We start from the raw sequence: 61,694 nt of genomic DNA, 5'->3' as shown, positions 1-61,694 counted from the left end.
AAAATTCTGGCAGCTAAGGATGGAAAAAAAAAATCAGTTTCATTAGTGGTCAAAATATTTTCCAGAGAATGCCCATTTATTATTGAATGTAATTCTTTTTTACCAGTTTACAAATATTTTCCAGAGAATGCCCATCTATGATTGAAGGTAATTTGTCTTGCAAGTTTACAAAGATCTCCATATAAACCATGGATGATTCTCGATAAGTCACTTTGAAGTTGAAACCATATCGCTTTCTGAATCTCTCTAGCCAACTATTTGAGGCTCTGAAAGCTCTGATACTTAATTTGGCCACGAATTCTAGTGCTTTTTTGCTTGTATTATTAGCTCTAACACAGGGACATTCTGACTTCTTATTTTACCACACTACCCTACTGTTGCCTTGAAAATAAAAGCTCTGCTGCTGCTCCTCTTTCATCCACTGTTTGCAGCCACTTAAATGCCATTCTTTCATATCTTAAACACTTCAGACAATCTAAGCAAACATATCCTCAGATCCATGATGAAACACACCAACAGAAAAACCAATGTAAGCTGAACTACGGTTAATCAAAAGCCAAATAGATAATTTGAAAGTAACCTTGTAGGGAAAATATGTATTCCAGCAATGCCTAGCATTTCAGATAACAGAACTCCCGGTGATGAGAGTATAGCTTAGTGTTGCCTTCCAAGAACATGCACAACCTGAGCTGCAAGTTATGGTAATTGCAATTCTTGGTGAAGTACCACCTGTATAAAAAGTAACTGAATACTATCCTAGTTCAGTATTATCATACAAAACTAGTGCACCTCTGACTTTATTTTGAAAGCCATGGTCTGGGAGAGGTTTAGTTAAGAGTTTCTAGTCGTTATGCTGCATACCTGTATGTATAAGAGGGTTAAATTAGCCATACCCAACACAGGATTTTATCATAGACCTAGAATAACATCCATTACAAAGTGAGAGGTGTCCATTAAGACAGGCTTTACTGTGAATAAATCACTTCTTGCATAATAACTTGCTTATTATTCTTAGGCTTTTGAAGACAAAGGATTACACTGCACAGGGCGATAGTTGCATTTCTTTTATCAATCACACCAGTGGTACAGAAATGCAGCCACTGACAGATTCAGTTGAAGAGTGCTGACTTAGCAAGACTATGGTACATCAACAAGCGCAAATTTCCGACGGTTAAGACTTTTCTCCACTGTGTGATAGCACCCTGTGAATCTTCATACCTCGTTCCACGAATTTCTTGCCACACACTGGGCATGGTTTTTTTTCATCTTCAGCATGAATGCTCATATGCCTGTACATGGAACTCCTGCATGCGAATCGACTTCCACAAACTGTGCACGAAAATAATTTAATGAGAGAGTGACTTGCCATGTGTTCTTTCAATCCTATTTTCCGACTGAATGATTTATTGCACACTTTACACGAGAAGCGAATTGTGATTCTGTGCTCTTTTAAATGTCTAATTAGGTGATCCCATAGGAAGAATGTCTGGTTACAATGCAAGCAAGAATATGGCTTCACCTGAGAGTGAATTAATTTGTGTTTCTCCATAGTCTCACACTGTTTGAATGTTATTTTGCATTCTGCACAAGAGTAAGGTTCGCTTCTGAAGTTTTCCTTGCAATCTACAGGTAAGTTGGCACTGGCATTTAATGGAGGGAGACTCATCCTGAAACAATGACACACCTTATATATATTATACATTATATACATATATTATACATTATATACACCATACTTGTACAGACACAAGTTAATTTGAACCTAAAGGGATCAGACATTAAAAAATGAACCAACCACAAATTAGTATTAAACAATATCACACACCAAACTATCTCAAATTCAAACCGATCCCTTTCTTATCAGTTATTCTTCGAATTGTAATGACAGTACAATATTCTGAAAATATAACACATTTTCTTTCAGCCCGTTTTAAGCCGGTAGGTATATATGACCCATAGTACTTGATTATAATTCTCTCCTATAATGCCATTTTTCCACATGAATGATCCTTCAGTAATACAAAAGACACATTCTGGAATGGATGTAATTATTTACAAGAAATGCTGTATAAAACCTGTCTTGAGGGTACTGGAAGATAGAGTTTTGAAATTTAGTTAGAAAAAATTCTAGCATATCACTTTTATTATGCTTTTGAATAGTGACAAATAATTGAAAAAGGTATGTCTCAGTGCTATGGATGTGATATTTAACATGTAGTTATGTCTGTAAATGTCAAATTGAATGCTGGGATCGAAAATGACCAATGCTGTAACTACCACATTTCTCAAGTATTTGCAATAAATTACCCTTAAGTATATGGATAGTAATAAAAAAACAATGTAATTTGTAAATATTTCTAACCTTGGCATAAAGGGGATAAGCAAAGATATATGGAAGAATTTATAAAGAGTTCTGAACGTATGCTGCTGTAATCATGAAATGATCAGCTGTCATCAACTCTACCTGAAGTTCTTTGTTTACATATAACGAGATGATATTCTCGGAATCTGGACCTCAGCAAGTTAAATAAATATTCAAGGCAGCCAAGAGTGTGAACCTTCCCTTTGTTACACAATGGCTGCAATTCTGTTTTCAGCACCAGTATGATTCTACACTATATTTCTCTTCCAGTTAGACAGCACTTCATTATCATTTAACCCCTTCAGTGTTGGGTTCTGACAGACCTCCTGTGCCAGAAAGATGAGGTTTTTTGGAGGAAATTATTTATTTTTAGAAAGCAAGGAATGAGTAACAATTAAGGGAACAGATTCATATATTATTCAAGGTTAATAAAAAATAACTTTACATTCTATTTACACTTAATTTAGTAGACCTGTGACATGGTTTCATAAAATATTGGTGTTTTGAGAATACTGTCCTGTGACCAATACATTTTTATTTCAGGCTTGTCTATTATTCCTACCAACAACACTAACACAATAAACTGCTGAATTTCATAAGAGTTTGTTTCTTTCCAAAACTGTGCCCTTGTATGTGGAGATTTATTTACAAGTTTTTCAATGCACTTTAAACATACGAATTCGTTTCGGTCACTATCAAATTTACAACTTCATCCATTAGAAACAGTTTGAAACAGTTGATCGCACTCACCTTTGGTAACAATCCAACAATAACACCAGCATTTCCCGTAAATGGAATTATATCAGGTTTCATACTATCCCCAGGCTTACACTTTTTCCACATGTTCAACACCTCTTACCATTACCTTAGCTTCTGATGTAATATCTTCTTCACTTTCACTAGAAATACTAAGAAGGTCATCATTCGAAGAATCATTAACACTATTATCAGAAATACTAATTTCACTTAGAGATTAATCTCCGATATAGTTTCGTTATTTCATCTTCAAACATCTCTTCCGTTTCGCGCTCATCACTTCTGTTTACCTCATCAGCTGGCCAGACATTGTATATGTAAAGTAGAGAAGATAAGGCATAGTCCAGACCAGAGATTCCATGAATACAGCTGGAAACCCTCTTCCATCAGTTGAGAATGATGGAAAACATTTTCCAAAGAGATTACAGTACCCAAAAAATAACTGGGCGATAGTGAAATGAACACTGCAGCTAAACAAGAATTTCTCGGGCAGTGACGTTATGGGAAAGCGGTAACTACCCGCAAGTTTCTCGGGTGTGCCACTGAAGAGGGTAACACTTTTCTTTAATATGAGAATTCTAATATAGTATTTTTGCTCTGAACTGAACAATATAATATTCAAATTAAACAGGAGTTACGTATCTTAGAAGTGAAGCTTCCACGGTGTGAAGAATTATTTAATTTATTTTCCGGGTTGAACCGTGTTGTACTTGTACGCATATCACGTACAGTTTGCCGACGTTTCGAATACATTGCTGTATTCTTTGTCAAGGTGACTGAAATACCCCTACTCGATCCGAGGTAATCAGTCTCCCAGGCAGAAATTACACTACTAGAGTGGCCTTGATCTTGGCCTTTTATATCCTAGCCTATCTGGCTGACGTAAAGCCCTGGCTGTCTCGCGAGGCTTCTGGAAAGTTTATGTCACAGCCAGCAGGGCTTTACGTCAGCCAGATAGGCTAGGATATAAAAGGCCAAGATCAAGGCCACTCTAGTAGTGTAATTTCTGCCTGGGAGACTGATTACCTTGGATCGAGTAGGGGTATTTCAGTCGCCTTGACAAAGAATACTGCAATGTATTCGAAACGTCGGCAAACTGTACGTGATATGCGTACAAGTACAACACGGTTCAACCCGGAAAATAAATTAAATAAACAGGAGTTTTTAACATTGTGTTGTAAGGGAATGTAAAAAAAATTGCAAGATAAATATGAATTATTAACAAATTCTAATTAAAAGCTTTCAAATTATGCAAGCTCTGCTGTATTATAAATAAAAGAAACGTAGGTGGAAGACAATTAACCACTGTCTTTTTCTAACGAGGAAGATGGATGCTTCTATAGAATTAGCCCAATGATATCTAAAATGAGCTTAAGTTACATACACAGACCTGTAATAAACATCTATCAAGATGTAGAGTGTTATAGACATTGCAGGAATATATTCAGTACTGTAACATATTAATCATTGCAAATTGGGACAATTAGAAAAGATAATAAAATAAACTTTCACAAAATTATGTACTCTAATATGGACCATTATGTCAGCAAGCAAATAAATAAATAAATAAATAAGGACAAGTTATTGGGATATGGGAATGCATGAGAAAAAGGAATGTGCCAGAAAGACTGGTGGGGAAAATTCAGATGCTGTATGAGAATTGTACCAGCTATGCGCAATTGGGTGATGGACATTCATCCTGGTTCCATACCAAAAGTGGAGTCCAGCAAGGCAGTGCATTATCCCCATTATTGTTTATCACCATCATGGATGACATAATGAAGAACATCAAGAAAACCTCTGGTGAACTAAATGCAATGGCTTTTGCTGATGATGTTATGATCTGGGGAGAAACTGAGGAACAAGTACAATCGAGACTCAATGAATGGAATGTTAAGTTCCAGGAGTTCAATCTCAGGATAAGTGAACTCAAAACAGTAGTGATGGCAATAAACAGAGAGGGACGACCAGCGAACATCATGTTAGAAAACCATCCACTAGAATGTGGAAAGCTTTACATACCTCGGCAGAGTAATATCTCAAGATACATAAGCCACAAAGGAGGTGGCAAGTACAGTGTGAAAGAGCTCATACTTTTACCTCCAAGTACGAACATTCCTCTGGGATCCCAAAGTGCCAATAAAATCAAAGCTGGTGATGTTCAATCAGTACTTCATACCAATCTTAACCTATGGTATCAAAACCTGCATCCTCACTAAGAAAGACTCATCAAGGTTGCAGGCATCTCAGATGAAGTTGCCTAGGTCCACAATTCAAAAAACCAAACTGGACAAGTTAAGGAATTATGAGGATAGGAAGGAAGCTGGGATTGGTACGTCATTGTTAGATCGGGTCAACATGTCCAGACTGAGGTGGTTTGGGCATGTAATGAGGATGTAGCCAAAAAAGAGAGCACATGTTAAAATGGAGGGCCATCTGGCAGGAAAACGGATGGTGGGAAGACCAAGAACCCACTGGATGGACATCATAAAGACGGTCATTGCAGATCGGGGAAGGACACTGGTGGACGTCATCAACAAAAGAACGTATCTCAATGAAGACGTAATGGAAGAGGCTTGCCAACAGTACCCAGGAAACTGGAACTGTAAAATGATGATGATGATGATGATGATGATGATGATGATGATGATGATGATGATGTTCTTAGCAGTAGAAATACAATTGAATACAAATTACACTAGGTACATTTTCATCCAACTTCTGGGACATCTTAAGCCTTCATAAGGAAGTTACAAGTTTTGAAAACATCCTCAGGTAAAACTAAAAGAATGAGTTTTAAAAAACATATAATAAACTTATAGTGTCACACGGCCAATCCATCGGCCATGCGAGCTGCTGCTAAAAATGCCGGGGGCCGATCTGTCTGTTTGCCTGTATCTTTGATTCCTGCTAGACGATGGCAGCAGAAATAATACAGTTGGAAAGATTGTGCAGTTTTTACTCTCTGGAAATATCAATAATATGTGATATTGATGTCAGTGAGGCTTCATAAAAGCTTTCTTACGATGCAATGTTAGTTTTACGTGTGGTAGCCCTGCACTCTGCACTTCGTGTCAGATGCTTATTATCTCGTTTGTTTACTATTTTTATTTACTTCCAATAGTGTAAGGATGGGTAAGTATATGAAAGATGATTAAAATATGCCATGTTTTAACATTAAGTGATTCATTAGAGAATAATTTATCAACTGACAAGTGTTCAAAGAAAAGAAGAGGTTATTGTGTATTTAACCTGCTCAAGCATAATTTTGTAAAAATTCGTAATTCTCAAACAGTAGGCCTACTGGAAATTCTAAGTTCTCAAGGAGGGAATTGTATATTTTTCCACTAATAGAGCAGGTCAAAGAACAGATCAGATGTAAGGCTTTTCAGGCGTTTGCTCTATTAATCAGCTTTTCGTCTTAGGTCTGACACTAGACTCATCGGAGTGGGATGTGTCAGACCCTATCCACTGATGCTGGGGTGACAAAAAAGCTGGTTAATAGAGCAAACACCTGAAAAGCCTTACATCTGATCTGTTTTTTTTTTAGTAGGCCTACTGTCAAGAATTGCATAAAACATTACATTTTCATACAAAATTAGCTGAATATTCTCACAAAGGTGTCATACCCTTAATAAAAATACATTATAAATGTAAAAATGAGGTCAAATTTTGAAATTTAATTTTTCCAAAAAATAATTAAAAAATCATATACTTCTCCATTGCAATTACAGTCACACTCATTCTCTATTCACCTGTGTGTAATAGAAAAAAGAACAGTGTTTTACCTCCATAAAATGTAAGTAGGATAACATTTTCCTTAGTGTGTGCATTTTCATTAAAATAGTCTTTGCATTCTTAGCGCAACTACTACATTTCAGCCTGACATCAAAAGGGTTAAAGAATATTATTGTCTTTTTGTTCTTTCAATGTTGTTGGGGGTCTGATATATGTGTTTTTTAGGGGTCCTTGAAAATACTACCTTGATGTAAAATAACTTTGAAACATAATACCGTTGAAGGTAGCTAAAAAGTGCAGGGCACTATAAATACAGTTGTATGTCTGTTGTCCTATCATTGATGAATATGTAAAAATGAAGCATACATTTAAGTAAAGCTGTGTATGAACTTGAAGATTATAATCTCTAAAAATGGTGGTACCAGGCAAGTTAGACATGCAGTTACAAGCGTGTAACTGTGAATAGTGAGTTTGAACCCCACCTACAGCAGCCCAGAAGATGGTTTTCCATGTTTTCCCATTTTCACACCAGGCAAATGCTGGGGCTGTACCTTAAGACCATGGCCACTTTCTTCCCCACTCCTTGCCCTTTCCTATCCCACCATTGTCATAAGACCTATCTGTGTCAGTACGACATAAAACAAGTTGTAAAAAAAAATGATGGTTAACGTATTCATTGACACTAGTGATATTTCCACAAAAGTTACCCGATTATTTAAAATTGATGTCCAGATTTTAGGGATATAAACTAGTGGATTTCTGGCATAAAATAACTCAAAAAATAAGTCTTGGGGTACTTTTCAAAGATAAATTACAAAAATAGAACTCTATATCTCAGTTCCTATTTACCCTAAAGGACCTTTCTTTCTGTACACTGCTCTGCAATATATACTCAGTGTTGTGTAGCAGAATAGTTTTTGTGGTTTTGATAGGGGTAAAGTTATTAATGTTCTTCTATAAATTAAATTATTCTGCTACACAACATAGCTGCATTATTTATCTTCATTTTTAAACAGAGCTAAATACTTGTTTCTAAGTGGACATTTCATCTGTGCACGTAATGACAAAAATTGAAAAAAAGACATGTGAGGTAAAGTACTTAAATTTCAGGTATACAGTTAGAATAACATATTACTTTTCTGTCCCTAAAAACCTCCTGCTGCATCAGTGGTGCCTTATTCTTGGGATGGTAGGTCAATCTTGTGCTTACTCCTGGCCCATTAGCCTCTCAGACTTTTTGCAGCAGAGTATACTGCTTCAAAACCAGATTGAGGTGCTCCTCATGTGTAGCACCTAAGCAGAATATTGTCTACTTGACAGGAATGTTTCCAGCCTTCTTCAGAATGTTCAGTTCACTGGGATTCTGTGTTTCTCCAATGTAAACATTTAGCCAAGAGTACAACCTAGTTAATTCTGTCATCTGCTGTCCATCAGGAAGACTAACTTCGAAATACAAGAAATCTTAATCCATTCAAACACATTGCATGCTTTGAATGAAAAAGTATTGAAATACCAAACGATATATGTCAACCTCTCAAAGAGACAGTTGCAGAAAAAAGTGCATAGTGATCCATTTAAATGAATATAAATAAGCTAAACAACAACTATATATTTCTGGAAACTAGAGAAAACACACTTTAATAGGGGCCAATAATACATATGAAAATTTTCTTGAAAATAACTGTACTGGAGAGTCGATGAATACCTTAAGAAGAGACAGTCTAGAAAGAAAATTGTGTAAGAATTTCAAAAACAAAGCTAGTTGTAATGGAATAATAAGTGCTCACTTCCCTGCAAATCCCGGTGAATGGTGTGTGTTTGAACAAGGTTGCATAGAGAATGACAACAACTAAACTCCTGCAGCGAGCAGCTGCTGTTGGGAAGGTAGTGTGGAGAGGGGCTATCGACCCCTTGAATGCTGCTGCCACAATTGAGTGGAGATCAGTACTTAGTCCAAATCTTTTCAAGAACTCCACGAGCAGCCTGGGAATGGACCCTCAATCATCGATCATGAGGCCCAGTGATGCTTATGGACTCAAGCTTGTATGTCTTTGCGGCCACAAGGAGCCACACTGTTTTTGCTAAGGCGGTGTCCATGTGACTGTCCTTCTGTCTGTCCGTCCTCACTCCTGCACATCTTGTCCAAGAAGGGCCAGGAATTTTCCAACAAATATGCAAATCATTGTTACATTGAGGGGAATTGTGCCACCAAGTTTGAGGGGGATATTTTGAATATCTACTCGGAGGTACTGTACGTCTGTCCATTTTCACTGTGTGCAGCTAAAATGTAAACTAAAAGCAAATAGTGTGTTACATTTAAGCTCAAGCACCTGGGATGTTGGCAACTGTAATTATCTGATTTTTATTTATCACTCTTTCCCTTACACACTGGGGCTACTATCGCAAGTCTCCATTCATTTGGTATAGCTCCTTCATGCAAACAGTAATAAAATATGTAGCCTACTTCACATATGGTATTATATCCCAAACCATATCCACAGGAATCTTATGAATTCTAGCATGCTGTTTAGTGTTCAACTCATGTAACTTTTTGTAAATATCTTTGTTATCACATTGACGATGGACCCCGAACGGAGGCTCCTACCCGATGTAGACCGGATAGTTCAAGCCTCCATGAAAGAAATTATACTGCTGCACTCAAACTACTGTAATCTTGAAATATATTCAAGATATCAACCTCAAACTTGGAACATGTACTCACTAGGTTTCTTTGTACTCTGTACACTTTGATACTTTTCAAAGCAATACCATTTGTGGCTCCATTTATTAATCTTTCTAAGCACAGTGTAGTATGAATGCTGTGCTTGTGCCATTTGTGTACTCGCTGTTTTCAAGTATGCAAGGATTTTCCTTCGTTACTCCCCATTTAGTGTTCGCCGTTAATCATTAGAAATACCTAAGTCACTGTCACTCGGTACCTAATTAATCACAATTATAGGTAGCCGTCAGCAACTGAATATACCGCACCATGTTGACATCTGCACTGGAGCTCCAGGAAATAGTACTACATATCTGACATTTTGTTAAATACACAAAGGTTTAAAGAAAGAAAGATGCAGCGATAATTTATATTCCATGACTACTCTGTTTGGAACTTATAATCTTGCCTACAATTTCATCAATAATCTAGGAAACACAAGGTGCATAAAAGTGAGAATTCTCGTAGCCCGGCCCCTACTGTCGGCTGTCATCTACTATCAGCTTAGAAACTACAAGAATTCTCAGGGCTCATCACCCATGTGGCACATCAGATAATGAATCTGCATATAAATATAATTTGTCGTCACATAGGGCACACTGTACAATGATTCTCGGAGTGTAAGAACACCCATGTATGTATACATAGTTTCCATGGCTACAAAGACCGTACAATTAGAAAAACACATTGACACTAAAATCTACGATCCTTCTACTCCATGACATCATTGAAAGTAATTAAAATTATAGCAAACAAATAACACAACAAGCTACAAACTATGCCCGTGAATAAAAACAGAGATTTCCGGGGTCGGTTGTCAATGTATTATCATAGATAAATTTTAGTACTTACTTAGTCTCCTCTACCTTGACATTTTACCATAATGCAACAAATTATTTTTAAGATTATTACTTACTCATTTTTAGGAGATGCGGATACATCATCAAACTCATCCTTGATTCCTCTACTGGCATCCTGAGAAGAAAAACAATACCCCTCATAATGACATATCATTGTCAATTTAAGAACTTTTTTAAATTCTGGGGTGGAAATGAAAAGGAAATTTTACTACTTCCTGTCCATGTTTTCCCCTCACAAGATCTGGCTATGTATCACTTCTTTTAGGAATAGTACATTTTGTTTTACAAGTTGCTTTACGTCGCACCGACACAGATAGGTCTTATGGTGATGATGGGACAGGAAGGCCTAGGAGTGGGAAGGAAATGGCCGTGGCCTTAATTAAGGTACAGCCCCAGCATTTGCCTGGTGTGAAAATCGGAAACCACTGAAAACCAAATAGTACTTCTAGTCTGTGAGTTATACAGTCTCAATCTGGGAAGTTGAGACCGAGACTGTAATTTTAATGAGAATTAGAGTTGATAAGAGATACAGTACTTTGTCTGCAGGTGGTACAGTACTGAACCTTGACTGTGATTCTGCACTATTCCACCAGATGGCAGTGTCTGCACTGTGGTGATATTGTTGTCTGGGTAGTGACAGAGCGTGGATGTGAAAATGGGGCAGTGAGTGAGAATAAAGTTCGTCCTGAAGTTCAGGCTGGTTTACACAACCACACTAGGTTTTGTAACTAATTTCACGATACTCTCATCATGATAGTAATAAGATGGAAGCTTGGTTAGAGAGAAACACAAGTAAATGCTGTAGTTTTATGATATCTTCTGCTAATACACAGTTTTCAAACTATTTAACCCTTAACTGACTAGGTCCGATTTTCTAGACCGTCAGAGAACCGTAATATTTCAATATTCATAATATTAACTTACTTTCCATAGCTAATGTGGACTCGTTCAGCCTTGTAATCACTTAGCTCGGTAATTCAAAATAACAACCAGTCGAGAGGCAAAAATCGCCAAGTTTATTGCAAGATATAACTTATTATAGAGCTGTGTATGTCTCTTAGTACAGAGCTGGGTGTAAGTGTAATATGGAGGGCTACGGGGATGTTGGAAACTGTTATGTTTGGTGAGAGTAATTTTGATAAAATAGTATAAGAGCAGTCAGATGATGTTTCAGGAAGTGAATCTGGAGAAGGGGACATTTATTTGGCCTCAGATCATGGTAGTGCTTTGGATCAAGATGTGCAAGAGGAGAAAATTCTGAACATAACAGTGATGATGATGATAATGATGATTCATGCAATTCATCAATATACTGGTGATACCTTCCGAACTGTGTTATGGTAAAAACAAGTTCAAATGGAGTTTCTATCCCTGCATTAGCTACTCCAGAATGAGTACAGTAAACATGCGTATTGCAAGGAGGAAATCTCATAACATGCAAGCAAAGTGCTCGCTTTTCAAGAAAGCGATGTGCATTTCAAACTAGCCTTTGGGAAAGAGCAACACTGGAAACCTGGAAATTTATACAGCAGTCATTATCACAAGGGTTTCACTGGTCCAGATATTTTGTGAATGGTACAAAGTATGCTGATTAAGGTTGCAAATTTCTGCGACTGTCTTTCCTAACTTCACAAAGAACTTTATGCTCAAACACTGAATGAATATTTGTTTTTACTCTCATGTTCTATCACCTTCAGGTACATATACAGTACTTATTTATTGAGAAACTCAGCATCTTTCCTAACATTCGGGACAGTCAAAAGGACAAAGTTTAACTACATGAAAAAGTAACAAAATTATAATTTGAAAATATAATATCAAACATCTGATAAATAACAACAACAACAACAAAATCAGACTAATATTACAATATACAGAGCAGTAGAAAACAACGTAAACTGGGTGTATGTGTATTAGAGAGTTGGTGGTCATACTAATGAATAATTTGAAAACATTCATTCGATATCTTGCGCTGTTGCTATTTCATTAGCTTCTGAAGTTACCAAATCAGATCGCTTCATGGGCAAAACCAGATGAGCTTTGCAAGGCGATGATACTAAATCTGCGTGAGACTTAAGACCAGCTTGAAAGCCATGCAAAGAAATTACTATCAAACACAAACACACCGCGGGTTTCAGCCGGTATCACAGAGGCGCACTTGCTGTGGCACGATCCTGTCGGCTCAGACGTCCACGTTTCAGTCCATGTTTCCTTCGATTGGTGCTCTCAAGCCACGTGCAGATTTAGCATCATCGATTTGACTTTGCCCACAAAGCGATCTGATTGACTAAATTCAGAAACTAATAAGGTGACAACAGCACGAGATATCAAATTATCCTTTTCAAATTATGAATCGATATGATGAAGCCTCTAATGCTCATATACCTGGTGCATGTTGTTTCCAACCACTCAGTAGAATCTACAGCATTAAAACATTTGGAAACATAAAAAATTAAAGATCCCTTATGACACACATTTTTAATTAAACAATTCTCGTCTAATCCTCAGTTCCTGAGTGTAGTTGCCTCTGTGGATCAGTGGTAGAGTGTCATCCTCCGGATCCCAAGATAATGGGTTCAAACCCCACAGAGGTAGTCGTATTTCTGAAGGGCGGAAGAAAGTCCATTCGACACTCCATGTCGTACAATGTCGCCATGTAAAAGATCTCTGGGGACACAATTGGTATTCACCCGACAAAATTAATTAAATCTCAGCCATAGACGCCCAAGAGAATTTCGGTTTATTCGGTCTGCCGTCTAGTGGGCCTAGAATAAAACGGAACGTTAAAATTGACAAGCAGACAGCCAGATGGCGTCAAATCGAAATGTCTGCACACGGTAGGTGAATCCATATGATTATTATTATTATTAAGCCTGAATGTGAGCATCAATTTCATTACACCAAGGTTTAACCCTCAGCATACGACTGTAGGGCATTTCACGACATTCTAGTAATAATAAATAATGTTATTGGTTTTACGTCCCAATAACTACTTTTGATGGTTTTTAGACATGCCAACGTGCCGGAATTTTGCCCCACAGGAGTTCTTTTAAGTGCTAGTAAATCTACCAACACGAGGCTGATGTATTTGAGCACCTCCAAACACCATCAGTCAGAGCCAGGATCGAACTTGCCAGGTTGGCAAGTACTACTTCGTCAGATATAGCCAGATTTTTGGATGAAATTGACAGCAGTGTTGATGAATATCTGTTATGGACAGTAAGTTTGATATTTCTCAGAGTGATTGTGACAGCTTTAGCAAAGTGGAAAAAGACAAACAGTGTATTTTTTCAACAACTGCACCAACAAACCTGGACTTCATCCTGGAATTTGCTTCGAGAAGTACCACACAGAGAAGAAATATTGTATGAAAGGTGCAAACTGTATGTTTAATTACATGTTTATTGCTTATAGGGTGTACCTTGATTGTTAAATTAATTCATACTGTAGTAAATAAGACTCTGTATCTTCATTTTGCATTAATTGTAAATATAAGGGGCAATCAAATGAAAACCAAACACTCACTACGTGACCCTGGAGTGATATTATTCAAAAGTAATTACCAAAAGCATTAATACAAGATCAATTCCAGTTTTGTAGAAAGAGGTAAGTTGCAGATGGATCCACAATCACTCCCACTCTTGCATTTCCACGTCCGAATGATCACATGTCCACGAATGTCTTTTATCAAGCCACCAAAAATGTGAAAATCACAAAGTGAAAGATCCAGGCTGTATGGAGGATGTTGAAGTGTTTCCCAACCAAATCGCTGAAGCGCAGCCTTCACCAGATTGGAAGTATTGGGGGGGGAGGGGTTGCAAGCATTATCATGCAACAAGATGACTCTGTCCGACAGCATTTCAGGTCATTTTGACTTATGGCACATCGCAGTTTCTGTAGAATGTCTTCATAGTGCTGCACATTGATTATGGTTCCGCGCTCGAGGAAGTCAGCATGCAGAGGGCCCCTGCAGTCAAAGAAGGTCATCATGATTTTACTAGAATTTCTGTGAACAGCTTTGGATTTATTTGGCAGGGAGAATTGCGATGTTTCCATTGTTGGCTTTGCTGTTTGCTCTCAGGCACCACGTTCCGTCCCCTGTAATGATACAGGATAGAAACACATACATCCTCTTCCTTGTGGTACTGGTGCATGTGACTCAGACATGTCGCTATTCTGTCAATCTTTTGTCCCTCCCTCAGTTTATGTGGAACCCAGTGCACACAAATTTTGCAGGCATGCAAGTGATCTTTGATAATGGCATGCAAGGAGGGAGTCATGGTTAATGTCGACCTGAACACAAATTTCTTCCTCCGTGATTAGTCGTTTTTTTCGGATAAGGCCATCAATCCACCCTAGTGCTTGATAGGCTTGATGGGCCTGTTCTTGGTGTGCATAGTCTTGCAGTGATGTGCGCCCTTCTTGGAATCTCCTGTGCCACTTGGTCACATTCATCATGGACATGCAGTGTTTGATATACACAGCATCCTCGGCCACCGAACCACACTTCTCTGCTAGCCTCTATTTCTATAGCTGGGCGAACACACTAGACCAGCCCGCGCACCAGCAAAGACATAACCCAACAACTGCGTGCACCTGCGAGTTATCACTATGTAGTTCTCCTACCACAGCGATGGCAGTTTTGCCACCTTTCGTGTGGAATGTGCACTATGGCGGGTGTTGGGTTTTCAATCGACTACCCTTTATATATAGATTTCTTGAAGAAGAAAATACAACTATTGCAGGACCACACTAGAAAAAAAAATTGTCTGCAAACAGGTAAATGTAGATAGATGGATTATATAGCTGTCACATGAAAAGAAAAAAGAAAAACTTACCTTTTCAAAATTTTCATATGAACCAGAAGATGAAATTTCACTTTCAGCTTTTGGTATAAGCATAGTAGTAACATCTTTCTCTATTTTAATAGTCCCCTCATCAGCAGGATCGCTCTTTATCCAAATTTCCTGAAAGAGAAAACAAAATTAACTGGGAAGTTGATACAAGGTAAGGTTTGTTAACATGTGTTAGGCCGGGCTGATTGGCTCAAACGATTGAGTAGCTCGCCTTCTCGACCACAACTTGGCAGGTTCGATCCTCACTCAGTCCGGTGGTATTTGAAGGTACTCAAATACATCAGCCACGTGCCTGTAGATTTACTGACACGTTAAAGAACTCCTGCAGGACAAAATTCCAGCACCTCGGCATCTCCAAAAACAAAAAAGGTAGTTAGCAGGATGTAAAGCCAATTTTTATTGTTCCCAGGTCAAATTTTAACGCAGGTTGAACAAAAATGGTGCCAGAATTTTTCCATTTCCAACAGAGTGCTTACTTTGAAAATTCATAACTTTAAAAGTATTGGTCTAATCGTTACCAAACTTTAACATCTTAAAGGGACTTATTGCTGATCTGTATACCAAGTTTTTATTTCATCTGATATTTGTTAAAAAGGTTGTTGTAAATTGTTAAAAATTTCTACTCCACATAATTAAACATAGAATAAAATAACCTAAATTTTGGTGTAGCTTGTTTGTATGTGGGACAAAGGATAAAAGTTTTCATCAATGTATTAACTTTGGTGTCTATGCTTTTTACCATGACAGTACTTGACTGAGGAACAGATGGTTGGACTGCTTACAAGAAGACATATTAGTAGTCTGTATCTGTCCCGCTAATGCTGAAGATCAGACCAAGCAGACAATGAGATGCAGAAAGCCAAACTCTGCGTATTGATGGTTACAAAACAAGGAAGAAGAGGAGCTGGTAGTTATTATTGTCATTGTCTTTTTATAAGATGCACAATTTTGTGATCATCAGCTCCCATTGATCAGGAGGATAAATAAGAACGTAATTTGTAACAGCAACCACGCAAGAAATGCAGTGGGAGAAGGAACACAAAACTCCCCAAATCTTGGAAGCCTCAATATCTCCAAGCCAGAAGAACACAAAATACTCGTATGGCCTCTAAGACTGACCAACAATAATATTAATGTTTGTTTGCAGTTAACACAGGCTCAGTATCTCCTGCTACTGCTCATCTCTGATAGATGATAGTACTGCTGCAATAAAGCTGCACCTGTGGATGAGTGGTAATGTCAAACCCAGCAGAGGTAGTCGGATTTTTGAAGGGGAGAAAAAGGTCCATTCCAACACTCCATGTCATACAAAGTCTGCATGCAAAAGATCTCTTGTGATACATTTGGTGTTTACCCGACAAAATTCACTGAAGAGAGATTTGGTCTACTCTGCCCTCTAGCAGCCTTAGAGTAAAACGGAACATTGAAATCGATGAGCAAACAGCCATATGGCATCAAATGTAAATGTCTGCACATGGTAACTGAAGCCATACGATTATTATCATCATCATCATCATCATCATCATCATCATCATTATTATTATTATTATTATTGCTGCAGTTATGCATAAACCAAGTCATCAATGATTCCAGCCAGTTTACACACACAATACTCTGCTTTAATTTACCTCAGTAAGTTGTTCTTTCTTGATCTTGACAAGTCTTGAAACATCCTCCGGCTCAGAACATCTCCAAGATACACGATCTGAATCAATCCTGTTATCCGGTATATCACGTGACTGCTGGAACAGCAGACAAGAACAGATTCAGTACGACAAGATGTTACTATGATTATAAGCTTCTGAGCAAGTTGAAAACCACCTACCCCGTTATCACCCTGAATGGAAACAATGTTGAAAGAATGTTGTAGTTGAAGTACCTAGACTACTCGCAAAATGTATCCTATGTATTTCTTATGGCAGAATAGAAGCTCATTTCTTCGTCTTTTCTGCATGAGGTACAAGCTCAAAAGAGGGCTTCTACCCCAGGGGATAATGTGCAAGATGGCCACGGTATGCAACTACCTCTGATACTCTCAGGCAAAAGGATTGTCCTACATTTCGCTTGCCCTTACACAAGCTTTAACTTTTTTAATAACTGTATGAGTTTGAAGGAGTCTCCAAAGTAGCTGATAATATGTTTCATTGCTAGGGGCTTAAATGTAGCCTATGTTTTATGGTGGTGGTGGTGATTATTGTTTTAAGAGGAAGTACAACTAGGCAACCATCCTCTATGTCACACTAATCAGAGGGAAAAATGGAAGAGATCCGACACTTCGAAAAATGAAGATATCGGTCAAAGAAAGACAAGGGCCACGAAGGGCGTGAAAATGAAAGACTCCCTAGCCCTCGCAAACCTAATAGCGTCGGGGTCGGAAAAGAACAAGGGTTGACCAAGAGAGGTCGGATAGGATAGATGAAAGTGAGGAGCCTGGCACAAGTAAGTGGAAGCAATGCCAGGACTCAGCTGAGGGCCTATGTTTTATGGCAGAACTAACAATGATTTCTTCCTTTGCTGTTCATAATTTGAGTGCAGCAGTGTAATTTCTTTCTTGCAGGCTTGAACTATGGTGTAGGGCAGGGCCTCCCAGTGTGCATGTGCCAGTGCACTGCACGGCGCAAGGTGCAGGACACGACTTCGCTAGGTTGACTAGAGTGCAACCCACCCCCCACCCCGAACTCCTCTTTCCATACATCTGTCTCACCCGTTCGGCCTGTCTCTGCCTTCTTCATGTTCCCCCCTGATTCTCCCCTCACTGCGAAGACACTCTGTTGTATGGGACAATGTTACCAGTGTTAAAAAAACTCTTCTTTCAGTTTGGTTTGAGCATACACTTTATCTTCTCTAGCTCTTCTTTTCCTGTTTCTTTGCAATTACACCGGCAACGACTAGAAAAAGGGATCGGCTGGCAGCAATTCTGAGAGCGCTCTTTAAATTACAATCAGAAACTGGCACGCAATGTAGTTTTCGTATAAGTCAAACAGAAAAAAAAACCTTTAACATATGCATGTGGAATGAGACATAGAAATAATCTTAGCTGCTTCTCGTTGCAATTTAGGAAAATCTTCCTTCGAGAAATTCCTGTAGAATTCGAACAAAGCCTTTGTATTGAAAAACAGATGCTGATAATGTAATTATTGTCCCACCGATTGAGCATTTGGTTTTATCGTCACAACTGAGAAAATATACGAAAGTTCCCAGTTCGATTGTAACGGACTTTTGGAAGTGTTTGCTTTCTTCGAAACAGGTTGCTCCATTATTATGTTGTTGTCTTGCATTTATCTATTTCACTGATAAACAAGCCGTCTATCACCGAACGCTTCATCACTCTCAGCGCACTGCACCATCCGAATCTAGCCGAGTTGAGCCGAGTCGGATCGATGCACAGTGCACTGTACCTCTGCACCTCGGTTTGCACGCGTGAGATTTTGGGCGTTTGGGAGGCCCTGGTGTAGGGGGTAGGAGCCTCCGTTCAGAGACCCGCTGTCAATATGTTAAGAGTAATAAAACATAAATTAATATGAACCTGCTTACACGTAGAATCTGACTAGATGCATTTCAATATTAGTATTCAAGGCAATAAACAACATTAACAGCTCCCTGTATCGATCAGTGGTAGATCGTCGGCCTCCGGATCCCAAGACTGCGACTTCAAACCTGGCAGAGGTAGTCAGATTTTTCTGAAGGGCAGAAAAAAATACATAGTTCTAACCTTTCAGGCAAGCAACTTTATGTTGAAAACATCCTACGGATATCAGCTACGAATTTTAGATAGATAAAATATAATAAAGTATGAGAATATATTCTTTATTTATTCCTAAAAATTACAATCCTTTTCTTAATCATCATTATCCGGTCGATTAGATTAGGAGTTTGCCTTTTTTCCACCATTACGAGCACTAATGTGAGTCAGTGCATTGTTTCGCTTAAGCACCACTACAAACGTTAATTTAAGTCAATACAGAATTTCACTTAAACCCTTATAACTATATTCTGTGTGGACATTTTTCAAAAAATCGAAAAACACCCAAGGATATTGAACCAATGAACACATTACAGAAAGAATTATGTAAATAAGTTAATTTGGCTAGGATTTGAATCAAAAAGAAAATGCGTAATGAAACAAGGGGTTTTAAGCTGTTTTTCTGGAACTGCATTTATCAGGTGTATGCATAAGTTTTTGGCTTCTACACACTTCACCCATCTTTCAGGTAGAAAAAATGCCAGAAAAACTGCTTGTCTTTTGCGGCAAACCATTTGTCGAGCCATTTTCCAACCTCCTAGAAATTGCTTAAGCGCGTGCCCCATTGATGCAAAGACGTGATAGTCAGATGACACCAGGTTGGGTTTGTATGGCCGGTGTGGAAGCATGTCCCATCCAAGCGATTTCAAGGTGTCTTTCACTGGTTTTGCTGTGTGAGACGGCGCATTGTCTCGTAAGAAAATCACTTTGCCATGGCTTCTGGCCCATTCAGATTGTCTTTCGATCAATGCGTGATTTAAATTTATGATTTGTTGGCGATAGCATTGTGCACTAAATGTTTTACCGGGCTTCATAATACACAATACCACTCTGGTCCCACCAGACACAAAGCATGATCTTCTTGTCGAAGCGATTTGGCCTTGGTATTGAAAGTATCGCTCTCAAATGCGATTTCATTTGAAGTAAATAAATATCACACGAGAACACGTTCACTTTCTTGTGTAAACTACTTTACTGTCACTGTCACAACACACAATTACACAGAATAGTAAGTGACACTACAACACTTAATAACGGAGTACCCTGAAGTCGATTCTGACAAGTACAGATATCAACAACACTGCCTCGCTGACTGACAGCTCATTATATATACTGTTCTATCAACCATATAGAATTATCGATTTCTGGAAGGGTTCTTACAACACTCTAAATGGAACACACTCGAAACATCAATCGACCAGCTAGTCGAAGGGAGTACTCCAGTAATGGATCCAGCTCAAACTTTTGATTACTGTTTACCAATACACATGGAAATCCCTCTGACATTCCTAATATCTCTACATGTATCTGGATAATAAACCTTACCGTATGTTTCCAGAACCCTTCATATGTACCAAATTATAGCAGAATACACCTAATATACGAACATTATAGAGTTTTTTACAGCTTTCAACTATATAGATTTTGATGTTAAACTTATACACAATACGTATTTGAGGTTATACAAATTTATAATACACATTTACAGGGAAACCATGTTTTAGTCACATTTAATGAAAGATAATTTAGTATTTAATAAAATATGATTAAAATATTTATTAAACATAATAATTGAAGGTTTTACAACAGTTAGGACGATGTACCTATGGCAAAGGACTGGCTTTGCCAGGTGACAGTCACAATTTTCTCCGCTTCGGGTTTTCAAAATTAATCCATTTTTCGTAACCCAACACAATTCGATATAGAAATGACTTTCTTTCGTGGCATTGAAGCAGCATTTCACAAATGACTATGCGATTTTCCATTTGCCATTCATTTAAATCATGTGGGACCCATTTACCGAGTTTACTGATCTTCCCTATTGCTCGTAAACATCTGCTGATTGTTTCTTGTGACACACCTAATGCTTGAGCCAATTGCTGTTGAGTTTGAGCTGAGTCATCGTCCAGTAATCCTGCTATTGCTCGTCTTTGCACTTTTGTTGTCTACCAGAGTGTGCACTGTCTTTCACATTGAAATCACCACATTTAAATTGTCAAAACTATGTTTCACATGTTCTAATCGATGGAGCATGTTCACCATGTTTCTAGCAGCAGCATTATTCTTTTGATTAAATAAGAAAAGCAATGTGTGCCGCAAAGGTTGTTTTACAGGCACAAAACGTCGACAAGATCGCTGAACAATACAATTCAGACGCTAGTGTTTGGTAGACTCAACTTGTGTGTGTTGGTAGGTTAATGACAGACGAACAAACTGACGTATGTGTCAAATTCATATGCTGCGTACTGTTCCCTGGTGCCATCTCTTAGTGAAATGAGAAAAAACTTATGCATACACCTGGTAGGCCAGAAGTGATTCTATTTTTATAGAGCTATCCAAGATTCACAATTGAGGAAATTGCTTAGTTTTACATTCTTTGTAGTATGGGGACCCCTACTTTGTCTAAGAAATGTTTTCAACATTCAAAGTCCATTCAACAGTCCATGTCGTATGATATCAGCATATAAAAGATATCTGGTTACACATTTGGTATTCACCCAACAAAATGAATTAAAACTCAGCTATAGATGATGTCCACGAGAGATTTTCTTGACCATCTAACAGACCTAGAGTAAAACAGAACTTGGAAACTGACTAGCAAGCAGCCAGATGGTGTCAAATTAAAATGCCTGCACACAGCAACTGAGGCCATGTGATTATCAACAATTTTATTTTGTCATTTGAATGCACCCATTAAAAGTCCATTTATTTAATATTGTTATGAATTTGTGGAAAATTATGACTCTTTTCTTCACTTTAGACCTCATGTGAGGTGTGATATTAGTTACAACTATATCTATGAGATGACAGCACTTCCTTGCAGCTGCGAAGTTGTAGGCAGTTGTGGTGCTCTTGTTATTTGTGTGTTTCATATGGAGACTGAATTATTGAAATTGATACGTCCTTTACAAATATATGCAACTGATAAGTAAAAATGTTTTGTATAGCAAAAAAGCATGCTCTTTCCAATGGTATTAGTGTTTTTATGGTACATGCAATTTATTACCATTGTTTTGTGTAATAATATAGGGGCCTCATATGAGGTCTAAATGTACGAGCAGTTATGGTTCACAGTCATAACCTCAATTAGAACTACACCATATTGTAGTGTTTTGGTGGAATTTTTGATGCAAACCAAAACAGACTGCTGATGTTTCATGGCAAATTTGTCATATATTCTCATTTCTGTGCATTTAGAACGAAATGGATGAAGAACCAGGGCCGTCTGTAGAAAATGTAGTCTTCCCAACGAATGTCACAATATACTCTACTCAGCGCCCTGTCAGTAATACCTGACAATATGACATACAATCGCTTTTGCGAGATACGAAAGTATTTGCACTTCATTAACAATCAGCACATTCCAGCAGACATCAATGATTGGCTTATACATTTACGTCCTATGACTGACCATTTCAAGCACATCTTTAGATGTTCTTCCCAGCCAGAAGAATTTTCGTCAGTTGTTGAGATGGTCCCAAGGCTGATCAAAGCTGAAACAATGTATGAAGAGTAAACCCTATAAATGGGTCTTAACCAGTTCCTCAGGATACATCCATAGCTTTGAGATCTATCAAGGAAAAGTGCCAAATGGTGAAGGTCATTCTGAATTTGGAGTAGTTGGTGATGATGTTCTTAGGCTGTGTGAAGACGTGAAGTTCAAAAGCCATAAGCTTTTGATAATCTGTTTATGTTGATTAATCTTCTCTAGAAACTTCTTGAAGATGGCATTTATGCTTCCAGGATTATCAGAGCTAATAGGCTCTGTGGTGCTGATCTCAAGCTGAGGTCTGTGAAAACCATGAAGAAGGAACCGAGAGGGTTGTACTCTGTTACGCCACAGCCCAACATCACAATAATCTGCTGGCATGATAATTCATTTTTACACGTAACATCTACATTTGCTGGAGCAGAACCTTTAGGTGTTGCTAAGAGATGGTGTCAAAAACTGCATGCAATCATTGAAATTCCATGACCATATTCCATCAGCATTTACAATTTCCACATGGGTGGCGTACTTCTAATGGAATCGCTCGTAGGTCTTTATTGGCACACCATAAGGCACAAAAGGGAGTAGTTCAGAGTATTCCATTATCTACTGAATGCGACCACTGTAAACTGTTGAATCCTCTGGAGAATGAACCCAGATTGTGAGAAGCTTCACAGACGCCACCAGCAACCAAAATAAGGTTGAAAGTGAAGGCTACCGATAAGGTGAGAAAGGATAGAAGTGGCTTTTTTTATCAATAGTATCTAAGACACTTGTATGAACAGATTCTTATTTTATTACGAGAATCAACTCCCCTCACCAACTTATTCTTAAAAATCTTCAACCTCACATCAATTAGCGCTCCCACCTCCCCTACAGCTAATATACCCCCCTCCCTTCCCCCCGCCGCTAGTACCTCTAATTCAAATACAACCAATAAACCCATAGCCACACCCACCGTAACATCGCTCCCTCCAATAGCCTTACACCAATACAACACGCGCAGTAATACACTCTCTTCCTTCCCTCCCACCAATAGCAGCCCCCCTCCAATAGTTAAGTCAACGCAAACAGATCCCCCTCCAACACAAACCTTCAGCTATAACACACGTAGCAAGAAGTCTACTGTTGCAAATACTCCTAACTCATAACGTTACAAGCTATCTTTGTCACTGCCAAATGGTAAGTGCACACGATTCTACTTCAATATTTTCAAATATCTTTTCACACATACGTTTCTTGCTTCCTTTTACAGATTCCACTACTATATGCTTTTTCAACTAGAATATCTACAAACTCACAATTTGCAACATTTGAGCATTGCTTCAAAAAAATTTGAGATGGTCCATAGAGATCCTATTTTAAACTGTTCTTCAACTTCTATTCTACAACTTCATATCCTCAACGTGTTCTACAACTTCACCATATGCCTCTGACTTTCGTCTTTTATCTTCAAGATCATGATTAACTTTGAATCTCTCGACTAACTTTGACTTTTATTCTCTCTTCTTTACTTTGATTATATACGATTTTTCGCCATCGTCTAATTATAACCGCCAGACTATCAACTTTATTTTTATGCAATCTTACTACTTATTGTATAACAATCTGTTGTTTTATCCATTACACCTATTTTAGCAGCCTTCTAATGTTAATTTTGTTAATACTTCCACTATTGTATCTCATCACATTGTTTTTTAAACCATCATTGTTATTTTTAATGTCATTTTACTTCAAATCTCTTCAAGATTTTAAAATTCATTTCATTATTACATGTTATTTAGACGCTTATTTTTAATTTAAGGTTAAGACTATGGCTGATGATGCCTTCAGAGAAGGCGAAACATGTACCACTATTAGTTAATATATTTATGTAAATCATCCAAGACGATTTTGTATTGATTAGGTGGTCTAAGAAATAACTTACTGTTATCATTTCAATCAAATATCATCAATACGGACCTAAAATGATATTTATTACATGTAAAAGCATGGAATGGTGTTCTCCGGGATCCCCAAATCGGAAAAAGGTCAGAGCCAAAAAGTCATGCATCAAAACGATGCTTATCACCTTTTTCGATAGTGAAGGCATTATCCACAAGGAATTTCTACCTGAGGGAACAACGTTGAATACTGCATGGTACATTGAAATTTTGACTCATTTCATGAAACGCCTACGCAGGGTACGACCCCAGTACGCACAACAAGGTTCATGGTTTTTTGTCCATGACAACGCTAACCCACACACAGCCAATATTGTCAAACAGTTCATGGCAAAATATGGGATGGTGCAACTTGAACATCCCCCATACTCGCCAGATCTCAATCCTCCAAACTTCTTCCTATTCCCACGACTCAAACTTGCTTTGAAAGGAAAGAGATTTAACAATATTCCTGACATCCAACGAAACATGATGAGGCTTTTGAACACCATCCCAAAGGAAGCCTTCTAGCAAAGTTTTCAGGACACGTATCGCCGATCTCAGCAGTGCATAGTTACGGGAGGGGACTATTTCGAAGGACAGTAAGGTCACTGTCATGCATTGTTCATCTATGTTGAGAGTACAGGACTATTCACTGAACTTTATTGTCACAGGTTGTAATTTTATGTTTATTAGCATGACATTCAATGAAAACATCATTTTTCAAGAAAATATTCGAACTTACATTATTTGAAAGTTTAACAAACAACAAATTTGAACGCTGCTTTCTTTCAATCTGTTTAAAAGAGAGTGCATGCACGTGCGCACGTGCACGCGTACGCGCGCGCGCGCACACACACACAAAGTGGGGTTTGAACCCATTAGTCGAACCTCGATATCTCAAACCACCATTACTCAAAACCTCAGTATCTCAAAGTAACTTAAATTTTCCAGCCGTTTGTTCTATACTTCACATGTATCTATTTCTCTCTTACTCGAAATTTGGTTACACAAACTTCTCGACTTCTCAAAGCAAACATTTCCTCCCGTGAAGTAAAAAAAAATACTCTGCAACTCGAATTTTGTGCAACATTAACTGTGCAATACGGCATTTGTCATTTGTGAGGAACAGTTAACAAGTAAAGGAAGGGTTACAATGGTGCTGGAAACTAATATGACAGGAACTGATAAACTAAAACTTCTAGTGATCGGAAAATCTGCGAAGCCTCGCTGTTTCTTGGGTGTGAATTAATTACCGTTCACGTGTGGAAGCAATCCCTGAAGTTGCAGATTACAAGCTCCATTTACGAATCTCGGCTGCATGGTATTGACAAGAAGTTTTAATATGAAGGGAGAAAAGGTTAACCATAACAAACAGAAGAGACTAACGGATGTTTTCCACAGGTGTTAACAACGGTATGTTTCTGGTTTCACTGCTGTATGTACTGTATCCTGTCTTTTAAAAAGTTATTATAATAAGGGTTATAATTAAAATGATGCCATAAAATAGAGTTTCTTTGTATATTTGTAAATCCTGTTAAAAGTAATGTATTCAGTATAAGCCCGTAGGTACACATGATTCAATTATGTGCTATACATACTCAAAACCGGTATTCTCTATATATTAAAATTTGATAACTCAAAATAGCTCCCGAGGTGATTTGAGATATCGAGGTTCCACTGTATCTCCCGAAAGCATCTCACAGCTATATAATGCAAACCACGCTGCCAGCTGGCTTATAGCATTACAGAATTACCAATCATGACACATTAGATTCTGATTCACGAGAAAATACTGTTAGTGACAGGGTTAGCCTACAGTTTGATTAGAAGCAACCTATGGCTCACACAGGTCATACCACCCTTTGTTCACAGACTTGTTGGCCAGCTGGGTAGATGAGCAGAAGCAGCACGAGGCATCAGTGTTGTTATTGTAGTAATTATAACATTTTTTGTTATGTGACTAACTAACTAACAAGAAGTCAGAGAATGACAGGGAACTTACATAAGTACTCGACTCTTCAGTACCTGGCAGCCATTCTCTTTCGTAGCTGATAAACTCTGGTTTCTCCATAATGTTCAAATCTACAGCACAAGAGATATAAAGTTGTTAATTTAAAAATAACATTACTAGCTAATGCAGTACTTTCAACAATCACAATAATGTCAGAGAAACTTTGAACATTAACCTATGAATACAAATGTCCAGTTTATAAACTACATTGTAGGATCCGTACTGAACTTCAATCAACTTCAATTGAGAGAGAGTTTCCACCTCTTCAATTCTTTATTTGCTATCCATATGTTTAGGACTAACACATTATATTAGTTTAGGGCATGTTTCATCTCATATATGAGATATCTTCAGCATACAAATTATCTAAAATTGACATAGGCAGTAAAAGTAATAAATTATACTTTTAAAAGCCATTTAGAAACATTTATGCCATTTTGCTCAATTTGCTTAAATTTTTAAGTATTTCAGGTCCTTGCATTTGCACTTTCTGCACTTGGTAGTAATAGGATACGTTTTAATGGGCCTTGCCATTTTTACAGACCGCCCGGTTAACATAACCTAGAAAAGTGCTAGTTGCATTATATTAATACAATGCCACAAAAAGTATTTGTCTAACTAGGCTTGTGAGGTTTACAAGCGAAATAAAGGTTAGAACATAAAAGTATAAGCTTGACTCGAGTACAGGCTTATTTATTATGCCCTGTGAATACATAACATATTAACAAAACTTTGTTTCCTCTGTTATCAAAAATATGACAAATAAACAAAATCACACATGTCTCCAGTCACGTCAAAAATATATTCATCTCCCGCACATAAAGAATTGTTTTGTCATATGGGAATATGTTCTTAATACTTGGTAGGTTCACCTTTCCTCTTTATTATCTCATACAACCTCCTTGGCATGGATTTCACAAGATTTTCTGTAGTTTCTGTCATAATTTTCTTCCACTTCTCCATTAATTGCTCTATACAAGCATTCTCGTTTGAAATCTTGTGTTTTCGTAGATTGTCTTCAAGAATGCACCATACATGCTAGATTGGCTTCAAGAATGCAGCATACATGCCCAATCGGACTGACGTCTGGTGGTTTCTATCCATCATGGTGTGTTGTATAGCAACCAGAGCTTTGTGTTCAGGGTTGTGTGTTTGGGGTCATTGCCTTGTGTGAAGATGTAGCCAATTGTAAGACCCGTACTGTTCAAACTCTGTAGAAGATGTGACTTTAGTATGTTGATATAAAGTCTGTGGTCCATGTTGCCTTCAATAAAACACATATCGCCTAACCCATTTGCACTTATACACCCCCACACGAGCACAAATCCGTCACCATGTTTAACAATGGCTGAGAAATTTTCCATTTCCAGTTCACAATTCCCCTGCTGCCATATCCTTACTCTTGTTGGATGCAGATATATTAAACTTACTTTCATCGGTAAATATTAGCTTTTTCCAGAATTCACAATCATCATTTCTGTGATTTTTGGCATATGCCAGTCTCTTGCATCTATTCACCTTGGTTATGTATTGTTTTCTGCTTGATATTCGGTTGTTGTATTCACCCTCATGAAGAATGTTTCTCATCATCTGTGGATTGACACGTTTTCCCATTTCCTGTTTCACCTCTCCAGCAATCTTTGGTAGCATTCCATTTAGGATCTTTTTTCACTGTTCTCCCTATTTGACATTTTTCAGTCTGAGTCATGACTGAAGGCCGACCTGTTCATGGTTTTTATTATTTTTGTTTGATTATACCTGTATGTGCTACTCTTAACAGCCGTAATGGGCCTATGTATTACTTCAACTATTTCTTTGAATGTTTTGTCATTTATTTTAAGCATTGTACAGCAATCCGTCATTCTTCCTCTGTCATGTCCTTCTGTTTCCGTCCCATGCTTTCTCTTCTGATGCTCGCAATTTCACAGCACAAAGCACATGTATACAAGCTGAAGGAGGGTGAATCATCAACTGAGCTGTTTTTTTGCTACCTAGCTTGCCAGACGAATACTTATTTGACCTCCAAGTGGAGTGGGCTATAACATTATATGTCATTATTATCAATTACAGACCAGGTTCGCTATTTAACACTAAAAGGTGGCCAATAACATTGTATAAACCGGAGACATTGACAGTCAACTGGTTGTTTTCATATCAAATATGGATTAATATGGTATAGCAGAAAGGGCGAATACTTTTTTGAGGCATTGTACATATTTGAGTGACTGGGTGACCCAAATTAAAATGTAAATACTGTAAAACTGTTTATTTAAATAATAAATCTTCATTATTGTCAGTATAACTGCATCAATTATATACAAGTTCAAATGTTTAGCTTGACTAACACGTTATGTCATGTACGAACGATATCTGAATTAGTATGGAATCGCATGTGAGCATTCAATTTCGCATGACATCACAAACGCATATGGCACTCCACAACAACCGAGTTACCAAGTCCCGGTATTACATGATTATAAACGAGCAGTAGAACACTAAAAGTTCAAAATACTCTGTTATGTCTTGCTTGATAATGGCACTAAAATGGTTCAATTTTTACAATTAACCGTAGAAATTCAGCATGTCCAGCATAAGTTTTAATAGCATTATAATGGATTTGAAATTGTACAAATCTTATGTAGAATACCTCGTAAAGTGCAGATATGTTCACTGCAAGAGCCAGGGACCACCCACCATTTCCCATGATTACATGTTCTTTTATAACCTAATTTAGTTTAGAACACACCATTATTCATTGCTCAAGCATGCTGTAGCATTTCCATACGCCAAGATAAAATCGTATATGACGTCATTTCCACCAGTCAAGTGAAATGCATTCCATTACCAATCCACACACAATAAAAACACAATTAAATGCAATCTGTGACAAAACAATGTACAATACAGAACAAATTATTTGTTTGTCATTAGCTGCATATAACGTCAGCTATGTCAGTGTCAGCTTTTCACCACTGTCCAACATAGAATGCGCTGTTATTGCTGTACTGAATGCTAATAGCCTAACAAATGCTTTGCAGCCCTAACCTGGGGCCTTATGCCCCAAGACCCTCTCTGCTTGATCACAGTCCAATGGTTTTTGTCACTATCCAGATTTAACCAATCCAGACCAATGGCATTGTCACTAGCAGGCATAAAAAATTAATTCAGCTTTTAGCCACTGTCCCACATAGAATCCACTGTTATCACCGTACGAAATGTTAGAGGCCTAATAGCCACTTCGCAGCCTTAACTTAGGGGCTTACGCTGTCAAACTCTCTTTCACTGAACACAGTCCAAACCAATCCGCTAGTTCATAAGTTTAAAAGTAGCACCGCTCCACCTACCAGTGTACCACAAGTTCTTAAGGTCAAGAGTTGGTAGCTTTGTGCACTGTACAATCACAACCACCACAAAAAATCAGTGAGAAAGAAACAAATCACAGTGCAATTGCGCTCGGATATCTGCACTGAAATTCTACTGCAGTTAATGTTCATCTGTATGATATTATTACTGTTAATGCCCCAAGGGGAATGAGTTAAAATGTTATCATATTCAATTATTTCATAGAATTCCCCACCCAGCAACTCATTCCTGCTACCCGGCTGATAAAAATTTCTGGGGAGAACAAGCAATCGATCAACACTGATCTGCATTTAGGGCAGTCGCCCAAGTCGTAGATTCCCTATCTGTTGTTTTCCTAGCTTTTTCTTAAATGTTTGTAAAGAATTTAGAAATTTATCGAACATCTCACTTGGTAAGTTATTCTAATCCTTAACAACTCTTCCTGTAAATGAATACTATCTCCAATTTGTCCTCTTGAATTCTAAGTTTATCTTCATATCGTGATCTTTCCTACTTTTAAAAACACCACTTAAACTTATTCGTCTACTAATGTTATTCCACGCCATCTCTCCACTGACAGCTCAGAACAAAGTCAAAGAATAATATTAGATTATAAATTCCACCTATTCAATACATAAGAGCTTTTATTTAAATTTAAGACATAGATCTTAACATATTAGATACAGGGACAGGATCCTGATTGTTCACTTCGTAGTTTTTAAAGAAGGTCTAAAATATAAATACGAGGATACTGTTGTACGTACAAATGTCTAAAAAGACTAGCAAGTGGAACACAGTAGTTATAAGTACGCTTATGACAAAGTCTTATAATCAATCCTTATTATAGATTTTTACAAATGTGCTGTTTTTAAATGTGGTAACAAGCAGTGAGTAAAAAGTTCCAAATAAATACGTAAATTACTGCATTGAAATGAAATCTGGTAAATATGGTGCCTTATTCTGGAGATGGCGTAAGGAGCTTATAATAGCTTCATATTTAGGATAAAAGTCACTCTTAGTGGTGGTTAAATTAAAATCCAAAGTTGTTTGTCTGTTGAAGTTGTTAATCTTATGTGAGAAGATAAGATGGCAAACTTCTTAAGGCACTTAGGAGTGAGGACAAGTACTTGTCAGATATGTAGCTATATGTATATTAGCAGCTAGATGTGGTTGTAGCTTCTTATATTTAAAGTCGAAAGGAAAATGTGCGAGGTTGAGTAGAGGTTGTGGCGTTATGTCTGAAACAAGAGGAGAGTGAAATGTTAAGGAACAAACTTAAAGGAGAAGGAGGGAATGAAGAAAAAACTATGTGTGTGAAATTACTTACCCCTTCGACAGCTGTGATGTTAATTTGGTTAAAGATGAGGTGAGTTGGGGAAAATATGTTGTGTGTAATTTCATTTACCTTTCCAACTGTTGTAATGTTAATTAGTTGCCATGGTAGCATTTGAATGACTGTTAAGCTAACAAACTATAGCCTTTTCATCTTGTAAGCCTAAGCTACAGATCGCCAACCATAGTGTAGTGTCGTAATTAGTGTGAATAGGAGTCAGTGAAGTTAGCTGTACTTGTAACATCAACGTACGAACGTTTTAAGCGAAAATGAACGGGAGTCAGAGGAAAGTGATCGAGAGAAAGGCATGAACAATTAAAGACAAAGTGGAGATTATAAGGAAATTGGAATCATCTACACTTTCCAGTGTTGCTTTTTTTGGCGAAGGAGCTGGGGATGCCACCACCTACTTTGAATGGCATTATAACAAAGAAAGAAGAGATCTTGGCTTCTGCAGGGAATACTTTAGCAAATTGCAAGAAATTTAAATCTGGAAAGTACGATGAAGTAGAACAAGTTCTGCTAATATGGTTTAAACACCAGTGAAGTTTGAACATACCTTTGAGCGGGACTATTGTGAAGGAGAAAGCCAAAGAAATTGCGTGCTAATTAAAGGTACCTTTTACCGCGTTGAACGGGTGGCTGGACCGCTTTAAAAATCGAGCTGGTATCGTTTACAAAAGAATTTGTGGCGAAGCAGAGAGTGTAAATGCGGAAGAAAGGGGAGCATGGAAGAAAACAGTTCTGCGTGCTAAAATAAGCAGTTACAAACCTTACAACGTTTTTAATCTTGATGAATTTGCACTTTTTTAACAGCTTATCCTGGACAAATCTCTAGTTTTGAAGGGAGAATCTAGCCATGGGGAAAATTAAGTAAATTGCGAGTTACAGTATTGGTTTGTGCTAATACGGAAGGAATTGAAAAACTACCTCTACTGATGATATGGAAGTCTAGGAAGCCACGTTGTTTCAAAAATGTCAGGACTTTACCGTGCAAGTACACCAGCAACAAGTCAGCTTGGATGACAATTTCCCTGATTGAAGAGTATATGCAGGCATTAGATGCCAAAATAGGGAGCCAGAACAGGGAGATTGTGGTGTTTATGGACCACTGCCCTGCTCATCCCAAGGAGTGGTCGCATTTAAGGAACATCAAGGTAGAATTTTTCCACCGAATCCTACATCGGTACTACAGCCCATGGACCAAGGAATCATTAAGATATTAAAGCAGAGGTACTGAAAATCAGTTGTGTGCCTATGCTGCTACGCATGGAAGCAGGCAAACCCATCTACAAACTATCTCTTTTGGACACAACGCATTTCATTGCCTTATCATAGGATTCAGTGGAGCCTGTAATAATAGCAAATTGCTTCAAGAAAGCAGGCTTTGGTATTGGTACCAACAGCATTGTTATGGAAGTTGGGTGGTGATGAAGAGCCAGGGTGCTGGAAAACTATAGGCCTACAGGAGAAGATGGAGATTACCAGTAGTTCTGACGACTTCACTACCATTAATGATATGATAATCACTTGCGAGGAGCAAACTATTGATGAGATCTGCAAGCAAATTCAGGCAAGCGATGAGGAGATTTAAGAAGAAGAAGGAGAAGAAGAAGAGGAGGAGGTTGAGGAAGAGAATCCCCCAAGACCATCTTGCAGTGAGGCAAGCATCTGCCTTGAAAAATTGAGGCAGTTTATGGAAGGTTCAGTCAGTGTACCTCAGAACACATGGAAGGCAATGTGGGAAATGGAGAGGTTTATACTTCAAGAAAGCAGTAAAAACCTAAAACAGTCAATCCTGGACAATTTTTTTTTAAGTAAGAGCCTAGATTTTTGTGTTTGGAAATGTATTTAATGTCTAATGTAGTATGGAATTTACATACTGTACGGTTACCATCTACTGTTTTAATGTTCTTAGTATTTCTTCTTATCTCTTGTGCAGGGTTTTATATAATATGTTCCCTTCTCTTATCATGTATTTTTATAATACAGTATGTTCAATTATTTTACTTTATCTTTAAAAATACATGTCATGATAATCTAATATTTATTTAGTTGTTTTCTTTTAGCAGCTTTCATATATCAGCATATTTCGGTATTGTTCACAGACAAGGAAATCTGTTGTCTGTGTATTTCACATGTATTTTAAAGTACAAAATAAGTTTTCAGGCATTAACCCTTTTAAGAAGTTTCCCACTTAAGAAGTTTTTTTGTGATCCCTTGAAAATTTTTTAACAGTTTCACTGTATTTAGTACTCTATACAGAATAACGTCATCCGCAAAAATCCTTATCTCTGATTCCAGTTCTTTTCTCATATCATTTTTATATAAGAAAACATAAAGGTTCAATAATACTGCCCTCTTAATGATTACAGGGTCAGATAAAGCTTCACCTACTCTAATTCTCCGAGTTCTGTTTTCTAGAAATATTGCCACCCACCTAGTCACTCTTTTGTCTAGTCCAATTGCTCTCATTTATGCCAGTAGTCTCCCATGATCTACCCTATCAAATGTCTTTTGACCTTGTGAATCTGAGTTATCTGCCATATCTTGCTAGAATCCTACAAACTGTGCTTCAGTACAGTCTGTACTGTCTCCAGAGAAAAAATATGCAATTGTCCATTTCCATGTATTTAATAATCCTCCCACTAAAGCATGTGTAGTTTGCTGATTGTCTCCACGTAGGGTGAATTTCCCAGTAAATACATTTCATGAATTGTCACGTTCATTCCCTTGTATGCTGGAAATTTCATCCATTAATAACACACATTGTTTTTCTTCATTGCTAAAGAGATTGGCTTCTTCATAACACCCTCTAGAATGCCAGTCTGCAACTGCTATGAAGGGTTCTTAGGAAAGGAAGGAGATATTTTTGTTTTAAGAGTTCTTCATAGCCAACTGTATCCGCAGCCTGTTCTAAGAGGAAACTAAAAGGGTCGCAAGGGCTTGTAACTTGGGACTACAGGGAGCCGATTCCTGGCATTGGTTCCACACTTACGCCAGACTCCTCACTTTCAGCTATCCTATCTGACCTCCCTTGGTCAACTCTTGTTCTCTTCTGACCATAATGGTATTAGGTTTGCAAATCATAGGGATTATTTCATTTTTCATCCCCTTTGTGGCCCTCATCTTTCTTTGGCCAAAACCTTCATTTTCCAAAGTGTCAGACCCCTTCCATTTTTTTCCCTCTGATTAATGTTGATAGAGGAAGGTTGATCATTTGTATTTTCTCTTAAAACAATAACCACCACTGTCACCACTCTTCATAGCCTACAATTGCACAAGAAAAGTTAATTTGAGAGGGATTTTTCGTTTCACTTCAACCAACTTTTTCCCACTCAATAAACAAATATGATCATTACCGAACACTTTTCTCAAGTTTTTCTTTACAGAATCCCTACACATCATATGTTTTGTTTTCTCTGATTTTAGACTGAAATTTAGAATATGTTTCAGTCTGCAATTCTGCTTCTCAAGCTTTTTGTAATGGTTTTCATACCACTACAACGTATCATCCAATAATTTTATAGTGTCTATATTCAAATGAGGTAGGCTGCAGTTTGCTGTTGCAGGCTTGTTCGGTGAAGCAATTGTTGAGTTAAAAATTAGAAAATTATCTTCCGTACCTGTCACTGCAGTGTCTGGTAGATTAGAACTTGGTGTAGTCTCCTCTCTTCTTGCATATTTGTTCTTTCTTGAACTGCATGGTTTCCATGTGATGGGAGGCTTCCTTCTTTCCGGAGGCTCTCGGTGAGAGAAAATTGTGGGAACGGCATTACATTTTAGAACTCTTTTTCCATCCTCTCGTACTTTCTCCCACATATGCGGCTCAAAGTGTGCCTAGTGAAATAAAATAACATGCTGGTCATTCCACCAAACTAGATTACGGCCACTTAGATTCCCTTTAAAAAGCATTGAGTGCCATGGACTTACTTCACATAAACATGATGCATCAGTGGGAGACCACCCTTCTCTTTTAACCATGGCAGCCCATTGCTTCCTTCGAACTGGATCCCTGGGAAATACCTTCATAAGAAATCCTTTCTCCGGCCTGTTGGTACAGCCGAATGCACAACAGCCTGGCATTTTTACCAACTCTGCAAACTAAGACAATTAAAACAACATGTTTACAAAACAGTGCTAGGGAGGAATGTGGTAGATGGAGCGCAATTCCAGGCACGGCCAATCAGAAATTGAACCGACCTTAGCCTACAAGGGATACAAAGCCTGCCCAATAGCCACTCATAGCTGTCCGCCCTGTGGATGCTATATTTGCCACTAGAGGCGCTGCAATTCAACCTCATAAGAACACATCGGTTGGCGGTATTTCTACACGTTGTACGCTTACTGGTGACGTCTACTACGAAAGTTGAATGTTAATACTAATAGAAATAATGAAACTCAATAACGATTTTGTTTTGTCCGAATCCTTGGCTGAAAAAAAAATGGTCAGCGGGAGGCCTTCGGTTCAGAAGGTCCCGGATTCGATTGCCGGCCGAATGAGTGATTATAATCATGTCTAATTAATTCTTCTGGCTCGGGGACTGGTGTTTGTGCTTGTTCCAACACTTTTCCTTTCATATTCAGACAACACACTACACTTCCAACCACCACAGGAACTTGATATAGTGATTACTAGACCTCGGATTTTTAGGTGCTAAAATGTTATTTTAGCTGCCTAAAACAGACTGAAATAGGCTCTACAATATTCTTAGACAGCTGCAGTTTTACGTATCTTAATATGCATTATTTCAAATACCATGTTGATTTTGCTAAATTGATTATAATTCGTTATGGGGAAATATAAAACAAGTTTCACTCACTTTTTTGCTGCAAACGTCACAGAATTTAATTTGACCATCCGATGTGAAATGAGCAAACTTTTGTAAATTGAGGATGACTTGGAACCTGACAATTTCGGCTTAATTCACACACTGACCAAACGGGAAGAGGGTACGTCAATTATATTACACTGGTGTACTGCTGCGTACCGTTTTGTAAACAAGGATTTGAAATAAAATTCCTGGAACTACTGTAGTTTCCATGAATTTCCTTGCCAAGAGCCAACTAGGGAACTATGGATTACAGCAATAAGCAGACAAGGTATGGTACAGTAAATACGCAGACCATGTGACGGCAGAAATTAGGTTACTTATTATTACTGCTCCTGTTCTGATGAAAATAATTTCCTTATTCTGTTGTGTAGTTGGTACCAAGGATAAGTTATGGAACCCTAGTGAGCGCTCCGTCGAGTGCTGCAATGGCATATAATGGAGGGTATTTGGTAAGAGTTGTCGAAGACCACATGCCATGTCAAGAGTGTGTTGATGAAACTAGCAGTATACAGAATAAATCTCCACTAACGTCATTAATAAAAATCAAAGACAGAGGTGGTCTCACGTCTCAAGTATCCAAAGCCAAGTTTTGTTTCACTACTGATGAAACTGGGTCAAGTAAGGGACGAAATGTTATCTTTAACGCTGGGCATTCCAAAACTAGCACAAACATTAAACGAAATACTGTTTCCACGTGTTGCTAAAAATCCTATTCTACAGTGTGGGAAAAGTTATCATCCTGAAGAACTAAGCAGAATAATACTGCAGAAGTTTCTGCGCCCCTTTGTCACTAACTACGCTAATGGCATGCAGATAAGTATCGCCGAGAATACTTCTCAAGAAGAAAAACAATTTATGAGAAGAAAATATTAAGGAAAATGATTAAAGTCGTTCCTTTTCACTGATGATCTACGGTGCGGTAGTAGAAATATATAGTGCAGACCTTATATCCTTTTAAATGCCAAACATAAATTTTGACAGTTATGTGTGTTATCTGAAATGAAAATCCACAGCTGAATTGAACTCCTAGGGTTAAAAGGTGAGCATTTATTATTTTCTACTTTATTCTTCTCAGTAACGTATATAATAAACAGGAAGTATAGTGTAGAGGTAAATTTGTGCAGATTTTAACTCACGTTAGCAATGCTACCGAGTGCTGATGTGAAGTGGTATACTAGCGCTGCAGTGGTCAAGACTCGCACTGCCAGGCGGACACTGTTTCTGAAGGGAGCACTGCGAGTGAGCAGGCTTTGTATTCCTTGTAGGCTAAGAACCGACTTATATCTACCGACACGAGACTAGTATTTATGAGCAGCTTCAAATACCTCTGGAATTAGTCAGGATTGAACATGTTAATTTGAGTTCAGCAGGTCTCTGCTTCTACCGTCTGAGCTACTCAATCGGTCTTTATTTATTTATTTATTTATTTACTTATTTATTTATCTATCTATTTATTTATTTATTATCCTTATTACCCCCTGTGTTTAAAGTAAAATAGTTAAATTTGAAATCCTTCCCCAAAAAAAATACTAAATTGTAAAACACCCAGTTCAACAGCGAACTGTCTCTAGTACAATACTGAAAGCAAAATGTTTTACTTACCGGTACCAAGAGTGTGCTGCAGTTAACATAACTAATGTTTATGTCATGAAGAAGAATTTTAACGAGTGTTATCGATAATTTACATTATATAATTATAAATTATTACTAAACTTACTTCAGTGACAAACCCTGCACCACGTGTATTGACAGTGATCCGTTCTACTAGTTAGTGGTGTCACCAACCACAAATGGAGGTTTACTGTATGAAATTGATGCAGAAATTCAGCATCGGGTTTGGATTCAATGTTGTTGATGTTAGATATTTTATTTTCTTATCAATCGAACAAAATTATACATTGTGTGTTATCATCTTCGCCTCAGACAAGGAAAAGCTCGTGTCGTAATTGCATCCTACTTTGTTTTCCCAGTTGTAGCATTCATTTATCGAAGCTTGCATGTAAATTTTCAGCAGCTTAAATGCAAGAATCCAAATATAACTGTATTAATATGTCCACAGATTGGAATGGGGCTGATCTACCCCAGAACCAAACACTGACGTAGTAAGTAGAGAAACAAGTTTTGATCAAAACAAGATTCAGGTTACGGCTAGAGATAGCCGATAAATCACAGCCTGTTACTTTGTCACTGATATATCACAAAGAGAATGACGCTGTCACGGAAGTATCTGTGACAAAATATTGTTTATAAGTTGTGTATTGGATCACGTTCACAGGGCTATGTTATCTGCTGTTACCAGTTACCTACGGCGATATTAATGGCCAGTTTCTGGTACACCGCAGTTACCTGTGATTTACCTAAATGCGCGTGTAACTTTAACTGCGCTGTTAACTTTAATGTGTTACCGGAAACTTAAATCCAGTTTTATAAGTCCTGGCAATAAACAGTACAGGTATCGTCATGTTTAGTATCTCTCGTTCTCAAAATATTTTTAGTATTATTTTGGTAATATCTAGTTACTTTTACTAGCAGAAGTTTTCTATAATGAAAATTGGTTGGCAAACATCTACACAGTCATCTCAATCGCAAAGCAGCAATTTGGTGCAACACAATACGGAAATGTCGGATAATTCTAAACGTGCGAAAAATTTCAGTCCTTTCGAGAAGAACTTGTTAATAGACCTCGTTCTTCAAAGAAAAGAAGTGATTGAGAATAAGAAGACTGATGGGGCAACAATAGCTCAGAAAAAACGTTCTTGGGAGGACTTATGTAAAGTCTTCAATGCATCCAACCAGACAGGAAGACGGACTGCAAAACAGTTAAAAGAACTGTATTTCGTTATGAAAAGGAGAGCACGAAAGCACAATAACGAAGACAGGGTAAGTGCGGTACTGATATATCCTCTAACTGGTGACGTGAGGTCTCTGAGACTTCTGACAAATAGAGTTCAGTAAGAAACATTCGACATCTGATACAAATACTATTATTATTTTATCGGATTCAGCAGATAATAATCTCTCATAATATGAATATATGTAGGACCTAATAATGCAAAATTAAATATATCTTCCCTTCTTTCTTCCTCACAGTACGTAGACATCCTCTTAAATTTCACCTTGATTGTTGTCGTCACTAAAAATGTTCAAATTTACCAAACAGATCACTTTTCACTGATCTAGAACAAAACAAGCGTAAACAAATATAATCCTATAAATGGAAACGTGTAGCGTTTCGTCCTTGATGCAACTGGTGCAGTTTTTTTTTTTTTTTTTTTTTTTTTTTTTGGTACACTGCGAACAAACTGCTTGTATTCCGTATCTCGGTGCCGAGTCTTGTGTGCAGAATGTCGCTTATTCTTGCTCGTATCTCATTGGGAACTCGCTCATTTATAATTTTTCTTTGATGTGTAATTTTACCTGACCAGCTGCCAAACCCTTCAAGAAATCAATTTTTTCCGGTCTTTCAGGCTACAACTTGAACAACACGAAAGCGTTACAAACTGCGATCTACATACATACATACATTCATACATACATACATACATACATTATCATTATAGACTGTTATGCCTTTCAGCATTCAGTCTGCAAGCCTAAAATGTTCTGACATCGGTAAATTCATGAAGCAGGATGCTACCTTACTCGCACATAGTCCAAGTGAGGATCTCTCCTCTAACGGGTTAGGGACCACCGGTGAATTGTATAGTCCTAGCCGCCTGAGCACAAGGAGGGCCATGAGTCAGAATATGTCCGAGATGCCCACTCCCATTCCATAGCAACTGGTATCCCGACCCTCAGGACCACTTACTAGGCCACTCAGCCGTTGCCCATGGCTCACGAACTAGGACGTGACTACAGTAACCCACACCATGAACCATAATAGCCGAAATAAATTAGCCATATCACTACATTTTTGATTAGTACAGGGTCTTTTTTAATGGCTTGCTCCGTGCGTCAGGGGAACACGCACGGAAGGCGATAGCCGGGTGACTCATTTGCCGAGAGATATATTGCTCTGAGTGGTGCTACGGAGCCAGCTAAAAAAAAAAAAAAGACCCTGTAGTTCCCTAATGTATTCCTCGAACTGAGGATTTTTAGTCTTAATAACTGCAATAGACCAGCTATTTGATATGTTTTACTAATGATGGCCACGCAATATGCATTGACACAAATACTCTCTTAACTGATGATGTGAGCTCTGGCAGTCCCCTTGAGAATTTTAATCGAACGTAGTGAGCTAATCCTGACCTAGGGTATCAAGTGCATTGACACAGATAAGAAGGTAACATAAACTACAGCCCCCTGCAAGATTTATAATTAAAGAAGTGCAGTGCATTGACACAGATAAGAAGGTAACATAAACTACAGCCCCCTGCAAGATTTATAATTAAAGAAGTGCAGATGTTTTATGTTTCTTGGGAGTAAGGCCTATAAATGTAGTGCCCTGCACCGATGCGGATATCTGCGGATATATCCTCGGATATCCGCGAAGTTAGTGTCTTGGCAGATACAAACTATATGGCAGTGCGGACAATTTTGATGATAAGTTCTAAATAATTTTTATTGATTTTCGCTCAGGTATACTCTTATTTTTGCTTGTGGTTAGGCGACCCTTGACATTGGTATGGGAGAACGGTGATATATAAAGAGCCTTGAGACCATAAAGCCGTAAATCTGACCTGAGCCTACCTGCCTCCTGCCCGCAATTAATGGAAGGAAGGAACAAAGGTCAAGACGTCGGTAGTTGTCGCAAGAGAAAATCTCTCATAAACCTGTGACTGTAGGGGTTCTGGTGCCAGGTGTCAGGCCTATTGTATTATGTTAACAGATCTGTCCATTTCAGTACCTTGGGTGTATTATACTGTAGTTAAATATTTACAGTATCCGCGGATAAAAATTCGCGGATGTGGATAAACATTCGCGGATGCGGATATTATTTTGTATATCCGCGCAGGGCTCTACCTATATGAGACCTCACATCACCGTTTAAAGGATATAATAAATTTTAAAGTACATTGAAATATCAGTATTTATTATTCAGCAGGCTTATATTAAATGCATACCAGTAACTAAGATGTTTATTATTTAGTATAAATGTAAATATTAATGGTGAATGTTCCATAATTTCAGATTGGGTGTTCACTAACTGGTGGTGGGACTCGTGAAACAAAGGCTGACGGAATAGATCTTAAGATTATAGGTGGACTGAAAGATCAATTTGAGTCAGATGAAAATCCATTTGATTCCAGTTCTATTTTATTTAATGATTCACTTCCCGTATTGGAAGATACGTCTACAGTAGAAACGTCGTGTTCCGAGGAGGTTGTAAGTGAAACAGCTGGCACAGATGACGCCATCCAAGTGGAATCAGTGACTGAAGCCAATGATAGGGTGGACGTACATGTAGTGAACGAAATGTTGTCGACTCCAGCACACCCTAGGCCTAAACCAGCAACTAAAAGAAAATCAGATTATGTCCACGGCGTCAGTGAAACCATTGTGAATAGAATGAAAGCCAAAAGTGATATATATGAAGAACTTGCAATAATTAAAAAGAAGGAATTTGAAATGAAGGAAGTAGAACATAATAAAAAATGTGAAATATTAGATATTCGAAAGAAAATTGCTCTTAAGGAATTGGAAAAACAAGAATATGAATTTAAAATTAAGGAACTTGATTACAAAATAAAATTAAAACAATTTGAAATGATGTAAAAACAATCAAAAAATATTACTATTTTCCTTTTTTTCCTAGTCATGTTAATCTGAAAATTAACCTATGTTAATATAACTTGTGATAATCTATAGTCTAATACATCAATTTATATTAGAATATAAATGTTTCATATTTACATTACCCTGAAAATGCTCTCCACAATTACAGCACGAACAGCATTGCCCTCATTATCAGGTAGGTTTTCTGTCGGTACTGGGTCGTCATAATCTGCATCCATTTCCATGACTGGCATAACCTCTTTTTCTTCTACCGCTAAGTTGCGTAATATAGCAGCTGCCACTATTGCTGTTAAAGTTATTTATCGTTTAGTGCGAAATCCCAAAGCCAGGATAGCGAACCGTCTCTTAAGAACTCCAAGGCACCGTTCAGTCGAATTTCTTGTTCTTATATGTCGCCCTTGCGCATTATTTTGAGGGTTTAGAATCGGCTTAAGAATGAATTTCTTCTGCTGGTATGCACTGTCAGCAAGCAGAAAAGAGCTTGGAAATTCTCCTAGAAAAAATCTGAGATTCAGTGCAGATGCACTGAAGATTGTGCTGTCATGGGTTGAGCAACAATATCCATGATGCGCAGATTTTTATCACAGACTGCTTGAACATTATAGGAAAATTAGGATTTTCTATTTCTGTACCGTTCTACATTTTCACCACCCGGAGACTGAATCTTCACGTGTGTCCCATCAATGCATCGTATTACAGAGGGAAACCCAGAAATGGCATGGAAGCTTCTTTTCGTTTCTGCAGTTTCTTCTGAGTTTCTTGGCATGTAAATAAGTTTGCCCCGCAAAGCAGCAATATGCGACATGTCGTTGATTTATGTAGGTTAATGCCATCACCTAGTAAAATTTGGGAAGCTACTATTGCCAGAAATCTTAGAGTAATTAGGATTTGACTTAATGAACTTACAGATTGGTTCCGGTGTGTTTCACGTCTAATATTTTGACCAATTTGATGTTCTAACCTCATCACTGTCTGTTTTCTTAACCTGTACCTCATCTGAAATTCGGTTTCATTAAAGTGATCGAATTGATTTTTCGAAGCCCTGAACATTCGTGGCATTGGTAGAGCACCCAAAACAGCCAAATCTTCTTCGTCTGACTACACAGAATCTGATGATGACGAGGAAGATGAAGATAATAATTCCATGTTTCTGATATAAACTGCTGCTCACTGCCAGTTTAAATCTATATGTCTGTGGCTCATCTCTAGTTACGGCCACACGTGCATGAAAAATACGCCAAAAATATGAATCATAATCGGTGTTACCAACGTGCACTAATGAAATTGCAACAACATCAAAAATTTTACCTTAAAATTACCCTAATCATGGCCGACTTAATGTGTCGCTTTAGGAGCCGGCCCTGACAAACGGGTCCACGCACTGTACAGTAATCAGAGTAGTTTCATTGTTCGACACGTGACTCTGACCGCCTACGTCAATGTGGTAGAAATTAATACCAAATGCACTATAGGCAATACAGGACACTTCCGTATTCTCGCATACTAAACTGAGAGACATGTTGACAGTGGCGCACCTGGAGGCCCGACTTTAAAAATTAGTCGCCAAGACTGAAACCACAGATGTTGCATGTTAAAACTGATAGACATAATGAAACTCAATAATGATTTCGTTTTTTCCGAATCCTTGGCTGAATGGTCAGCGTTGAGGCCTTCGATTCAGAAGGTCCCGAGTTCGATTCCCGGCTGGATCGGGGATTTTAATCGCGTCTAATTAATTCTTATAGCTCGGGGACTAGGTGTCTGTGTTTGTTCCAACACGTTCCTCTTCATATTCAGACAACACACTACATTTCCAACCACTACAGAAACTGGCAATAGTGATTACTAGACCTAGGAATTTTAGGTACTTAAATGTCATTTTAACTGCCTAAAATAAACTCTCAAATAGGTTCTAGAAATTTTTAGACATTAAATTTTACGTAAATTGATAATAACTCGTTAGGGGGAAATATAAAACAAGTTTCACTCAACTCTTTGCTGCGAACGTCACAGAATATAAGTTTACTATCCGGTGTGAAATGAGGTAACTCTTGTAACCACTTTTTAATTAATGACGACTTGGAACCTCACATTTTCGGCATAATTCATAGTGTATAATGTACTACTACACTCAGTTTGAAGGGCGTCTCGCTAGTTGCGTGACCGGGCGAGTTGGCCGAGCGGTTAGAAGCGCGTGGCTGTGAGCTTGCATCCGGGAGATAGTGGTTTCGAATCCCACTGTCGGCAGCCCTGAAGATGGTTTTTCCGTGGTTTCCCATTTTTGCACCAGGCAAATGCTGGGGCTGTACCTTAATTAAGGCCACGGCCGCTTCTTTCCAACTCGTAGGCCTTTCCTATCCCATCGTCGCCATAAGACCTATCTGTGTCGATGCGATGTAAAGCCACTAGCAAAGCTAGTTGCGCGGGTAATTAATGTCTTGCGGAATCTCGCAAAGTGGCACGTATTTTCTAAAGTTTATTTTGGTAGAACTTACCGCAAAGATACTGTTCAATACTTTTGTCTTCTGATCATCTTGAGATTCAGCCTCATTGTTCAGTTAGAGTTTTAAAATTCTTCAAGGAGAGGGCGTACAAGGCTCCAGGACTACTCGATACGAGAACTGGAAAAAATTCAAAAGAAAGCAGCTCGATTTATTCTGGGTGACTTCCGACAAAGGAGTAGCGTTACTAAAATGTTGCAAACTGTGGGCTGGGAAGACTTGGGAGTAAGGAGACGAGATGCTCGGCTATGTGGTATGTTTCGAGCTGTCAGTGGAGAGTTGGCGTGGAGTGAGATAAGTAGAAGAATAAGCTTGAGTGGAGCTTTTAAAAGCATGAATTCAAGAGAACAGACTAGGGCAAATATTCATTTATAGGATGAGGAGTAGGGAATTGGAATAAATTATCAAGGGAAATGTTCGACAAATTCCCAAGTTCTTTGAAAATATTGAAGAACTAGGTAAACAATTGATAGGAAATCTGCTACCTGGACGACCGCCCTAAATGCAGATTATTATTATTTATTTATTTATTTATTTATTTATTTATTTATTTATTTATTTATTTATTTATTCATTTATTTATTTATCGATCAGAATGTGGGCGTGGTCAAAACATACAATTCTTAATTTTTTCTACTGAAATATTCAGTGGAGTTTGCTGAAACAAAGCGGTGTGTGGATAACAGAAATATGTCAAGTCACACGTGTTTAAATTTTAATTTCAATATAGAGTTTCAGATTACTGAGTGGAGTGACCGCACGCGTTAATCCGCTACGGCTATGGAGCGCGTTCGAGTCCCACCATCAGCTGTCTTGAGAATATCCCCCTGTGGGTAGGGGCAGTAGAATACGTCTACGGTATCCTCTGCCTACCGTAAGAGGCGATTAAAACTGGCCTCAGGGGCCCTTGGAGCGTGGATTGGTGACCACGGGGCTCTTAGATGAGGCCTGGCATTGTTTCCATTTGTGCCAGGCTCCTCACTTTCACATATCCTGTCGGACCTCTCTTGGTTAATTCTAGTTTGTGAGGCCTACGAAGTCTTTAATTTCTCTTTCTTTGGCCGATACCTTCATTTTTCGAAGTGTCGGATCCCTTCCATTTTACCCCCCTCTCATTAGTGTAATTTTGGTTGCCCAGTTGTTCTTCCTCTTAAAAAATAATCATCACCACTATCTTGGGAATGGCTTTCCGTGGTTTCCCATTTTCACTTCCAGTCAAATGCCGACAGTTCCTATTCATAGGCCGCAGCCCAATCCTTCCATCTCCTTACCAAATGTCATTCACCACCATTCGTTTCATATTCATTAGTTCCTCAACTCAGATTAGCGTCAGGAAGGGCATCCGGCCGTAGAACATGCCATATAATTCATCTCACATCATCCCCAACGGATACTAAGGGTGACTGCTTACATGTGTACTGAATATCGATATACCGTACTCCCCCTGCGGGTGGGGGACGCAGGCGAAGAATACACCCACGATATCCCCTGCCTGTCGTAAGAGGCGACTAAAAGGGGCGACCAAGGGATGGTCGAATTAGAACCATGAGACTACTTGCAATTAGTACCACCACTCGGGGAACACCATGGGTCGCTTTTACTTGCGCGTAGTACCACTATGTTAGGTACAATAGGTTTGTGATTAGTTCCACGGTATGGGTCTGCCTTGCCTATGATGTATGATTAGTACCCACTATGCGAGGATCAGCACGGGATAGTACGAGTCCCTGTGATTAGTACACCTATGTGAGGAACACCATGGGTCTGCGTTGCCTATGATTAGTACCCACTATGCAGAGATCACCACAGGATAGTACGAGTCCCTGTGATTAGTACACCTATGTGAGGAACACTATGGGTTTGTGTTGCCTGTAAATGGCGCCGCAATGTGAGAAACACCATATTTCATTACCTGTGAGTAGTACCATAATGTGTGGAACACCGTGAGGCTACGCTACTTTTGATTACTACCGCAACATGACAAATACCATGGTTCTACTTTACTAACAATAAGTAGCATTAGGAGGGGCCGATGACTTGGATTTTGGACCTCTTTAGACTACAAGCATCATCGATTCAGGATTGTGCTTTAGAAGCAGTCCCTTATTCAGTCATACTATGGTTTAACGTTAATTTTTGGGAATGTGAGGCTCGGATCCACTGATTGTTTTAAATTCATATCCATCCATTCATTCTCCGTCATTACGTTTTGAATTCTCGTCAGTGGATGACTTTGGACTTTTAAATTGTCATTGCATTTCGAACCATTAGGGGTCGATGACCTAGATATTAGGCCCCTTTAAACAATAATAATCATCAACGATGTACCGTACTGACTTTTGCAGCAGGATGGCATATTTCAATTGAAATTTAAATATGACAGGCAGTGGTTTGCCACGGCCTCTTTCTGCCATTCGATGTAGGACATGTTCAGTTACAAAATGGCGTTATACGTAGAAAGTTTACTGTCGGTAGACTTTCTCAGTTTTCCAACTGGACGACTCCATTATGCTATGCCATTTAGACGCACGTTAAACTACTGAAGAGAGAAAGAGAGCAACATACTTGTATTGATATAATTTAATTAATTTCTTTACGATGCTTTCTGGTTATTTTTAACGTTGTACTTCCCTCATTATGTAAGTTCAACGCACCCTCGAGTGAGTCGTCTTCTATCGACCTTCAATGTTAGTAAATTTTCTTTTATTCCATTTCCCCCTTCGTAATTAAACTTGAAATGATCACTCCGATTAGTTGCTAATTGCAGCTTGTCCCCCTCATGTTTTGCTGTTAACACATACCGCTCGTTCCAGGCAGTGCAAGCGGCTTTGATTATTGCTTATTAGCAAAGCCTCCAGTAATGGTTATAAGCAGTGGGACGGCCAGATTTCAGAACAGCTTTCACATTTCTTAGCAACGAACTGGCAGAATGCATGGTCGTAAAATGGCTTAAATCTATAGCTGTTGGCTTTGTATATTACTAGCATGTGCCCGCGGCTTTGCCCGCGTTTATTAATTGAACCGTTAGATGTTTCTAAACTATTTATTTAAAAGCAAATTAAAACATTATATTTATTAACTCACATCATTTTGACGTAAATTGCATGAAATACATTATTTTATTTTTATTATATTGTTACTTTCAATGGTTAAGATACCGGGTTTGCTAGTTGCTTTACGTCGCACCGAAAGATACCGGGTTGATGGATGGTACAAATAATATTTAAAACATGTAAAAGACCATGTTATATAATACAAAATATATTGTTTCCTTATAGAGCTTCGGAATAAACTATATTAATGTCCTTCCATTTGGAGGGAAGATGTATACTCTATTGTGTTTGCCTTTCGAACTCTTGAACAATCAATGTACAGTTGGCAATGGCAAAAGCACCGTTTTCGAGGATGGAGCCCTACAACTTTAAGCGATTGTCCTATGTCAAAATTTCAGATCTCTGTGTGCTGTAGATTTGACTGGGCTTCGCGCACATACACCTAAACACTTCCGAATATTACGGCCTGATGGCTCCTCGTGTCGCGGACCGAAAATGGCTTCCTACTCAATGGACTTACAGTCCGAGGAATACTACTTCGTCCGCAGCATGCTCAGTCATGATGGTGGCTTCAATAATATTCGTCATCAGTTTCAGAGCCGTGTTCATTGCAAAGCATCAACAGCGTCGTATGCCCTCACACCATATAAAACCAAAAAACGGTTTCCTACGCCCTGGACGTAAAATGGCTCCTTGAATAGTGTGTTCTCTACCTATTTTATGTACGTTGCCTAGCGACAGCGACTCGATGCATTTAATCTTGGTGACAGCATGTTGGACTGTCATATCCCAATGCACGTTTTCCAATGGTTTTTCGTTCATAACTCACCAACGAAAGCAAAAATGAAAATTCCGGATTCGAGGTGCATTCGGACCACTTTCCATCTACCTATGTTCAAAATTTCAGATCTCTGCGTGCTGTAGATTTTGCTGGGCATCGCGCACAGACAGACAGACAAACACTTCCTTTTATAATTATAGACTAGCTGATGTACCCGTGCTTCGCTACGGGATTCTCAGAAAGACTGTCTTTGAGGTTTTCCTACCTAAAGACGTCAGTAGGAATGTAGGGATTAAAAGTAATGTTATCATATAAAATACTCGATCAAATGAAAAAACGCACATTTTCTCACTTTTAGCGAACAGTACTACGGTGCCGATCTAACAGTCCAAAGTTCCAGAGTTGGAATGACCAGGCCGCAGACAGCCGTGTATACTCCTCTGCCGTTATTCCGTTAAATATGCACACTGCTCATTCCAATCAGTGTCTCAGAGTAGGGACTGAATAGCTGGAATGCTATGCTGAACCAGTTTGTTACGTATCAGTAGTATGAGAACATTTATGAACCAGAGGAACGGCATGCTAAAGAAGAAAATTATCTAACTCCCAGCTACTTCCCGCCAATATTCAGGCAGGCTGTTACTTTTCAGTACGACCGGGCGAGTTGGCCGTGCGGCTAGGGGCACGCAGCTGTTAGCTTGCATCCGGGAGGTAGTGGGTTCGAACCCCACTGTCGACAGCCCTGAAGATGGTTTTTCCGTGGTCTCCCATTTTTACACCAGGCAAATGCTGAGGCTGTAACGTAATTAAGGCCAGGGCCGCTTCCTTCCCACTCCTAGCCCTTTCCTATCCCATCCTCGCCATGAGTCCTATCTGTGTCGGCGCGACGTAAAGCATTTTTTTTAAAAAAACTGTATACAGCAGTAATCCCATCTATCGGAGATGAGCGGCAACAGAGACACAAAGCACATCACAACAAACAATTGTCAATGTAATGTTATTGTTGATCAATTTTATGAGCTTTCTGTATTGTAGGCCTTCACATTCAGTTTCCTTTCGACTCTGTAAAATATTAGGGCGTCTTATAAGATTAATTATAGCGTAGACTGTAGTTCCTTATTCCTCGACTTTATATACCGATTTTCACTCAATTCTGTTTACCCATTTTCTCGTGGCGGCACTGAAATGGACTTAGTGACATAAATCCAAATTTATGAATATCTCCATTATCATAGCCAGTACGGTAAAAATGTATAAGACATAAATGATCGGAAATTTAATAATATATAATTTAGTTATATAGGACCACTAATAACACAAATATTTGATTATTAAATTTTAGGCCTTCCCATAAACTACCATTTCTCTCGGCGTGAATATTTATTGCCTAGATTGTAGCGACTTATTCCCGGACTTAACAAACCGATTTTCATTAAATTCTCTTCAGCCATTTTTTCGTGATGCGTGTACATACATACAGACAGACAGACAGACAGACAGACAGACAGACAGACAAAAATTACGGAAAAGTAAAACGTGCATTTCATTGTTACTATGGACAGGACTGATACAGAAATACCATTCTTTTCAAATTCTGAACAATGTACAGACAAAACTCTTATTTTATATATATAGATTATTGTTACGGGAATATCGTGGAACGCAGAGGTGTAAAGAAGTGCCGAGGCGGACAAGGAAATGACCAGAGCATGTTAAAGCACTAAATTTTGAAATGTTGTTCCTTTCCTTCTTTTTTTTATATTAAAATTTGGTAGATAAAATATTTGGAACAAATAACAGTTAAATAGGAATGAGCTTGACAGCTCTGATAACAACAGGGGACTATAACTCCAAAAATCAGGTACAAGAATTAGAAAAAAAAATATCCACACGATAATCTACAAGGGATGAGCATTGTACCTCTGAACAGATACACTTTTTTTTTTGCTAGGGGCTTTACGTCGCACCAACACAGATAGGTCTTATGGCGACGATGGGATAGGAAAGGCCTAGGAGTTGGAAGGAAGCGGCCGTGGCCTTAATTAAGGTACAGCCCCAGCATTTGCCTGGTGTGAAAATGGGAAACCACGGAAAACCATTTTCAGGGCTGCCGATAGTGGGATTCGAACCTGCTATCTCCCGGATGCAAGTTCTTACACTATTTTATACGAGGATGTTTGATCCACTCATTTACATCATCTAGGAGTTTGAGCTCCAAAGGTAAATACAGTCCAGTCTCTTAGAGGCATACGTTTCTTACAAAGTAATGCCTGACAAATTTTACAGTAACTTCTGCTCAACAGTTACGATTTAAACAGGAGCAGCGAGTGCCAATTCTAAACACCCTTAATGAAAAAAAGAGAGGGTTTAACATAATCGGCCATGAACGAAAGGCTAGGAGGCGAAATACTTGCATTCCTTTTAGAAAAATTCTTAAAACCCTAAGTGGGCTTATGGTCCGAAGTTGCAGAGGCTAAGCTTATTCTACAGGCAAGGTAAGGGTGTGTTCTGCCCGAAGGCAGGTCCGAACCTCCGCAGAGGTACGCCTGAGCCGGAGTTTACGCGCGGTAGGGTGGCCAGTTCCTTTCCGCTCCTCCATTCCCTTACCCCCCACCAACAGCGCGTGGCAACCCATCCACTTCTCTACCACGCCCAATGTTGCTTAACTTCGGAGATCTCACGGGATTCGGTGTTTCAACACGGCTACGGCCGTTGGCTTATTCTACCGAGGGGTGACTAAAGGAGAAATCTTAAATGGCAAAAATGTGTTAAGAATTTAGAGGTTTAGAACATTTTAGTCACCCCATACCAAGTTGAATGGAAATCAAAAGAGGATAATCACACTGTATTCCCTTAGTTTACATGCTTCCCGGCAGGGATATAAGCAGAGTCCTCAGACTTGCCGAAAATTTACATTTAAACTATTGAACAGAACTTAACATAAGAAAAAATAAGTTTGAAACCTTCCCTCAGGCTATCTGCTGGAGCTATCCTATATTAAGAAAAAATCTGCCATTACCTTGCTTGCTGGGCCTTCCTAACGCCGATCTGCGGCCCCTGCCTCCTTAATTCACACCGCACACGATCAACTGGAACGATGATGATGACAATACGGCCTCAAAGCGCGCGGCTTTTTATAGCATTTCGGGGGGAAGTTTCCAGAACTCTTTATAGATAAGCTGGATGCCTGTACACACCCACAGTTCTAACTGGCTAGAGAAAATATTCATAAAATACCTGATTGGTTGGTAACTGAGGAAGAAGGAAGCAGTGGGAGTGTTGACAACTTTGAGATAAGAAAAGAACAATCTTCACAAACTTAAGGTTTGCCACCTGTCACAATACAAATTTCTTAATAAATTAGTTAGGGTTCGATCCGATAGGGGGGGAGCAACAAAACAGATGACAGAGACATCTAGCGGTAGAAAATCGAAATATCTTGTATAACAGTAGTTCAAGTTCCATAACACAGATGGCCTTATAGGAGGCGCGCAGTTGAACAGGACGGAGAAGGTGGACCCCCGGTACTGTTACTGTTATTATTAGGTAGACCACTTTTCGTACGTGGGTAGTATCATATCTGCGCGCTGTAAATGTGAGCAAGATGTGGACGACTATCACACCGGATGTTCATGAATAAAGACCTGTCAGTGAAGACGAAACTCATGGTGTAGCACGCTGTTGTCATCACAACATTGGTGTTCTTGAGAAAGCGCTTGCCAATAGCATAGAATCGTGCATCATTGGCCATCACCTTAAATGGATTGGCCATGTCGGTCGGATGAGTGACGCCATATTTCCACGCCAAATCCTGTATGGTGTATCTTGCAAGACCCGACCTCGTGGAGCCCCCATGAGGCGCTACAAGAACCACCTTAAACACACTATGAAGATGACAGGTCTCAGTCCCCAAACCTGGGACACGCTTGCTCAAGACCGTACAGTTTGGCGCCGGACCATCCCTGCTGCTGTCAATCAGTTGGAAGAGGAACGACACAGATGTGACGAGGCCAGGAGGGAAGCACGAAAACTCCGTGCAGCACAACCATGCCCTCCGCCGACAATTCTGTGCAATCTGTGTGGACGCTTATTACATGCTAGAATTGGTCTGTTCAACATTCCAAAGTACATGCACAGACAGAAGTGAATTTATTGGAAAAAGGGAATTACTCGGAACCGAGTTAAGCCGACGATTATTATTATTATTATTATTATTATTATTATTATTATTATTATTATTATTATTATTATTATTATTATTATTATTTCGAAGGTGCCACCTAAGGACCACGATGCTCAACTTTTCTGCTTGCAGAGGGACTTGATGTTCACCCACTACTCGCGCATTCTCTGGCTATGTTTCTCCCTTCTTTCCTTTGTCCAGAGGGCGCCTGTTTTCTTACAAGATGGTCTGCCCTGAAACCTCTTTTGTTTGATTATTCTTCTGAGTGATGTCGTTTTCAGTTATTCCCAGTTCCTGTATGTCTTTCTTCACTTCTGTTAGCCATGGTGTCCCTATCTTCCTGTTCTTCCAATAGTTGAGAAGCCGGTAGGTCATTCTAGTTGAGTTCATGCTCGTGACATGTCCATAGAAAGTCAGACGCCTCGATACATCTGTGATTTTTTCAGTATAACTGGCTAGCTCCTGGTTTGGTCGCCTTCTGTACTCGCCATCTACTTTGATCGGTCCTGGACCTCCAGTTTGTCCAACAATCCTTTTCTGTTCAGTATCGAGCATTGTATGGCGTACAGGGCTTCCGGGCGGATGACTGTCTGGTAGTGCCTCAATTTGGTGTTACGTGACAGACATTTCATATTATAAATGTTCTTGATCAGTCGATATGCTAACTCTAGTTTGTTAATCCGCGTTGTTAGAGCTACCCCTCTGACATATTGGGTTCCAACCATTGTCTCAGGTACTTCCTCAGTCTGGCCCTGTTCAAACTGTAGTTCGCTGTGAGTACCAATTATTATTATTATTATTATTATTATTATTATTATTATTATTATTATTATTATTATTATTATTATTATTATTATTATTATTATTATTATTTACATCCTTATGCCCTACTTAGGAGCTCGATTGAACCAGATTAGCTGATGTGTTGGCTTCTTCTCCTCCCAAAATCTCTTCATAGTCGCGCTGAGCTCCTTCCTTCGTTCTTCTGTCCAAGTGTTAGTGGCTCTGGTGTTGGGTTTGTCCTCAAATTGGTGATTGTCGATTTTGGTTCTGAACTTACATCTGTCCTGTACAATGTCTTCCGAGATGTTGATTTTCTGGAGATCAGTTTCGATTTCACGAAGCCCGCTGTTCTTGGTTTTAGATTATTATTATTATTATTATTATTATTATTCTTTCTCCGTTAGGCTCTTCTAGGGATCACGTGACAATTTCAGTGCTTCATCATTTGCTGTTCCTTCTTCTTCCTCCAATACTCCCTTATCTGCTCACTGTGTCTCATTTTCCTTTTCTCGTACCATTTTGAGCCTGTTTTGTTTTCCTCCCGACCTTGGAATCCTTCCATTTTTAATACTTTCTTTCTTGATTTCATGAGGCCAGGTTTTTGTTGACTTCTTGTTCCGTAGATATTTGAAGATCTGTTTGGTTAACCATTTGTCATCCATTCTGTATAAATGTCCAGAAACTATCAATCGCCTCTTCCACATTGTTTCTGCGGTACGAATACACACAAGAAATGCATATTCCAATTATAGTAACCAAACCACGCTGACAATACTAATAAATAATCTCGTTCCTAGGACCAAACAATTTACAACTCTATCGTCCATCGTAGACCTACTTAGCTACACTGGCTGCTGAGAGTTATAAACAGGCTCGAAACTTCAGTACTTAGAGTTTAGATAAGGAGGATGTCTTTGCTATCGCATCTTCGCTGACTGCTGGGTTCTCAGAACTGGCTAATTACTTCAAAAGTCTTGTTGATTGTCGTGAGTGGCAGCAAGGGATGGTTATTATTGGAACAGGTTGGAAAACCCACATTCTTTCAGAAATAACTAACATACTCCTATTGGCGAAAAAAGCTCTGCATACGACGGCCTAAGTTTGGAATAACCCTCTGTAATAATACTGTGTTGTGTTCTGTAGCTTTATCAATAGGTAAAATCACTCTTCAGCTACTGAATTAAGAAACAGTCATGGGCCTCCCCCCCCCCCCACCCCGCGGGGTTTGTCGGGTCCTTATCACCGAGCTCGATAGCTGCAGTCGCTTAAGTGCGGCCAGTATCCAGTATTCGGGAGATAGTAGGTTCGAACCCCACTGTTGGCAGCCCTGAAAATGGTTTTCCGTGGTTTCCCATTTTCACACCAGAGAAATGCTGGGGCTGTACCTTAATTAAGGCCACGGCCGCTTCCTTCCCACTCCTAGCCCTTTCCTGTCCCATCGTCGCCACAAGACCTATCTGTGTCGGTGCGACGTAAAGCAACTAGCAAAAAAAAAAAAAAAAAAAATCCTTACCGCCGCCACTGCTCAACTTTAACAACATCCCTTACAAGGGGGCATTTTGCAGAATACACTGAAGTCAGCTCATGAAACTAACTTTTCACCGGTTTGTTTTCAGACTAATTTTGCTGTACAGAAGCGAAAGCTGGGTGGACTCAAGCTATCTTACTCTAAGAAGAAACAGACATGAAAGTGGAGAGGGTGATCGCTGGTACAAACAGATGGGAGCAATGGGCAAGAATGAGGAGGTAAGTGCTAAGTTAGGAATGAACTTGATTGTTGAAGCTCTACATACAACCCCGCTCTGGTGGTGGGATTATGTAATGCGAATGGAGGAGGATAGGTTATCTAGGAGAATAATGTGCGTGATTATGGAGGATAAGAGAAGTAATAATCTGCATTTAGGTCAGTTATCCAGGTGGCTGACTCCTTACCTGTTGCTTACTTACTCTTTTCTTAAATAATTGCAAATAATTTGGAAATTTATTCAAAACCTCCCTTGGTAAAAATTCTAATCCCTAAGTCCCCTACCTATAAACGAATTCGAACTTCATCTTCATATCGTGAACATTCCTAATTCACCACTCAAACTTATTCGTCTACTAATGTCATTCCATGCCATCTCTCCACTGACAGCTCGGAACATACCGCTTAGTCAAGCAGCTCGTCTCCTTTCTCCCAAGTCTTCCGAGCCCAAAGTTTGCGACATTTTCGTAAGTCTACTATTTTGACGGAAATATCTCGGAACAAATCGAGCAGCTTTTCTTTGGATTTTTGCCTGTTAACGAATCAAGTGAGGGTCCCATATACAGGAACCATACTCTAGTTGGGGTCTTACCAGACACTTATATGCCCTCTCCTTTACATCCTCACTGCAACCCGTAAATACTTTCATAACCATGTGCAGATATATACATCCTTTATTTACAATACAAATTATGTTGTTACTCCAATGAAGATCTTTCCTTATATTAACATTTACAGTAGGTACTTACAGTGATCCACATACTGAACTTTCACCCCATCAACGCAGAAATTAAAACTGAGAGGGATTTTCCTATTTGTGAAACTCACAACCTGACTTTTAATCTCGTTTATCATCATATCATTGCCTGCTGTCCATCTCACAATACTGTCGAGGTCATTTTGCAGTTGCTCACAATCTTGTAACTTATTTATTACTCTGTACAGAATAACATCAACCGCAGAAATCCTTATCTCTGATTCCAGTTCTGTACTTATATCTATATGTAAAATAACTTGTCGTGACTGACTGATTCATCATCGCCGAGCCAAAATTACTGAACATTAAGAAGTGATATTTTTCATATTTTTCATAGTGTAGAAATAATCATTGATGTACTCTGGGTTGTCATTTTCTCTGTATATGTATTTTCAATTCATTCTTCTTCCTTGTCTTATCTTCAGCATTATTATTACGTATTATCTTTACTTACATGTATGCATTACAAGTACTGTTGTGTTAAGAAGGTACTGTATTGGGCCTACTGCCTGTGCACTTTCAAAAAGACAAATAAATAAATAAATAAATATTAGAATGCAGGTGCTCACTAAGGGAGGATTTGGGGATATTCCGTCCCTAAAGGGGTGAAAAGGGGGGGGGTGAACTTTTAAAATGTGTGTATCTATATCTGGAAAACTGAACAGTTTAAAGACATGAAAATTGGTATTTGGAATCTTCTTTAAAAATAAACACGCAATCTTTTGTTTTCGGAAAATCCAATTAAGGATGGATAAATTAATTGAAAAATGAGTTTAATTCTTTTTGTGAGAATACTTATATCACAAAAAGAAAGGATGTTACGGACGTGACCATTGGTATTTGGAATCTCCTTTAAAAATTAAGAAACACGCATTTTCTGTTGGGGGCTGGGTGGGTAGAGAACCAACTTAAGGGGTTGTAAAAGGACTTTAAATCTTTTTATGAGGATACAAATAAGAAGTGGACTTAAAACAACACACCCCTAAGGGGTTTTAACTGGGGGTTGAGAAATGATGACAAAAATACACGGTTATATGAACCATTTTAATTACGAAGTTAAAATATCAAATGATATCCTAGGTGTTAAATAACAGAAGGTTTGAAACAAATTTTACCCCTCATAGAGTTAAATGGGGGTAAAGATCCGCAAACAAATATATTAATTCCTTCCTCCGAAACGGTTTAACGTACGAAGACAGAACTCCAAATAGCAGAATATATTTTAAATCCTAAGTGTGAAATAGGAAATACTGTATTTTTAACCGTTCCACCGCTAAAGTGTAAAATGAGCTGTGGATCAGTGGTAGAGTGTCGGCCTCCGGATCCCAAGATAGCGGCAGAGGTAGAGGTAGTCGGATTTTTGAAGGGCGGAAAAAAGTCCATTCGATACTCCATGTCGTACGATGTCGGCATGTAAAAGATCTCTGGTGACACATTTGGTGTTTACCCGACAAAATTCATTAAATCTCAGCCATAGACGCCCAAGAGAGTTTCGGTTTACTCGGTCTGCCATCTAGTGGGCTTCGAGTAAAACGGAACGTCGAAATTGACGAGCAGACAGCCAGATGGCATCAAATTGATATGTCTGCACACAGTAGCTGAGGCCATACGATTATTATTACTATTATTATTATTATTATTATTATTATTATTATTATTATTATTATTATTATTATTATTATTATTATTACCTCCGTAAACTATATTATTCATCCTTCCAAAATCGTTTGGCGTACAAAGTTGTAATTTTACGAGAAGGGTCTTCTTTTATGTCCTAGGTGTAAAATACCGTATACTTCAAAACATATCTCCCCTCTAAGTGGTTTAGATGGTAGTTGACTCTCAAAAACACAATATCCATTCTTCAGAAACCGTTTCAGGGACGAACATAACTGTTTTATGAAGGGTGGTCTTCTATATCCTAGATGTTAATAAATAATTCAAATCATTCACCCCTTAAAAATATTCATTCCTCCATTACTGTTCGACGTACATAATAAAAAAATTCACAGGTTGGTCGCTTTTACATCCTAGATGTTAAATCAGATATAGATTCAAATTATTCCGTACGGGGTTCAAGTGAGTGGTAAATTATAAAATAAATAATCATTCCCCCAAAACCGCTTGACGTACAAACTGAGGACGTATTTTACAGGCTGACCTGACAGTGGACTCTTCAAAATGTATAACTTTGAATAATAACTTTCATTTTAAAGCCGTAGAGAAGCAGGGCATCTTGCTAGTCATTTATATACATAAGAAAACAGAGGCCCGAAAATGATGCCTTGAGGAATTCCTCCCTTAATGAATACAGGATTACCTACTCTAATTCTCTGAGATCTATTTTCTAGAAATATAGCCACCCATTCAGTCACTGTTTTGTCTGCTCCAATTACACTCATTTTTGTCAGTGGTCTCGCAATATCTATCCTATCAAATGCCTTGGATAGGGCAATTGCGATACTGTCCATTTAACCTCCTAAATCTAATATAGCGACGTAAAGCCCGTAGCAAAAAAAAAAAATCTAATATATACCGGGCGAGTTGGCCGTGAGCGTAGAGGCGCGCAGCTGTGAGCTTGCATCCGGGAGATAGTAGGTTCGAATCCCACTATCGGCAGCCCTGAAAATGGTTTTCCGTGGTTTCCCATTTTCACACCAGGCAAATGCTGGGGCTGTACCTTAATTAAGGCCACGGCCGCTTCCTTCCAACTCCTAGGCCTTTCCTATCCCATCGTCGCCATAAGACCTATCTGTGTCGGCGCGACGTAAAGCCCCTAGCAAAAAAAAAAATCTAATATATCTTGCTGGAATCCTACAAGCTGAACTTCAGTGGAATAATCTGTCCTAAACCTGAATTGCCTTCTATCGAACCAGTTATTAATTTCGCAAACGTGTCTAATATAATCAGAAAGAATCCTTTTTCAATAGCTTACATACAACACACATCAAACTGACTGGTCTATAATTTTCGGCTTTATGTTCATCGCCCTTCCCAACAACTCAACAGTTTTCCCTTCGGCATACGGTTCAGACTTAATCCCTAACACTAATCGAGCATTTACGTGATCGTGTCTATGTAACATTAAATCTCTTTATGACGTGTGCACGCCAACGATCACTGCCTCATAGGGGGTGTGATTGGGATCATTGTAGTAATAATTATAACTTGTTTGTTCCCACAGAGGAAGTTTTAACTGCAGACGTGTCGGACATCGATCTCCCCAGCCCGAAAGGGGGGAGAAGTCTTCGTGGAGTCGGTAAACACTATCTGATGAAACGTATCTAGACACCACTGCACACTAGTAATAAAAAATAATAATAAAAAAAACCACTCAAGAGACAAGGATATTTGCAGATGATATTCAATGAAAATACTTTATTTGCAAATGCGGTCTCTACCTTGGAGGCAAATGATACACAAAAATACATTGTTCTCAACAACTACATTTTAAGTTAAAAAGAAAAGAAGACATTTTTCCTACAGTACAGTATTATACAATTTACATTATCATTTTTTCCATTAAACACACACACACAAAAACCCATGTCTCTACAGCCCGCGAAGAGCCTTGGCCTACCAAGCGACCGCTGCTCAGCCCGGAGGCCTGCAGATTGTGAGGTGCCGTGTGTTCAGCACGACGAATCCTCTCGGCCGTTATTCTTGGCTTTCTAGACCGGGGCCGCTATCTCACCGTCAGATAGCTCCTCAATTCTAATCACGTAGGCTGAGTGGACCTCGAACCAGCCCTCAGGTCCAGGTAAAAATCCCTGACCTGGCCGGAAATCGAACCGGGGTCTCCGGGTAAGAGGCAGGCACGCTACCCCTACACCACGGGGTCGACAATAAACACATAGCTCATACACAGCTCATCCTTAATCAATTTATATTATTTACAAAATTCTACTCATAATATCTTCTGTACTTAGACACATAATCAACTCATATACAAGCAAAGCAAAGTCACCTCCGTACAGGCCATGAAGGCCCTCGGAGGAGTGGAAGGTAAAGGCTTCCACCATTGTTAACCTCGGCACCTGATGGGGTAGAGTGGTTAGATCTACGCCCGGCCGCCTTTGCCCCCAGGAATTAACCTGGTACTCAGTTTTGCTGTAGGCTGAGTGAACCTCAGGGCCATATGCACCTCCGGAAGTGGAATTCTCGTTTCTTAAATTTTACGACTTCCTAACGGGGATTCGAACCCGCGTCCTTCCGGGCGAACCGAGCACGCCTTTACCGCCTCGGTCAGGCAGCCCCTATCAACTCATATACAGTATGTGGAATCCCTTTGCTATAAGATTTAAATGTACATTGCTTTTTTTTAACCCATTTCGTACCTAACTGGAAGCAATGCCAGGACTCAGCTAAGGACCCCGTACTCACCAATCATAGCTCTCAAGTTGAAAGCCCCTGGAGCTCCTTTTAGTCGCCTCTTACGACAGGTAGGAGATACCGTGGGTGCTCTACTGTATAGAGCAGTAAATAAGTTGTCAGGACTGTGAGCCCCTGGAGCTCCTTTTAGTCGCCTCTTACGACAGGTAGGAGATACCGTGAGTGTTGTACTGTATAGAGCAGTAAATAAGTTGTCAGGACTGTGAGCCCCTGGAGCTCCTTTTAGTCACCTCTTACGACAGGTAGGGGATACCGCGGGTGTTATACTGTATAGAGCAGTAAATAAGTTACAGGACTGTGAGCCTCTGGAGCTCCTTTTAGTCACCTCTTACGACAGGTAGGGGATACCGTGGGTGTTATACTGTATAGAGCAGTAAATAAGTTGTCAGGATTGTGAGCCCCTGGAGCTCCTTTTAGACGCCTCTTACGACAGGCAGGAGATACCGTGGGTGTTATACTGTATAGAGCAGTAAATAAGTTGGTGGCCAAACCATAAGCTGATGAACTGCTTGCCGATGAGTGAGCTCCCGCCTCCTCAATAAACACACACACTCAGAAAGCTTGGCGATCAATAAGACAAGTTAGCTCGAAAAAGCGTCAGCTTTTATACCCCAGAGGAAGTTTCGAGAGGGTTCTGGGCTTAAACCAGACACACCCCCTCTCTTTATAAAAATAGGTACAAAATAAATATGATTGGACCGGGCTGAGTGGCTCAGACGGTTGAGGCTCTGGCCTTCTGACCCCAACTTGGCAGATTCGATCCTGGCTCAGTCCGGTGATATTTGAAGGTGCTCAAATATGTCAGTCTCGTGTCGGTAGATTTACTGGCACGTAAAAGAACTCCTGCGGGACAAAACTCCGGCACCTCGGCGTCTCCGAAGACCGTAAAAGTAATTAGTGGGACGTAAAGCAAGTAGCATTATTATTATTATTAAATATGATTGGCTGAAAAATAAATACACAAAATTTCTGAATGGCCAGACTCCAAAGCTGGCGAGATGAGTTAGAAATGTAACACACTTTGAAGTATCAAAAAGAAAGAAATATCAATTAGTTTAGAAAACCTATAAATACAAAATTTCTTTAAATTTTTAGTCGTTTCCACTTTACACCAGAGTGCATGACATCAGTTTTTATTAATAGAGACATCTATGGAGAAAAGTCCAAACTTATTGGAATAGTAGTTGCAAACTTTGTGTGTTAGATAACGTTCTTCAATAATAATAATAATAATAATAATAATAATAATAATAATAATAATAATAATAATAATAATCGTATGGCCTCAGCTACCGTGTACAGACATTTCAGTTTGACGCCATCCGGCTGTCTGGTCGTCAATTTTGACGTTCCGTTTTACTCTAGGCCCCCACTAGATGGCAGACCGAGTAAACCGAATCTCTCTTGGGCGGCTATGGTTGAGGTTTAATTAATTTTGTCAGGTAAACACCAAATGTGTCACCATAGATCTTTTACATGCCGACATCGTACGACATGGAGTGTCGAATGGACTTTTCTCCACCCTTCAAAAATCCGACTACCTCTGCCGGGTTCGAACCCACTGTCGTGGAATCCTGAGGCCGACACTCTACCACTGATCCACAGAGGCAGCTAGCATGAAGGGGTACAACCACAGCACAACCTCGATTTGGTCGGCTACATTCACTGACACCCAGGGACCAACGGATTCGGGTATTCGCACAGAGCTGATTGTAGATTAAAAATCCAATATGTAGGCCTGAGTTGTTCCTCGGTCGGTCAATACGTTAAAAAGAGCTCAGTTAGCCGATATTCA

The 61,694-nt window shown here is 39.0% G+C and overlaps 1 protein-coding gene across 1 annotated transcript; it reads right to left on the bottom strand.

Moving 5' to 3' along the window:
- Positions 1 to 1,171: 1,171 nt before the first annotated feature.
- LOC137502990 (zinc finger protein 302-like) lies at positions 1,172 to 35,220 on the bottom strand. The gene is made up of 6 exons (XM_068230296.1): positions 35,068 to 35,220; positions 34,761 to 34,974; positions 26,451 to 26,530; positions 15,274 to 15,402; positions 10,492 to 10,550; positions 1,172 to 1,667 (listed from the first exon to the last, which is right to left on the bottom strand). The coding sequence occupies exons 1-6, from the start codon at positions 35,218 to 35,220 to the stop codon at positions 1,172 to 1,174; spliced, it is 1,131 nt and encodes a 376-aa protein (XP_068086397.1).
- Positions 35,221 to 61,694: the final 26,474 nt, after the last annotated feature.

This window comes from Anabrus simplex, chromosome 14 (genome assembly GCF_040414725.1).
Source record: "Anabrus simplex isolate iqAnaSimp1 chromosome 14, ASM4041472v1, whole genome shotgun sequence".
NCBI classification, from domain to species: domain Eukaryota; kingdom Metazoa; phylum Arthropoda; class Insecta; order Orthoptera; family Tettigoniidae; genus Anabrus; species Anabrus simplex.
This window is presented reverse-complemented; position numbering and strand designations above follow the sequence as displayed.

Coding starts and splice junctions, on each gene's coding strand:
- LOC137502990 (XM_068230296.1), bottom strand. CDS start 35,220: ATGCCAGGCTGTTGTGCATTCGGCTGTACCAACAGGCCGGAGAAAGGA. Junction 26,531..34,760: donor ACCAGACACTGCAGTGACAG/GTACGGAAGATA, acceptor CTTGTGCTGTAG/ATTTGAACATTATGGAGAAA. Junction 1,668..10,491: donor TCCGCATCTCCTAAAAATGA/GTAAGTAATAAT, acceptor TCATTGTTTCAG/GATGAGTCTCCCTCCATTAA.